At 43.9% G+C, this 72,089-nt stretch overlaps 1 protein-coding gene across 2 annotated transcripts; it reads right to left on the minus strand.

Moving 5' to 3' along the window:
- Positions 1-9,248: 9,248 nt before the first annotated feature.
- On the minus strand, positions 9,249-59,436 carry zgc:77375 (uncharacterized protein LOC402927 homolog). Of its 2 annotated transcripts, none has more exons than XM_055648208.1 (8): positions 59,209-59,436; positions 46,285-46,482; positions 24,523-24,635; positions 21,393-21,486; positions 13,699-13,732; positions 12,734-12,908; positions 12,122-12,310; positions 9,249-10,853 (listed from the first exon to the last, which is right to left on the minus strand). In XM_055648208.1, the coding sequence occupies exons 1-8, from the start codon at positions 59,224-59,226 to the stop codon at positions 10,463-10,465; spliced, it is 1,212 nt and encodes a 403-aa protein (XP_055504183.1). In that variant the 5' UTR covers positions 59,227-59,436; the 3' UTR covers positions 9,249-10,462. The 2 variants fall into 2 exon arrangements, with proteins under 2 accessions (XP_055504183.1, XP_055504182.1); XM_055648207.1 differs by lacking the exon at positions 59,209-59,436 and adding an exon at positions 58,706-58,920.
- Between the last annotated feature and the right edge of the window lie 12,653 nt (positions 59,437-72,089).

Here is a 72,089-nt window from a genome sequence, read left to right on the forward strand (position 1 = left end):
GACTTATTTTTATGCCAGAAACGAATGAGTAATTGTAATTGATGCATATGGTTTTTGTAATACTATTTATTGCTTACCCAATGCCAACCTGTTTAATAAAAATTAACTGATCTAACATGGCCAATTCACACCTCATTATGCCAGAGTTTCCTTTACACAGATTCAGCACCCTTGTTTCTGATTCTTCTACTAGTTCATTAGAAGTGCTGTCTTCAATTATTCTTTAAAACGTGGCTGCAGTTCAGTACGTTGCTAGAAAATATGGTTGTAACTGTGTTTCCAGAGATGGAAACTTGAAGATTCACATAGAAAATAAAAGAAAGCTGTGTGCATAGACAGTGGTGACTTGAGAGACTGCTGGAATCTTGAGCACAAGAAATGCTGGGAGAACTCGGTGGTTCAGATGGCATTTGTGGAGAGAATTGGATAAAATACATTTTGTGTTGTCCTATTTTCATGGGGGGGGGGGGGGGGGGGGGAGGGTTGGGGAGGGGGGGGGGAGGGAAAGAGAAAGTAGATAAAGGTGAGATAGGGTGAATGGGGGGGTATAAATTAACAATAGGTAGATGCAGATGAGATGGGGTGTCACATAGGAAGAGGAGTGAAATGTAAAACCAGAGAGAGATATAGGTGGAAGGTGACTGGGCTAATAGTGGAGATAAAAGGGAAATTGGCTCGACTGAGAAGGAAAGGATGGGATATGAGAAAAAGGAGGGCAAAGGAACAGGGGATGCGCACCCATTTCCTCAATAATCCTGCCCCCTTCCCCACCTGAAACCTACAGCCCATCCTCTGGCCTCATAAATCATGCCTCTTCTCATCTTATCTCACTCCTTTCCACCTCTGGGGCATTGACCCCTCCCTCTGCAACTGGATACTGGACTTTCTAACTAACAGACCCCAGTCTGTTAGGCCAGACAACCACACCTCTTCAACCCTCACCCTGAACACCGGCGTTCCACAGGGCTGTGTGCTGAGCCCCCTCCTCTACTTCCTCTTCACCTACGACTGCACACCTGTATATGGCACTAACATCATCATCAAATATGCAGATGATACAACGGTGATTTGCCTCATCAGCAACAACGATGAGTCGGCCTATTGGGAGGAGGTCCGGCTCCTAGCAGCATGGTGCGCTGACAACAACCTGGCCCTTAACTCCAAGAAGACCAAGGAGCTCATTGTAGACTTCAGAAGGTCTAGGGGCGGCACACACACCCCCATCCATATTAACGGGACGGAGGTGGAACGTGTCTCCAGCTTCAGATTTCTGGGGGTCAACATCGCCGATGACCTCTCTTGGACCCACAATACCTCAACTCTGGTCAAGAAGGCTCACCAGCGTCTCTTCCTGAGGAGACTAAAGAAGGTCCATCTGTCTCCTCAGATCCTGGTGAACTTCTACCGCTGCACCATCGAGAGCATCCTTACCAACTTATCACAGTATGGTATGGCAACTGCTCTGTCTCCGACCGGAAAGCACTGCAGAGGGTGGTGAAAATTGCCCAACGCATCACCGGTTCCTCGCTCCCCTACATTGAGTCTGTCCAAAGCAAGCATTGTCTGCGGAGGGCACTCAGCATCGCCAAGGACTGCTCTCACCCCAACCATGGACTGTTTACCCTCCTACCATCCGGAAGGCGCTACAGGTCTCTCCGTTGCCAGACCAGCAGGTCCAGGAACAGCTTCTTTCCTGCGGTTGTTACATTACTTAACTCTGCACCTCGGTGATGGCCAATCACCCCCCCCCCCCCACTTCATGCCCCAGATAAATTGCACTACTACAACTGTATGTACGTATATATATTTATTGCTCATATTCTATGTTCGCTCTTCTGGGGGAGATGCTAACTGCATTTCGTTGTCTGTACTGCACACTGCACAATGACAATAAAGTTTGAATCTGAATCTGATATGCTGAGAGAATGGAGCAGCTGGGCATGCACACTCTGGAGTTTAGAAGGATGAGAAGGGATCTCATTGAAACATAAGATTGTTAAGGGTTTGGACACGCTAGAGGCAGGAAACATGTTCCCGATGTTGGGGGAGTCCAGAACCAGGGGCCACAGTTCAAGAATAAGGAGTAAGCCATTTAGAGCGGAGACGAGGAAACACTTTTTCTCACAGAGAGTGGCGAGTCTGTGGAATTCTCTGCCTCAGAGGGCGGTGGAGGCAGGTTCTCTGGATGCTGTCAAGAGAGAGCTAGATAGGGCTCTTAAAAATAGCGGAGTCAGGGGATATGGGGAGAAGGCAGGAACAGGGTAATGATTGGGGATGATCAGCTCGAAGGGCGGAATGGCCTACTCCTGCACCTATTGTCTATTGTCTATTGAATGAGAGTTAAAATGATTTGCAACCAGGGGCTCCAGCAGGCCTTGGCAGTCACAGAGTGCAAATGTTTGGCCAAACTGTTGCCTGGTCTAGACTTGGTTTTGCCGATGTAGAGGATACTACAGCAGGAGCACCAAATGATGAAAGAATGGATCCACTGGGCTTGTATTCACTGGAATTTAGGATGAGGGGATCTTATGGAAACATGCAAAATTCTTAAAGGATTGGACAGGCTAGATGCAGGAAAAATGATCCCGATGTTGGGGGAGTCCAGAACCAGGGGTCACAGTTTAAGAATAAGGGGTACCATTTAGGACTGAGATGAGGGGGGAAAAAATCACCCAGAGTTGTGAATCTGGAATTCTCTGCCACAGAAGGCAGTGGAGGCCAATTCACTGGATGTTTTCAAGAGAGAGTTAGATTTAGCTCTTGGGCGAAAGGAATCAAGGGATGTGGAGGGAAAAGCTGGAATGGCGTACAGATTTTAGATGATCAGCCATGATCATATTGAATGTTGGTGCTGGCTCGAAGGGCTGAATGGCCTACTGCACCTGTTTTTCTATGTTTCTATACCATGGACAAGGTTGGAAGGGATGCATGTGAAACTCTGCTCACCTGAAAGGGCTGTTGGGGTCGCTGAATGGAAGTGAGAGAGAAGGTCTTGGGACAGGTGTATCCCCTGGAGATGCAGGGGAAAGAGCCTTGAGGGAGGGAGAGTTGAGCGAACCAAGGAGTTGCGCAGAGTGTAGCCTTTGTGGAAAAGGGTGGGGATAGTAACATGTGACTGGTGTTGGAATTGCATTAAAGGAGGTGTAAAAGTTGGAGAATGATGTGTTGGATGTGGTGGCTGGTAGGGTGAAAGGAGAGGATCAGGGGAACTCTAACCTTGTTCCAGCTGAGGGGGAGGTGAAGTGAGAGCAGAACTGTAGGAAACAGTAGAGGCAGGTGAATCTCCACAACAGCAGGTGGGAAACCACAATTACTGAGGAAATCTCCATTGTTCCATCCACGGGGAAGTGTTTATAAACAAATATTTTTGACATTAAGATATTCCGGATGTTTTACAGTACATTGTCATTATACTAAAAGTAAAGGCAGGAAACAATAGGAAAACCAAACTTTTGAAATTCCAGTGCTTGTGCTTGTATAAGCCTCGCTTATATTTCAATGTGAGGTCAACGAAAATGGCAGATGAAACATGTAATAGAGTCAAACTTTAGTTTAGAGATACAGGTTGGAAATGGGTCCTTAGTCCCACCAAGTCCTTGCTAACCATCTATCAATCTTTCTATTGGCCCTTGTGGCTAAAGGGATCAAGGGGTATGGAGAGAAGGCAGGTACAGGATACTGTTGGATGATCAGCCATGATCATATTGAATGGCGGTGCAGGCTTGAAGGTCTGAATGGTCTACTCCTGCACCTATTTTCTATGTTTTAACCTTTCATGCTTGTTCTGCATTATTCCCACTTTCAAATCTACTCCATGCACACTGGGGGAAATATTACAGAGGCCAATTAATTTACAAACCTGGCCGTCTTTAGTTGTTTGAGGACACCCGCGCAGTCACAGCGAGAACATGCAATCTTCACATTGACAGCACCTAAGGTCGGGCTTGAACCTGGGTCTCTGGTGCTGTGAGACGGCAGTTCTAGTAGCTGTGCCATTGTGGTGCCCTATTTGCTTAATGTCTTAATAACTTCACAACTTAATAACTTCAAATGTTTGTCAAATCTGATACTATTCCATCGTCAATGTTTTAAATACTATGATTTGTAATGTCTTCAACACAGATCTTTGGTTACAGTATGCAAGTATGAATTATTGCTCAGTTTAGCATTTCGTACCTGGCAGCACAATCCAGGCACTCGCCACCCTCTGTGTAAACAAATACTTGCCCCGCACATCACTTTTAAACTTTGCCCCCTCACTTTAATGCTATGCCTTAAGCTATGTCTTTGATATTTCCACCTCAGGAGAAAGTTTTCTGACAATCTATGCCTCGTAATGTAATATACTTATCAGGTCTCCCCTGAACCTCAGCCGTTCCAGAAAAAACAATCCAAATCTTTGTATGGACAGCCCCTGTCGCTTAACAATCATTCAATGCTAAAAATTCAAATTTTATTATAAAATTTGAGATATCTTTATATATTTTACATGAATCATAAACAATAACAATACCACACAGATTTTCTCACATAATTTATAGTGAAATGATATTACAACGTTAGAGACAGTGGATCAAGAATTAAAAAAATTATGTAAGGTTGGAATGTAGTTTATTAGGATATTTTAAACATATCCAAGCATTTCTGGTTCATCTTTATACAAACTTAAAAACATTTTGTCTTTTAGGGAAAAATGTAAATGTCATTCACAATGCTTAATTAGGCCTTCAAAAACATAACAGAAAAAAGATTTGTTCAATAAATTTTGCGAAGTACTTAAAACATTTCTTTTGCGATTCAGTTCTCGTGGCTTGGAGTTAGCACTAAGAGCAAATACATTCTCAGTGTTCAAATATTAGAGTAGAATTAGTATTGTTATTTAAAATAATGGAGTTATGATGAACAAATGTCACTTCATTGCAAACAATGAGACAAAAGTTATTCCACGAAGGGCGATACTTTTTGTTCATACACCCTAGTCCCAACTTAGCTGAAAAATAAATACTTTAAATAACATATCACCACACAATAATACCCAATCCTGAGTATTTTTGCAATGCAATTTATTACCTAGTGAAAAAGGTAGGGAAAAGGACTGATGTTCCATATAGAAGATTAAACGGCTATCAGAACACGGCCATTGATGCCACATAGAATTAAAGAGATCCAGAGGGAAACAATAGAAGCAAACTACTGCCTTTGGTTCATTCCTAATGTTTACCATTTGACATTGTTTGCGATTTTTTAATTTGTGCCTCCCCACATCAAAGAGAATCTCCATTTAATTTCTAATTGTATTTTCTTCCCATGACTTTAATCATGGATGAGGTCCAGACATTATCATTAAATGGCTTGGCATGCAGAATGTGTATTCATTTTTCTGTGGGAGTTATTATTGTAAGAAAGCAGATTAATTAATTTTCCCTACCCATAAAGAGTCACTTGTTCACTGATCGTATTGTGCTAGAAACATCAGCGTTAATAAAAATGCATCACACATCACGTACTCTGAATGTGTAGGAAGGAACTGCAGATGCTGGTTTAAACCAAAGATATACACAAAATGCTGGAGTAGCTCAGCGGACAGGCAGCATCTCTGGATGGGTGATGTTTTGGGTCGGGACCAATGTTCAGACTGAATACTCCAGCATTTTGTGTCTATCTCAAGTACTCTGAAGTCGGGTTTTTCTACAGCAGCATATTCAGCGTAAAACTAAGTGGCCGTTCAGCCAAACACTTGCACTCAGTCTGCCAAGGTCGTCTGGTCCTACCAGTTGCCAACTATTTTAACTCTCCTTGCCATTCCCATTGGGAATTTCCTGGCCTGGGCTTCCTCCATTGCCAGAATGAGGGCAGATGCAAATAGGAGGAACACCATCTCATATTCAACTTGGGTAGCTTACAGCCCAATGATATGAACATTTAATTTTCAATTTTTCACATAACCATCAAACCCACTCTACCCTCTTTTCGCCCTCTCTTTTCCCACCTGGATACACTCCCATTTCTCCTATAATCCTGCCCCCTACCCCATCTTATACCTACATCAGTTCCTCTAGCCTCATAATTCATGCCTGCTAGTCTTATCTCACACTCCTTTACATCTCTGGCCTGTGTCCACGTGTGCCTAACCACCCCCCTCACCTGTACCTCCCTACCACTAACCTGGCTTTGTCTGACCCCCCCACCTCTCTTCCAGCTTTCCCCTGCCACTACAATCAGTCTGAAGAAGGACCCTGACCCAAAATGTCACCTACCCGTGTCCTCCAGAAATGCTGCCTGACCCATTGGGTAACTCCAGCAGTGTCTTTTGCAGTATATTCTTTGCAGTTTTCTTTGCAATGGTTTTTGTGCTTTTTGATTTTTTTTTAAATGCAAGTATGTATTAGAATGTATTAAATCAGTAATAATTAATAATACAACAGCATTTTACAACATTGATGTCCAAAGCAAGTAATTCCCAGGGAATGGCGTACATTCTGTTTCAGGCACCTGGTGACAACATGACAGAGGCTGCACTCACAACGAACAATTCTGCACTCATAACTCTCTCCCTTAACAATTTCATAACTTCAGGCAGCACATTCCCTGTAACAGTGAATTTTCCATTTGCTGCACCAGCCTTGCTCTAATATTTCTAGAGGACATTACTGTTGTTGAATTAAAGATAGTTAACTGTCTCACAGATTAAATTAAACCTGCCTGAACCCATTCTAGATGCACTTTTCCTAAGAATTTCATCCCAGCATTCAGAGGCGAGTTTGAACCCTAGTCCCTGAGCTTGTTTCAAGAGAGAGTATGTAACCTGCTTCAACAAAGAAGAGTTTTGGCCCGAAACATCGCCTATTTCCTTCGCTCCATAGATGCTGCTGCACCCGCTGAGTTTCTCCAGCAATTTTGTGTACCTTCAACAAAATATATGTTTGACACACACTAACATTGTAAAACGTCATGACATTTTGACTCTAATAATGTTAACACAATCAGAAGTTGAAATATTTGCCTATAGGAGCAAATATACATTGGCAGGATGTGTGATCAAGCAACCATTTAACAAAAGGAAGTGAAATACAAATCAAATGGCTTGATAGTGTGCCTGATTTATACGTCAGCATCAGCTTTCTCCCTGGGTCGTTTAGAATGGCACGCAATCACTGGTCTGCAGAATTGGTTGCCCAGAGCACTCCATCAAGCCAGGAGTCTGATGAAGTATTCTCCTCTTGCCTATTTGACTGCAAGTGTCAAAAGCAATCAAAGCTCAACACGACCCAGGGCAAATAATTCTCCCCCTCATTTATACACTCTGGCTGCATGGTACTTGAACATCTTCAGTGGAAGAGCTGCAGAGATGCAGGACAACAGCTTGTCTCCATCTCTTCAGGGGGGATTATGGTTAGACCTAAAAAGATGGCCTAGACTAGAGTTGATCATGTCCTGTACATGAGTAAAAACAAAACAGTTCTATACATGAACAAAGATCATGTCATGCAAAGGTTATATAGTTATCTGCTTTTTAGAACAACAAGCATGTTTTAGTGCAAAATAAGCTTCTTCATTATAGAAAAACCATGTTTAAAGAACCCCTTTATAACAGATTTTGGTTATAGTGGAATGGTCCCCGTAATTCACTTGCAAGGTGCATCAGTGAGCCCCCTTTCACACACCGCATGGTCCATTTGAAGCTGGTGAGAAGGGAGGGAGCCCCATGGTGCTGTCGACTACCACCAGCTCCTCCTTCCCCCATTGTTACGTCTTCTTGGCCTCCCTCCCCCCCCCCCTCCCCCCACCTCCACCTCCTCCTCCTTCTCCCCCAGAGTCGCCGACATACTCCACATTGGAAGCGACAGCAAGTGAGAGGGGAGGAAGCCCCATGGTAACCAAGCTCATCTCGTCGGTAGCGGACGCCTGAAGAAAGGTCCGTCCACAGGGGCTATACAACGTGAGCCGCAACAACAGCCACGTCAACCGGTGATGAAGGGCTCACTGGTGCAGACCAGCGGCATTGCCGCCTAGTTTTATCAGTTGCCATCAGGACTGTAAACTCGTATCTCACCAGGGACTCATTTACTGCAGTAATTTACTGTTGTGTTGTGTTGTGTCTTTTTTTAAATTATTTGCCAACATGTACATACTGATTCTGTTCTATTCTGTTCTGTAGTTTTTGCACAATCCGCAGGCATTGCCACTTTCATTTCACTGCACATCTTGTCTGTGTATGTGACAAATAAAGTTGACTTGACTTGACTTTTAAGGTGAAACGACACAATGTGCAGGAGTAGCTCAGCAGTGAATCAGTCTGAAGAAGGGTCCCAACCATTACCTATCCATGTTCTCCAGAGGTGCGGCCTGACCTGCTGAGTTACTCCAGCACTTTGTGTCCTTTTGTGTATTAACCATCATCTGCAGTTCTTTGGTTTCAGCTACATACAAAGATGTACTCGGTTATAACAGAAAATGAGGGTTTACTGTATTCCACCGGGTGGCGTCATAGGCTGGCAGCCTCGTCAACAGTCTCTCATCCCATTCTTCTTTTGTTGTTTTTAGTCTGTTGTTAAATGTATGTTTTAGTGTATCTTTAGTTTTGTATTATGTGGAGCGTGGGGGAAACTTTTTTTATCTCTTCCTCGACGGAGATGCAACTTTTTCCATATTGTATAGCTGTCTGCACTGTGGCTTATCATCGTGGAGCTGGCGGCTTCTTGCTGGGGATCGATCTCGGGAACTCCAACCGCAGGAACCTGCAGACTTAACATCGTGGAGCATGTGGTCCCTCGGTTAGGGATCGACTTCGGGAGCTTTAACCGCCCCAATCGCGGGAGCTTCTATCCTCACGACTGCGGGAAGTTCGACTGCCCCGACCACGGGAAAAAAGGAGGGAAGAAGATAACACGATATTGCCTTCCATCACAGTAGTTGTGGTGGATGTTTATGTTAATGTAGTTGTGTGTCTTATTGATTTTTTGGAATGACCGTATGGCAAATCAAATTCCTTGTATGTTTTTACATACGTGGCTAATAAATTAATTACAATACAATACAATTTACAGAATTGCTGGAGTTGGACACAAGATATTTGTGGGCAGTTCCAATATCAGTGTAATGTCACTCCTTCATTGCAAACAATGAAACAAAAGTGTTTGAAGGTGAACACTGCATTAAAAAGACTATCTAAAAGAGAAAACAGAGAATTTTTACAACTCAAAATAATTTAAACTGCACCTTTGCTGTTCAAATGATAAAAATAAAGAGACAATAATCAGTGACTTTAATTCTTAACTGAAATTTCTACATTAGAGTTGTTGGATGAGAAAAAATCCTTCATATATTTAGCAGTTAAAATGTATAGGTTGTGTGAAAGGGCATGCATCCAACCCTGATCTTCTGACAGGATTACTACTAATTGCTGCATGTGTAATTGAAAAAAAATCTCATCTTGGATAGCAAGATTTGTTGAACATGGTAAATCTTTACATTTAAAATTCAACATTGAAGTGGCAAGTGCCCACAAAGTTGACATGCTGCTGAGATTTATAGTCACGTCGTAGCAAGTACAGTAAATTAGCACTTAGCAATATTAAAAGAGGACTATCTTCTCATCTACTTTCTGGGTAACAAAATACATTATAAAATACTGGCAATATAAAAATGGTATTAACTCGAAAAAAATGGCCACAATCTTATCAGAAGAATAATTAAGAGTGGTTTTGTACTGTTGCTATGGCATATCTAATATAAACAGGAAATAGAAAACTACAGATACCACACTGGTAACCATGAGTATACATCAACCTACATTAATACACTTCTGTCTGGTTGTGGGAAATAGGTTGAAGTGGGGAGAGGAAAGAAAGAAGAAACGTGACCTATGATTTGAACGCTTACATGTTAAACTTAACAGTACTCCAGTAAAAAAAAGATCAATAGCATTTTCAAATGTTAGTTTGCAAACACTGTTTCATACCTCAGGTGTTGTCTTAATCAACATTGGCAGTGGTATTTCTATCTTTTGTCAGAAATTTAAAGTCAAGTAAGAGCACCAATATATTACACAATGAGTTTCACCAATATATTTCACAATAGCAACTTGGTTAAAAAAAATCCACATTGATATTCATTCTGAATGTTGCTGGAAAACTGTTTGTTTTTTTCAAAATATAACATATTTTATGGAAGTTATCCATAAAGAGGGTAAGTTGTTCTTTTGCTATGCTATCAAAAGTTAGTGGGATCACCAAATCTTTGGATGACACAAAGATCATTGACCATGATCATGTTAACATTTTAACTACACTGCTTTAAAACTAACATTTATAACTGAGGGCAACTCTGCCAATGCAGAGAGAAACCATATGGAAGACAATTAGATATTTGAACCAAACCAGGCGACTTTGTTTTTAAAAATCTGCATTTTCTTCCTTCAGATGCAAGTTGAGCTCACAGGTAAAAGCTTTATAAAGAAGCATTAGTTTGGCACATATTTTTCCAACTTATAGATCAGATCCACAGCAGCATCAATATTAGGTACTATATAGTCTGGATCACTTAAATCAGCATCAAACCTAAAGTCCCTGTGGCCATGAAATACAGGTCCTGTAATCAATTCCTTGTGGCCTTGCATGTCATCCTTACAGGGATTGTACACCCCTGTGCAAACCAGCACAGACTTACAGGAGGTAGCAGAACCCTGCATCAGTTCACTCGTCAATACATTAAGATCTTCATCCTGCGACAGTGTGGCTGTTTGTTTTCCTGCAACAACTTTAGCTTGTACCAGGGAGCCTTTAGCAGAAGATTCTTCCTCAAGGTAGCGGTTGTATAGGTTAGCACCATAAATGTCAGTCATTAAATTATCCCTAAAATGAAATAAAATTGACTTTAAGCGCACAGCCTCTGTGCCGTCTGTATGTATGAGGTGCATTAGACGTTACCGGGGTAAGCTAGAATTTTTCCGTTCAGTTTCACCTCCAGAATCTTCCTCAAAATCCTATATCTTTCTTAGCTCCTGTGCTAACCCCAATTCCACTTTAATACAAGAAAACATGCATTTATATTTTTCACCAAAGTCAAGTCTATCTATTTGTGAAACCTGTGATCATACATAATCATCTTCCTGATTATCTTTCTTATTATCTTCCCTGACATTTTTCACCCTCCTATTTTACTCTTCTCCCTATCTCCTAACGAGGGCTTGCCACAATGTCATTTGGACACTCCTGCTGAAATGCCCATTCATAACCTTGAGTGGTAACAACAAATGACTAGCCACCTTGCCTTAAAAAAGGCACATCTTACACATCCAGCATGCTGAAGACAGGTAAAGCTTATCCCACCCATCAAGATGGGAACTTTGTAAAACCAAACCACTTGCTATAATGATGATTTAGCCTAAACAAATTCAAGATCTGACTAGGGACTTGGCATTGATAACATGTTTTGCTAATACACGAGTCTTCAAACATTGAGGCAAAAGGCAAGTGGTTCCTGGCCTTTTGTAATTGTTTCCACTAGTTCACACAAAGGGCGATGGGTGTATGGAACGAGCTGCAGGAAGAAGTAGTTGGGGCAGGTATCATTGCAATGTTTAACAGACATTTAGACAGGTACATGGATAGGACAAGTTTGAAGGGATATGGACCAAACGCAGGAAGGTGGCCCTAGTGTAACTGGGACATGTTGGCCGGTGTGGGCAAGTTAGGCCGAAGGGCCTGTTTCCATACTGTATCACTCTATGACTAGTTCAGACGTAGGAAAATACACCTTCATGCAAATGACCGGTTATACAAGAGGCCTTTGCTTTTACTGGGATTTGGTTGTCCCTAGCGATCCTGAGAATTGGGAGGGGCAGATGGCCGCAAGTATATTTTAATTTACTAATATATATTTTTGTGAACGTTCTAACTAAACAACCAACATACTCTAAAAGACTCGTCAACTTCCTGTAATCCTTCATCCAAATCCCAAACCAAAATTAAGGTTGTGTGCTCCCAAGTTTGAAATCACTGCACTAGACTGTTGCTCCCACAAGTAATCAAAAGTGTACTTTAAATTAAAATCACTCAGTAAATGGTGTTTTTGGTCTCTGGAAACTGCATGTTTTTTTAATCTAATTGCAGCCACTTACCCAATCGCGTAAAGTGTGTCAATAGGCTTCTGCCAGCCTCTTCCAGCAGCTTGAGCCCTTACTAGACACTCTGCATAATGGTAGGTTAATTCACTTGGTTTGCCTAATACCAGCTCATATTTCAGTTCTTTGCCTGTGATCTTCTTGTAAATCTCTTCAAGGCACAACACAAATATTCCATGGCCAAACCTGTTGAGTCAAAAGGGAAAGTTAAAAAAAAAAATGTCACTGCAGAAAATCACTTTTTTAAAAGTTTAATTTAGAGATACAGCGTGGAAATAGGCTCACCGAGTCCACGCCGACCAGCGATCCAGCACGATCCTACACGCTAGGGACAATTTACAATTTTTACCCGCTGCCAATTAGTCTACAAACTGGTATGTCTTTTGAGTGTGGGAAGAAACCGGAGCTCCCGGGGAGAAGGTACAAACTCCGTACAGACAGCACCCGTAGTCAGGATCGAACCCGGGTCTCTGCGGCTGTAAGGCAGCAACTCTACCGCTGCCAAATATTGATAGGATTTGTAAATTTACTTTCTATCTCAATTGTCATTTGCCAGACGTGATTGCATTGTTTAAATTCTGGAAACAGGAAAGAACAGCTCAATCGTACCTTGGTGATTTCCCCTCTGCCACCCACATCAAGTCTGTGTTACAAGCCACCACAGGAATATGAGAGGAAAGCAATTGTTGAGGATTCCTTTCCGGGTTTCCACCAGTCAAGAGGACATCAATGATCAGCTGAAGATGTGTTTCCCATTGGACAGGCTCACAAAGCAGGATAATAGCTAAAGATAAAATTGAAGAAGGGAAGAAAAGATAAATTAAAGCATTTGCTGCCTTGAGCCAAATGTTGATAATATGTACTGTTCAATTCAACACAAATAGGTGCTTTCCACCAATGTATACTTAGGTTCATAATCTCTCTCACACATGTAAAATACTGCAGCATATTAAAACATATGAAAATGCTGTTGATAATATAAAGATATTTACATTATGACATTGTCCATTTCACTGAGATCGATACAAACCTCTTTCAGAGGCACTCTTATGACAGTGATGTTTCTACTCCATCTACAAATACTGACATATACACAGGATCCATATACAAGGAACTGTGTGAAACCAGGGGTGTTACAAAAGAAAGCAATTTTAAGTAGAAATATTAAGTAGAAAATACTGAAGAAATTAATTGGTTTAAAAAGATGAAAAATCCCTGGTGATTATGCAGATTTATGCAGAGATTATGGTAATCTGGGCGATTTTGGAAGATTCTCAGTGGACTATAGTGTAGATAACATAATACCACAATTTCAAGTGGGAAAGTAGGGAACAACTTTGCAATTATGTAAATCAGGTGCCAAAAACCCAACTAACTAAACGGTGCAGGAAACACGACATTCATAGGAGCTGAACACACTCTGGTGCCAGAATGAACTCTGATCCCAGATTTAGACTGTAACTTCATAACAGCAGTATCATATGCAGTAAAACATCTTGTACCATTGCTGCAGTCAGAACTTCCAACCAACACATCAGCGCAAACTCTTTACAAAATTAAACATTTTCAGTTACCTTCAATGTTCGGAAGTTTTATGGGTACGGATGGCTGAAAATAAAGAATTCTCACGTCAATAGATTATTTTATTGCCACTTGAATATATAATATACCATTTGTACTATTTATGCTGTAAAGACTTCATAAGTTCATAAGTGATAGGAGCAGAATTAGGCCAATTGGCCCATCAAGTCTACTCTGCTGTTCAATCATGGCTAATCTGTCTTTCCCTCTCAACCCCATTCTCCTGCCTTCTACCCACAACCCCTGACATAAGCAAGATTTAATGAAAGAGAAACAGTTAACAATCCAGGGGGAAGAGCCACTTCAGTGAGTTCTGACGATAGGTCCATAACCTCAAACATTAACTCAGTTCCTCCTCCTTCCACCTGATGTTGCTTGACCTTCACAATGTTTGCAGCATTTTCTGTTTTTATTTTAGATTTCTAGCATCTGCAGATATTTTTTTGAACTTCATAGTCTTGTTTTGAAATTCTTTAATTCAAAATTCCATTTATTCAAAATTAAACAGTGCCATTCTACAAACATAATTTCATTAAAATGATTCAATTGTTATCTCTGGTATACTCATAAGCCGTAAGTCAAAAGGAATAGAAGTAGAATTAGGACATTCGGTCTATCAAGTCTACTCCGCCATTCAATCATGGCTGATCTATCTCTCCCTCCTAACGCAATTCTCCTGCCTTCTCCCCATAACCTCTGACACCTGTACCAACATTTGGCATTTTCAAGGTTTAGTGTGGAAGTTGTTTGATATTGATTTTCTAGGATGCAGAGAAATACTGGAGGTACTGAAGGTCCACTGCAAAATAATGTCCTGGAAGGTTGACGAGGTGAATTCAGTTTAGTTTAGTTCAGAGATGCAGCGCGGAAACAGGCCCTTTTGGCCCAATGGGACTGGGCCGACCAGCGATCCCCGCACATTAACACTATCCTACACCCACTAGGGACACTTTTTTTTAACATTTACCAGGCCAATTAACCTACAAACCTGTATGTCTTTGGAGTGTGGGAGGAAACCGAAGATCTCGGAGAAAACACACGGGGAGAACGTACAAACTCCGTACAGACAGCACCCGTAGTCCGGATCGAACCCGGTTCTCCGGTGCTGCATTCGCTGGAAGGCAGCAACTCTACCGCTGCGCCACCGTGCCGACCAAAATGTGCCGTGAATGTTTTAAAGGCATGACTTAATTGCAGTCACATAACTATGACTGCGTGGTGTTACAAACTGAGTTGAGCTCTTTGACATTTCGGAAGAACAGAAGGAATGGAAAAGGAGGTGGAGTAGTGCTATTAATAAGTCATGACATCAGCGGAGTAGTTAGAAGGATCTTGACTCAGCAGATCATGGTATGGAATTACCACCGTGATGAGCAGACCGAATCAACAGTCGTGGGTAGAGAAGGGAGGGGAGAAAATATTGGTGAGAGTCATTTATGAACTAAAATAAAGGTTCGAATGCAGGGCACATAAAAAGGAGGACATTGGGGTTAAATGTAACAGGGTTAACACAGTAATCGTGAGGGACTTTAATCAACATGTATACTCAGCAAGACAAATTAGTAGTAATGATTCTTGACTGTATCCAAGGTTATTTTCTTGATGAGTATGTTGCGGCACTACCTAGGCTGCAGAATAATTTAGATCTAGTACCGTGCGATGGGAATAGTTCATTGATAAGCTGGTTAAAAAGGGGGCCTAGGAAAGGGTGACCCATGGTTTTGCTTTAAGTTTGCATTTGAAGTTTAAAGTGATTGAATCAAAATATAAGCAAACTAAGAACATGTGAGGGGCAGGTTGGCTGGGGTGGATGGGAAACTGCATTAAACGTATATGACAATGGACGGGAAATTTAACATTTTAAGATAAATTTTACAAGATTTGAACAAACATACTTTGCTTTCGAAACAAATGCACCCAACGTGAAAAACAAATGCAAGGATTACAGGAGAAATTCCTGAACAAAACGACTGGCATGGGCGTGGTGAGCTAAGAACCGGTTTCAGCTCCAGAAAGATTGCCAGAAAAAGGAGCAATGTGTAGGAAGGAACTGCAGATGCTGGTTGAAACTGAAGATAGACACAAAATGCTGGAGTAACTCAGCGGGACGGGCAGCGTCACCCATTCCTTCTCTCCAGAGATGCTGCCTGACCCGCTGACCCACTTTGTGTCTATCTTCAGAAAAGGGAGTAACATTGAAAACTGAGCATGTTTTAAAATTTCACAAAGGGATGCCGAGAAAACAATGAGGGGAAAGTAGAAAAAGTGAATAGACTATTGTATCATAAGAGAAGAATCTGATTAGCCTAGACATCACTTTAGATTTTAGAAGAATGAGAGGTGACATGACTGAAATGTGTAAAATTGTTAGATGTCCTAATGCAGTGGATGTAGGAGGATGCTTCAAGATTCAAGATTCAATTTAATTGTCACATGTACCAACTATGGTGCAGTGAAAATTGAGTGACCATACAGCTAAGTAAAAAGCAAAAATGCACACAGCACATGACATAAAGTTTAATATAAACATCCACCACAGTGGAATCCACCTTTCTCACTGTGATGGAAGGCAATAAAGTTCAGTCATCTTCCTCCTTTGTTCACCCGTGGTCGGGACCTTTGAACGGGGCCGTTGCCGATGGTCCGCTGTTCAAGCCCTCTCGTTGGGATGATCGGAACTCCGACGTCGAGACGGATCGAAACACGTGGAGCTCCCGAGTCGGCCGCTTCTCACTGGAGACCGTGGGCTTCACGGTGTTAAAGTCCACAGGCCCCCCCGCGGTCGAAGCCCCAACACTGGCGAACCTCGGCAAAAGATGCCAAGCTCCACGATGGCAAGTCAGCACCGTACCAGCGGCTTGAAGCTCCGGGCCGGTCTCCAGGATAGGCCTCACCACTGCACGTTGTAGGCCGCAAAGGGGGAGGGCGAAGATGGGACATGGAGAAAAATCGCCTCTCCGTCGAGGTAAGTGACTGAAAAAGGTTTCCCCCGATTCCATCCCCCCCCCACAGAAAACATACCAAGAGACATTAAAACAAACATTCAAGACATACTTAAAATAATAAAAACAGAGAAGGGACATGACAGACTGCTGGCGATGCGGCCATTACGGGCACCAACCAGTGGTGAAGCAGTCTGGAACAATGAATAGCAGTATCCAAACAAGGAGTAGGTCATTCAGGACAGTAAATCAGGGGAAATACCTTCACCTGCTGAAATTTTAAAATGTTCCACTCCAGAAGGCCTCTGCTGGAGGTATTAGAGAGCATCTGAAACAACATCCGACCCCGAGACTTACACTTCTCAATCGAGGAAAATAACACATGTAGCAGGACACGGGACGTTAATAAATGTTCGCGCAATCAGTAGTGATACGTGAGCAGGACAAGTTGTTGTTTAAAAAAAAGTTAAAGTTCCCTAGGCTGGTCCTGTAGATAAAATTATGAGCGCATAGATAGGGTAGACAGTCAGAATCTTTATCCCAGGGTGGAAATATCCAACACTCGAGGCCACAGCGTATACGGCGGGAGGGGTAAAGTTTAATGGAGATGTACGGGGTAGGATTTATACAGGACCTGGAACAAATTGCCAGGGGTGGTGCGGAGGCAGATACAATAGTGGTGTTTAAGAGGCTTTTACATCGGCAAGTGGAAATGCATGGAACAGAGGGAGCGGATATGGATCATGTACAGGCAGATGAGTTCAGTTCAGCTAGACATCATGTTCAGCACAACCATTGTGGGCCGAAGGGCCCATTGCCTGAGCTGTATTGTCCTATGTAAACTAGGCTACTACAAATTACAATACCTTTACACCTTTTAACTGTGTCTTATGCAAGACAGAAATAAATTATTGAAACAATGTTATTAAGGTAGGTCAGAGCTCCATTTACAAGGCACAGTAATGTGCTGGACACAGTTACATAAGATTAACAATTTTAGAGTCATACAGCACGGAAACAGGCCCTTCAGCCCAGCTTGCCCTTTCTGACCAAGGTTAACCATAGTCCCACCTGCCCATATCCCTCTTAACCATGTACCTGTCCAATGTCTTTTAAATGTAGTTATACTTTCTGCCTCAACTACCTCCTCTGGCAGCTCGTTCCATACACCCATCACCCGTTGTGTGAAAAGGTTGTTCCTCAGATTCCTGTTAAATCTTTCCCCTCTCACCGTAAACCTGTATCCTCTGGTTCTTGATTCCCCTATTCTGGTTAAAAGACTCCGTGCGTCTACCCTCGTTATTCCCCTCCTAATCTCATACACCTTTATATGATCACCTCTCATCCTCCTACACTCCAAGGAATACAACCCTAGCCTGTCCAACCTCTTCCTGCAGCTCGGACCCTCACGTCCGGTAGGCGGCGCGACTCTCGTCAGCAGCGGCCTCTGCAGCCCATCTGCGTTTTTATTATTTTTTGTCTATGTTTCTATGTAGTTTTTGTTATTTTTTGTTGGGGTGTGTGTGTGTGGGGGTGGGGTGGGAGGGAGGGGGAAACTTTAAAATCTCTCCCTGCACGGGAGACCCGACCTTTTCTTTGTTGGGTCTCCGTTGTCGTTGGGGCTGCAATGAGGAGCGGCCTCCAACAGGAGAAGACCGGGGACTCTGGTGCCGACGACTCACCTCACCGTCGCGGAGCTGGCCGAGTCCAGAGCGGGTGGAGCGGTGGTGGAGCGCTGCTGCTGCTGCGGCCCGGCCTCCGGAGATTCGGAGGCTGCAACTGCGGGTCTGGTGGACGGCGGCACCGGGAGCCCGCGGGTCCCTGGAGGGAGACCGCTTTTCAGGGCTCTTGCAACGGCGACTTCTCCCGCCCGAGTTGCGGGGTTGAAGAGCTCCTGGAGCGGGGCCTGACATCACCGCCCCGCGCGGCTTGGAATGGCCGCGGGACTCTGCGAGCGCATGCCGGGTGCTCTAACACCAAGACCCGGTGTGTGACCTCGCACCACCCAGCGTGGCTTTAATGGCCGCGGGATAATCGCCTTCGCCAGCCGGGGGCTTTGATTTTGACTCTGACATCGGGGGGGGGAGAGTGCAGTGGAGAGATAAGTTTTTTTGGCCTTCCATCACAGCGATGTGATGGATGTTTATGTTAATTATGTTGCGTCTTGGGTCTATTTGTTTGTAATGTATGGCTGCAGAAACGGCATTTCGTTTGGACCTCAAGGGGTCCAAATGACAATTAAATTGAATCTTGAATCTTGAATCCTGGCAGCGCCCTCATAAATCGTCTCTGCACACTTTCCAGTCTGAGGAAAGGTCTCAACCCGAAACGTCACCCATTCCTTCTCTGTGGAGATGCTGCCTGTCCCGCTGAGTTACTCCAGCATTTTGTGTCTATTTCCAGTTTTACAACAGATTTTTCCTTGAGCAGGATGACCAAAACTGAACACAAACTCCAGACTTGTACAAATTCCAGTCTTGTACATCTATAAAATAACATCTCAATTTGCAGACTCAAAACCCTGACTGATGAAGGCCAATGTGCTGAAAGCCTTTTTGACCACTGCCACCTGTGACGCCACTGTACCTGCACTCCTAAATCCATCTGGTCTACAACACTCCCCAGAGCCCTGCCAGTTACAGTGAAAGTCCTGCCTTGGTAAAACTTCCCAAAATGTAGCTCCTCACATTTTATCTGCATTAAACTTCATTATGCATTCTTCGGCCCACTTGCCCAAGTGATCAAGATCTTGCCGTAGTCTTTGATAAACCATCTTCGCTATCTACAATACCACCCACTTTGGTCTCACCTGCACTAATTTTCTTCAACAAAAAAATCATTAAACGGCTCACCCAAGTTTCTTGCCTTGTGCTATATTTCCTTCTAATTTTAATCTCTTAAACTTCTCCATTGATTGTTTACGAAAAGTCTCTAAGTCTTTCTATATTCAATGACTCTTCTCAGGTGCCAGGAAATTATTTATTTCTTTTTACAAACTTCTTTTGTAAAGTTATTGCAGGAATTGTTACTGTATAAACTTTTACATGCCCAAGTCACCTATTCAATTAAGTGTGCCCCAGTTATCAAAGCCCTTTGCCATATTCAAAACTTATCAAATTTCCAGTAATCTTCATAAATCAAAATTCTCCAACATTTAGATACTGATGCACTCATTCAATGGATATCTCAGTGTGACAGCACTGGCCTCCCTCTGACAGTGACCTTTCTATATGAGGTTATGGTAGGGTCCTAGAGCAATGCCGGGGTGGGAGATTGCAACCTTCACGTGGTCCACCCTGTTTCGACTAATGCAATCAACACGACGTGCACAAACACGATCAAACAGAACAAGTTGACTACAACTTTAGGCTGTGCACGCCATACGCAAGAAGAAGAGCAATGCTAGCAACTGCCACACCAGTGTCACTTTTCTCTGTGCAAGGAAAAATATCATTTGCATTTAAATAAGGTTGCACTTGAACAATGCTATGCTCAGAATTGAAGATAAAAACAAAGGAAAATGAAAAACAAAAATCCCAACATCTATTGGCACAGTGTGTACATTGATACTGGTATCTTTCCTCATTTGCAGCCCCATATGTAGGTTTTACCATCCCAGCATTGCATCACAGTGTTGCTGCAGTCAGTCCACTGTTTCCGTTCCCTTCACGATTCCACCGTGCTCCTGGCGACCCATGAGAAACCTTTGCCAGAAAGGGGCGGCCTCAGACTGCTATGCAGCAGAGGCGAGTGAAGGGCTGCAAGGTACTGCTTGAGAAACCATGCTGGGACTATGAGCTGTTGCCCCCGCAAACGCACTTGCAGGGAATCCTAATTATTATAATTTGGTTTAGTTTAGAGATACAGCGCGGAAACAGGTCCTTCGGCCCATCGAGTCCGCACCGACCAGCGATCCCCGCGCATTAAAGATCTTGGAGAAAATCCAAGCAGTCACGGGGAGAACATACAAACTCCATACTGAGAGCACCCGTAATGGGGGTCGAACCCGGGTCTCTGGCGCTGAAAGCGTTGTAAAGCAGCAACTCTACCGTTGTGCCACCGTGTCGCCCTAATATGTTGGATTCTTAGATCAATCCATTATTCCATTATCCTTTGAAGGCATTGCAACACTCGACTGTAATTACGATATCCTAACATTGCTCTGACATGCACCAATCTGCTCTGTGATTAAAAAAAACCTTTCAAACTGAAATGTTGTTTAGCACATTATGATTTTACAAGTGCCTAATTATAAGCCATCTGGTTCACTATATAAATACTTCAGAAAGAAGTGTGGTTATTATAAATGCACAATGTGGAATTAACAAGACTTCTTATTAATGTTATACATTTTTATGGTGGTACGCAGGTTAAAGTGCAAATAATAAAAAGTTACAAAATGGAAGAACTAAACTTCAATGCAACAGAGGGCTGCTGAACTTTCACACAGAGCCATCAGTCAACAAGTAGCTTCACAGCTACAAAAACATGAAATAGTTAACTACTGACACATGTACGAATTATATAATTATGTTTTATGTACCAATACATAATTAGCCCCTTTTGTTCCAAGTTTGGCAAATTGGAGTAATTCCATGCAGTAAGAGGAATGGGTTTTGACTGAAAAGGAAAATCCTGAGGTACTAGGCAAAACATTTAATTTTACACCTTTGAAGTTAATGGCATCCATTCGTAGCAATCATTAGTGGCTGAAACTGAAGGATTTAGGTAAAGCCAACACTCACCATCAGTTCTGGCCTCCGATCATGATCCATCATATCCAGCAGGGGAAATGCCTCACGCAGCATTTCTATGGTAACAATACGAGTGAACCCAATACTGGTCTAGAGGTTAAGAATCATTAATTTGGTCAAAACAAAACGCAAATGGCTAAGAACGACGTTTCCCAGAAAATGCCTGCATTGAATTGTAGGAAGAAGCAGGAGATTTAATCTAAATGGCATTTGAACACAAAGTTTACCAAATGACACATATTATGTTTTTACTTAGGGGGAGGGGGGTGCAACAACTACAAAGGCATTCATATTAAATTATTAAAATCTAGAATAAAATGTCTGAAGAGGAAGATGAATGAGATGGTCTGTGGATTTGTGCAGTGTGATGAGACACAGCAATGGTGGTGGTGGTAGGTAGAGGGGCAAGGTGAATATAGTCTAGTGAGGGAGCACAAAGGATGAACAATAAAAGGGATTACAAACTGAAGAGTTCCATTATGCCTCAGTAACTGCTCAGGAACTCTTACGTTCCTCCTATTCTGGCCTCTCCCACACTTCCATTTTAATGGCCCCAATCTTGCTGGCTGTGCTTCAAGTTTGCTAGGCCCTAGACACTATAATCCTAACTTTCTCTACTATGCTCTCTAATTTTTTTTAATCCTTCCCTTCAGTTTAAGTAAAGCATTTTGGCTCAGTGTCATAAATGGTTTATTATAAAAATCTGCAAACCATCTTAGAATCTAAGAGCAGACTCACTTTTTGCATCTTCAAGGCAAAATGGTGTTCATACTTATTGATAGCTAAAGTCAAAGGGATTAACAAATGGCAACATTCATAGTTGTTATATAAAAATAATTTCCTCACAGTCAGAAAATGAACAGATTATGTGGGATGGAAGGAAGTGATCAGGGAGGAGGGATGAATGAATAGGGTCAGTTTCCTCCCCTCTCACCAGCTGCCATTTCCTTCTGTCACTCATTGCTTAGTCCACTCGGCCTCTCCCCCTCCCCCCAACGCTGACTCCTCCTCCTTTCTTCCCCGGAGTTGCCAACATACTCCACCTTGGGAGATGTTGGCGACTGTGGGGGAGAAGGAGGAGGTGGCGGCGGGGAAGCGGACAAAGTGACGGGTGAGAGGGGAGGGAGCCCCACCGTGACCCGTTGGTAGCGGCGGCCTGAAGAAACTGCCGCGGCAATGGCTACAACCGCAGTCGCGTCAACCCGTGAGGAAGGGCTCACAAGTCCATAAGTGATAGGGGTAGAATTAGGCCATTCGGCCCATCAAGTCTACGCCACCATTCAATGATGGCTGATCTATCTCTCCCTCCTGACCCCATTCTCCTGCCTTCTCCCCACAGCCTCTGACACCTGTGCAGACCAGCAACATTGGTGCCTAGTTTTAAGGTAAAATGGCACAATGTGCTGGAGTAACTCAGCCGACTGAATCAGTCTGAAGAAGGGTTCCCACACATCACCTATCCATGTACTTCCAAAATGTTGCCTGACCTGCTGAGTTACTCCAGTACTTTGTGTATAAATGATTACCTGCATTTATTTGCTTCCACTACATACAATGAGAATACCTTACTCAGTTATAGCGAATAATGGACCCATTGCCACCACATGGTCCATTATAACAAGAGTTTCCTGTATTTAACTATCAAGCTGCTGCGTATTATTTGCTCTTTAAATTACTTATACTTATATGCTAGTTTCCCTCCAACAACATTATACTCTTTCCTCACCATTTATACACATTTATGCATAAATTCATCCCTGGTTGATGTAACATTTGTTACACAGTACTAGCTGTGCATTCTCTGTTGGGAGGAACTGCAGATGTTGGTTTAAACCGAAGATAGTCACAAAAAGTTGGAATAAATTAACGGTTCTTTAGCTGTGCATTCTACTCCTCTTCCAAAATTCAGTTCCATTGACTTCAGCCACTATAATAGTACTGCCAAATGGGACAGAATTTTTCAATAATTATTTTTCCATTCTTCCATCCAAAATTAATAACCTTATCTTTCCATACATTATATAATCTATCGACTGTATTTCCGCACAATCACTTAAACGGTGCAGATTCATTTGTAGATTCTGTACCTGCCTCACTCCTCTGAGCTTTGCAAAAATATACTTAAATGAGAGAACAGTGTAATAGAAACATAGAAACATAGAAAATAGGTAGAGGAGGAGGCCATTCGGCCCTTCGAGCCAGCACCGCCATTCATTGTGATCATGGCTGATCGCCCCCAATCAATAACCCGTGCCTGCCTTCTCCCCACATCCCTTGATTCCACTACCCCCTAGTGCATCATTGAACTAGGCTGTAAATAGCTGAAGGCCAGTTCTCATCCTTGTGCTAACTACTCAGCAAATTGAGAATGACCAGTTTATTCCTACTCTGTTTCAGATACGTTAACCTATACGTTTCCTGTACAAAACAGGCCCTTCGGCCCACCGAGGCCACACTGCAGGAAAAATGTTCCTGATGTTGGGGGACTTCAGGACTGGGGTCACATTATAAAAATAAGGGGTAGGCCATTTAGGACTGAGATGAGGTTAAACCTTTTCACCCAGAGAGTTGTGAATCTGTGCAATTCTCTGCCACAGAAAGCAGTGGAGGCCAATTCACTGGATGTTTTTAAGAGAGAGTTAGAAATAACTCTTAGGGCTAATGGAATCGGGATATGGGGAGAAAGCAGGAATGGGTTACTGATTTTGGATGATCAGTCATGATCAGATTGAATGGTAGTGCTGGCTCGAAGGGCTGAATGGCCTACTTCTGCACCTGTTTTCTATGTTTCTAATTGTTTCTTCATGTATTATGGATTACCCTAACCCTCGAGCCCTTGTTTTGTGGAACAACCTTTCGTATGGCACCTTATTAAATGCCTTTTGACAAAACACATTCATGGTTCCTTCTTGTACACTGTAGGAGATACATCCTCAAAAATATCAAAATGTCCGGATTGAATCTAATCATTAAAGATTAACTGACCCCCTCCCCATACACCCTCATACAAAACCTAGCTGATTGCCCTTTCTAGATGTTCACTAAGTTCAGATACTAAAATGCACAAAAAGACTTTTTTGCACTTTCTGCAGTGATCCTGGTAAATTCCTCAAAAGGATACCTTTTAGCGATGTCCACCACTGGTCCTTGCCCAGAGACCAGAACACATTTGTCATGGTACCGTTTAAACATCCGGAGTGGACTGTGAGACATCATAACCTGATCCTGAGAAATCTGCAAGAAATACACAAAATAAAAGCAATCAATATCAGGAGTGTATTTCGAGCAACTTCTTACATTTTGGAAAGCGGCCCAACTATTGTGGACAATCTTCTGCCTTTCACTCTCAATGTAATGAACAAAAACATTTTCCTGTACACAGATCTACGTGACAACACCAATCTTCCAAAGGAGCCGCAGGGATTTCACATTCCTGTTATTTGCTCCATTTCCTATTTTAGTGTAGAGATACAGAGCAGAAACAGGCCCTTTGGCCAACCGAGTCCGCACCGACCGTCGATCTTTCTGCACATTGACACTATCCTACACACACGAGGGACAATTTACATTTATATCAAATCAATTAACCTGCAAACCTGCACGTCTTTAGCGTGTGGGAGGAAACCCAAGATCTCGGTGAAAATCCACGCAGGTCACGGGGAGAACGTACAAACTCTGTACAGACAGCACCTGTAGTCAGGATCGAACCCGGGTCTCTGGCGCTGTGAGGCAGCAACTCTACCACTGCACCACGCCAATCTGTCTTAGAAAACAGTTTCTATCATGCCAATGTGGTTTTATACTCTCAAACTTGGATATGCTTTTAACCTAGTAATTTCTAAATCGATTGGGATTTTACATTGGGGGGGAGAGAGGGGGAAGAAGGGGGAAGAAGGGGGGGAGAAGAGGGGGGAGAGAAGGGGGGAAGAGGGGGGGAGAAGGGGGGGGGGAAGAAGGTGGGAGGGGGGGGGGAGGGGGGGGGGGGGGGGGAGGGGGGAGGGGGGGGGGGGGGGGAGAGGGGGGGGGGGGGGGGAGGAGGGGGGGGGGGGGGGAGGGGGGGGGAGGGGGGGAGGAGGGGGGAGGAGGGGGGGGGAGAGGGGGAGGGAACAGGGGGGGGGGAGGGGGGGGAAGGGGGGAAGGGGGGGAGGAAGGGGGGGAGAAGGGGGGGGGAAGAAGGGGGAAGAAGGGGGGGGAAGAAGGGGGGGGGGGGCAAGGGGGGGGGAGGGGGGGGAGGGGGGGGGGGGGAGGGGGGGGGGGGGGGAGGGGGGGGGAGGGGGGGAGGGGGGGGGGGAGGGGGGGGGGAGGGGGGGGAGGAGGGGGGGAGAGGGGGGAGGGAAGGGGGGGAGAAGGGGGGGAGGGGAAGGGGGGGAAGAAGGGGGAAGAAGGGGGAAGAAGGGGGGGGGAGAAGGGGGGGAGAAGGGGGGGGGAAGGGGGGGAGGAGGGGGGGGAGAAGGAGTGGAGACACTTTTAAGAAGTATAATAAAGTTTAGCGGGCATTTTACCTACCGGTCGGTTTTCCTTGGTCCTGAAAACTCCAGTGAGCCAATCAAAATGCCCGGTCAGCGAAGGAGATTGCCTACGGCTGCCCTGGACTGCCTGTAACTACATAGCGACCCCACGCCACTGCGCTACGAGTTCCAATGAACCATGCCGATCAAATATTACTCGCGGAAAATGTTTCAACATGCTGACATTTTTTCTGTGACCTAGCTGAGGCCGTGAGTATTCGGGAACTTCCCTCAAACATGATGGGGAGATCCAGTGACCTCATAGGACCTCCTGGGACCACGTGTCGACCATGCTGCGAGTTTGAGTCGAGGGCAAACTCATCTAAACTCGCAGATTAGGTTGCCGCAGTGGGACAGCCTCTTTACTCCAGTACTTTGGGTGCTCAACCTATTTAAAGTACTTGCACCGGCAGATTCTCTTAAAGCTGCCTAGGAGATTGCTTGCAGCTTATCCATCTGAGCTACACTAAAGGAGTTCTATAAATGGCCTTTGTTGAAGTAAGAATTCAGCACATCACATACTTGGGATTGGCCTGATTAGACACAATGACGTATTGGTGGCTATAGGTGCCAGTCATAAGTGCAGATTGAAGTAAAAAGAAATCAAGCAGCTAGTTTACAAACTTGTTTTGAAACAAAAGTAACAAAAATATTAATTCTAAAAACATTGGTTCACATTTAAAGCATGAATATCTCCATGTTTCTATTGAATATGTAAAATGAAAAACCTTCCCCGTCCATTCAAATAAAATATATTTGATGATAAATCACAAGCACGAGTGCTTTTACATTTCAGCGGAAGTAACAATATTACATGTGTGTTCTCATACTATGAGCTCTCTAGCACCAGGCACACAAAGGGGTGAAAGTAAATCACCTACATAATGTGTATTGAATACATAAAATAGTGTCGGAAGGAACTGCAGACGTGGGTGTAAACTAAAGATAGACACAAATTGCTGGAGTAACTCAGCGGGACAGGCAGCATCTCTGGAGAAAAGGAATGGGTGACGTTTTGGGTCGAGAGCCTTCTACAGACTGAAAGTCACGGGAAAGGGAAACGAGAGATATAGACGATGATGTAGAGAGATATAAAATAAATGAATGAAAGATATGCAAAAACGAAACAATGGTAAAGAAAACTGCTGTTTGCTAAGTGAGAACGAAAAGCTGGTGAGGGAGGGATGGAAAGAGAGGGAATGCAGGGGTTACTTAAAGTTAGAGAAAGTTACCCTGGGCAGTAAGCTGCCAAAGTGAATATGAGATGCTGTTCTTCCAATTTACGTTTAGCCTCACTCTGACGATGGAGGAGACCGAGGACAGAAAGGTCTGTGTTGGAATCGGAAGGGGAATTAAAGTGTTTAGCAACCAGGAGATCGGGTAGGTTCAGCCGGGCTGGGCAAAGGTGTCCAACAAAACGATCGCCAAGTCTTTGTTTGGTCTCGCCGATGTATAAGAGTCCACATCTTGAACAACTGATATAGTAGATGAGGTTGGAGGAGGTGCAAGTGAACCGACTGAAGTGCAGTGAATGCTGTTTACAAAATTTAGTCCAGTAAAGTCAATGAAATGGAATTTAAAAAAATCAATGTTCAACGTGCACTCGTTACTCTTACTCATTTAGCTTATGCAACACTGGGCAATTTTCTACCTCAATGCTTATGACCCAGAGTGTCCCCTTACATTAAACGTGTTCTGAAATACAATACTTGCATGTGCAAAACTATGTTCTTTGTTGATGTAAGAAGTGACAATATCCCAATTGTCCATTTTCAAATGAAATTATATTACTTTCTAAAATTACTAACCAATGCAACCAATGTTTTTGCTAAATCCGTGGGATACAAGTTGTTCCTTGAAAATGTCAATGTAACTAAAGAGAAAATATAATCACTTCACACCAGACATATATCCAGACACTATCAATGTTTTTCCCTTTTTCTATGAAATTTGTTGGATTATGACTGAGATATATTAGCATTAATCAGATTTAGAGAAAATATTTGTATTTGAAATCCTAAAATGAGGCAACAACAGATTTGCCTATATATTAATCATATTACCACCATAAAAGATGCCAATGATCATGGCATTAACTTCTCTGCCCACTACAATGCTCGCCGCAGATAACTCATATAAAGTCACTTTTGGACGTATAAAATGCAAATTGAACCACAACTACTAGATCATTGTGTGAAATGATGTTTTGTCACAGGAATTAGAGTTGTATTTGAAAGAAAATGCCCAGATTGCTGCTTGGGATCTAGGGTCTTCACAATAAATGCTTTGTTTGCTTTTTGGGCATGGGATAGTCGCAATATACCGGCACAGATTGTCATAAAATCCCCACAGAGTTAGGTTATATTTCCAATGGCAAGTAGAGTCATGGAGCTATATGGTGTGGAAACAGGCCCTTCAGCCCAACTTGTCCATTCATAGTATGTTGCCCAACCGAGCACGTTACACATGCCTGCATCCCTCCAAACCTTTCCTATCTATTTAGTTTCCACGTGTTTGTTAAAGGGCATAATTGTACTCACCTCTACCACTTCTTCTGGCAGCTACTTCAATGTATGCACTGCACCCCGTGTGAAAAAGTCCTTTTAAATCTTTCCTCTCTCACCTTTAAGTTGTGCCTCTAGTTATAGATTCTACTACTCTAGGGGGGAGATCGTGGCTATTCACCGTGCCTTTGCCCTGATTTTACATGCCTCCACAAGGTCACCCCTTAGCCGTCTACTCGCCAGAGAATAAACAGACACGGCCTATCTGCTTCTTGTAACTCAAATCCTTCAGATCAGGTAACACCCTGGTAATCTTTGCAGCATCCTTTCCAGACTAATGACCTCCCCCTCTAGCAGAGCGTGCATAAATATACACTGTACTTCAAAAGTGCCCTCACCAACGTCTTGTACAGCTGTAACATGACTTCCCAGGTTCTGTACCCAATACACTAACCGATTTGCCTGCGTGCCAAATGTCTTCTTCACCACCATGCTCACCTGTGTCACCACTTTCATGTAACAATATACCCACACCTCTCGGTCTCTCTGTTCTTCAATATTCCCCACCGCGCTACAAGTCTTTCCAGCGTTTGTCCAACCACATTGCAATAACCACTCGTTTATCCGAATTAAAAGTCCATTTGCCGTTCCCCAGCCCATCGGCCCAGTTGATCAAGATCCCGTTGTACTCATCAATAGCCTTCACTGTCCACTCTACCACCAATTTTGTTGTGTAATCTGCAAACTTACGAACCATACCCTCTGCATTCACATTTAATTTATCAATTATCAATATAAATAACAACAGTGGACTCAGCACCAATTCCTGTGTCACACCACTTGTTGCAGGCCTCCAATCTGGAAGACAACTCTTTACTAACACCACCCTCAGAATCCAACCTTCAATCCAATGTTATATCAAATTGGCTCGCAGGCCATGTGGTACCTACAGCACTGCCCTCATCTATCTTCTTGGTCACCTCTTCCAAAAAAACGTAATCAAATCGGAGAGACATGATTTTGCATGCAGTCAAGCTGACTATCCCTCCCTCATCAGGCAAAATATATATGAAGGAACTACAGATGCTGGTTTATATCGAAGGTAGACACAAAATGCTGGAGTAACTCAGCGGGACAGGCAGCATCTCTCTGGAGAGAAGGAATAGGTGACATTTTGGGTCGAGACCCTTGTTTAGGGCCTGAAGAAGGGTCTCAATCCAAAACGTCGCCCATTCCACTCCAGAGATGCTGCCTGTCCCGCTGAGTTACTCCAGCATTTTGTGTCTATCCCTAATCAGTCCTTGCCTTTCCAAATATATGTGGATCTCAGAATCCCTTCCAATAATTTACCCACCAATATTAGGCTCACTATTCTGGAGTCCCTGGGCTTTTCCTTGCAGTCTACTTTAAAGGCACAGCATTAGCCCCCCCTCCAGTCATCTGGCACCTCACCCCTGGTTATCATTGATCAAAGTGTCTCTGCCATATTTCTTCACTAGTTTCCCACAATGTCTGATGGGTGCACTGTAGTTTTCGTTTTTTTTGTTGTAAAGATAGTGTGGAAACATGCCCTTCCAGGTCATCCAGCAATCACTCACACACTAGTTCCATCCTACACACTGGGTACAATTTACAGAGGCCAATTAACTAATAAATCTATACGACTTTAGATGCGGGAGGAAACCTGAGCACCTGGGAAAAACCCACACGGTCACGGGGAGAACGTAAAACTCCATACAGACAGCGTCTGTGGTCAGGATTGGACCTGGGTCTCTGGTGCTGTGAGGCAGCAACTCCACCGTTGTGCCAACCTACACTGTATGACACTTGATCATATCATATCCGGGGGATTTTATTACCTTTGTGTCTTACAATCTCCACCATGCCCTCTTCTGTAATGTGAACTCTCTTCAAAACAACACTGTTTACTTCCCCCAGTTCCTTAGCATCCACAGCAAATACCGATGAGAAATATTCCTTTAGGACCTTGCCCATTTTCTTGTTGATCTTTAACGGGCCCTATTCAGCCCTGATGTAGGATTCGAACCCATCATCAACAATTGCGTTCTCCTGCTCAATTCCCTGCTTGCCCTTCAGAGTTCATCCAGCAGATCCAGTACCAGAGCAATCCAGTTGGTGCCCCTCCCCCTCCAACAGCCTTCTCTGGCACTTTGTTTCGTGCCAGAGAAGGTCTGGCAGGAGTTCACAAGATCATAAGACATGTGAGCAGAATTAGGCCATTCATCACATCGGGTCTGCTACGCCATTCAATCATGACCGATCTGTTGTTCCCTCTCAACCCCATCTCCTCTCTCTTCTCCCCGTAACCTTTGGTGCCCTAACTAATCAAGAACCTACCAATCTCCGCTTTAAAAATACCCAATGATGGCCTCCACAGCTGTTTTTCCACAAATAATGTTTGATATAACATTGGATTGAAGGTTGGATTCTGAGAGTGGTGTTAGTAAAGAGTTGTCACCCAGATTGGAGGCCTGCAACAAGTGGTGTGACACTGTTGTTATTTATATTGATAATTGATAAATTAAACGTGAATGCTGAGGGTATGGTTAGTAAGTTTGTTAAATTGGTGGTAGAGTGGACAGTGAAGTGATTACAACAGGATCTTGATAAACTTGATCAATGAATTCCACAGATTCCCCACACTCTGACTAAAGAAATCACTCCATTCGAAAGGTTCGTTCTTTTATTCTGAGGCTGTGCCCTCTGGTCCTAGACTCTGCCACTATTGGAAACATCCTCCCTCTACACCCACTCTATCTAGGCCTTTCATTATTCTGTAAGTTTCAATGAGACCCCCCCCACTTCCCCCCCATCCCCCCATCCTTTGAAACTCCAGAGAGTACAGAGACGCTCAGCATATGTTAACCCAATCGTTCCTGGGATAATTTCTGTAAACCTCCTCTGAACCCTCTCCAACACCAGCTCATTTTTCCCTAGATATGTGGCCCAAAGCTGCTCACAATATTCCAAATGTGGTACCTGTATGAGCAGCATCTTATAAATGATCAGCATTACATCCTTGCTTTTTCTATTCTAGTCCTCTCTAAATGAATGCTAACATTGCATTTGCCTTCTTTACTACCGACTCAACCTGCAAACTGACATTTTGGGAATCCTGCACCAGCACTCTCTAGCCCTTTGCACCTCAAATTTCCATTTAGAAACTAGTCAGCATCTTTATTCCATCTACCAAAATGCATGACCATACACTTTGCTATGCGGTATTCCAATTGCCACTTCTTAGCCCAAGCTGTCCAAGTCCTTCTGCAGACTCTCTGCCTCCTCAACACTGCCCCGTCCTCCACCTATCATCCGCAAACGTGGACACAAAGACATCAATTCCATCAAACAGATTATTAACACATAACGTGAATAGTAGCAGACTCAACATACGGAATACCACTAGTCACCGGCAGCCAACCAGTAAAGGCCTCCTTTAATCCCACTGTTTGGCTTCTGCCAGTCACCCAATCTTCTATCCATGCTAAGACCTTGCCTCTAATACCAGGGGCTCTTATCTTGTTTAGCAGCCGAACATGCAGCATGTTATCAAAGGCCTGCTGAAAATCCAAGTCAATAACATCCACTAACTCTCCTTTGTCTATCCTGCTTATTACCTCCTCATAAAACTCCAACAGATTTGTCAGACAAGACTTGTCATGCTGACTTAATGCGCCCCCCAGAACCTCTTCCTTAATAATTGACCCTAAAATTTTAGCAACCACAGAATCAGACTAACTGCCTCTAATTTCCTTTACTTTGTCTTGCTTCCTTCTTAAACAGTAAAGTTACATTTGTGATTTTCCAGTCCTCTGGGACCATTCCTGACTCTAGTGATTCTTGAAAGATCATCACTAATGCCCCCACAATCTTTACAGCCAGCTCTTTCAGAATCCTGTGTAGTCCACCTGTACCAGGTGTCCTATCTATCCACCTTTAGACTTTTGAGCTTCCCAAACACCTCCTCCTTAGTAATAGTGACTTGCATTCACTTCTGCCATCTGCCTCGATGGCATTTCTGGCATTTTGCTGGTGTCTTCCACTGTGAAGACTGACACAAAACACATATTGTTCATCCACCATTTCTTTGGCCCTATTACCTGTCCAGTGTCAATTTCCAGTGGTCCAATGCCCGCTCTTGCCTCTCTTTTACTCTGTATAAGAAACGTTTTGTATCCTCTTTATATCAGAGACTAGCTTACCTTCATATTTCATCTTTTCTCCCATTATTACTTCTTTAGTTGCCTCGGTTCCCAATCCTCTATCTTATTTGCACTTTATCTGCTTATTTATCGATGTGTGTATATATTTATATAATAGTAAGATTAAACGAGAACTTACCAGTTTGAAGTTTGATCTGTATTTTATGAGGAGTTACGATGAGGGATTACGTGAAGACCCCGTCCAGCACGCATGCGCGACATACTTCAAAGCAGCGGTGTGGAATCACAGAAACAACACAATAATATAAATAAACATAGTAAAGATAAGGAGAACTAAGATACCAGTTGATCTCTATAATTGAGGGTGGGAGCGGAGGGCACATAATCCCTCATCGTAACTCCTCATAAAATAAAGATCAAACTTCAAACTGGTAAGTTCTCGTTTAATCTTACTATTTGACTTCGGAGTCACGTGAGTGACTACGTGAAGATTTTAAAGCTCTGTGTTTTCAAATCATGTAACAGTTCATACTTCACTCGCTGCCGAAGTCATCCAAGGGAGGAAGTGTGTTATCGTAATCAAACATGAATCTGTTTATAAAACAATAATGGTATTTATTTGAAAACAATAACAAAGTAAATAATGCTCCCCTGTGCTTAAATTATATATTTACAGAGTCTAAAATTCTTCCTGCAAATAAAACAGGTTCTGCTAATGGCTTGTTGTAGAACGTTTGAAATGTTCTTACCATGGACCACCCCGCTGTTGCCAGGATGTGGTCTAATGGCATGTCCATTCTTTTAGCCACCGACGTGGATGCTGCCCTGGTGGAGTGAGATGTGTAAATATCAGTATCCACTCCAGCAGCTCCCAGTACCTGTTTGAGCCATCTAGAGATGGTTTGACTCAACACCCGACCATGTGGTTTTTTGTGGCTGACCCATAGAGCTTTTTCTCTCCCTCGGGAATCTTTGGTTGTGTTGATGTATAGTAGAAGGTGAGTCATGACACATAAGCGGTGGTCAGGTGGGTACGCCCGGAATTCCATAATAAGACCTGAAGTTCCTGGTCTTCTCTGTTTTACCAGCTCCTGAATGGTGAATGTTATTTGGTTTGGGGTTATGACCATATTGTCCAGTCTGAGTAAGTAAATGGACTGGACCCTTTCTGCTGAGACTAACGCCATCAGCATGTTCGTTTTCAGGGTTAGCTGTTCCAGAGTGAGGGATCTGGCTGGTGACCATCCCCTTAGGTATGTCAGGACAACACTGACATCCCAGATCTTGGTATACCTAGGTCTAAGGGGGTTTGAATTGAAGATCCCTCCCATTAATTTGGCCACCAGCTGATGAGACTCTATGGCCTGTTGTCCTGGTGCCTGTCTTAGGTCGGCTGACAGTACACTTCTAGCACAATTGATAGCGTTATAGCGCAGACCTTCATCATGGTGAAGGCTGGCCAGGAACTCCAGTACATTTGTTATGGTGGTTGATGTGTAGGTTGTCCCTGTTCACGAGCTGTATGTTTCCCATTTTCTTATACTGGAGAGATATTGTTTCTTGGTGGAAAGTCGGTGAGATGCTGTCATCGTGTCCATGGTCCTATTTGACAATCCCAGGTCCAGCAAAAGGTCTTTTTAGAATTTGCAACCTAGTAGGTTTATTCTGTCATGGCATGGGTGACTTTTGCCTGATACAGGGTGAATCAGTAGATCTAGTCTGCTGGGAATGGTCATCGGTGTTTCACCGACCCTGTCAAGGACCATTGGGAACCATGGCTGTGTAGGCCAGTCAGGTACTACCAAAATGCCTGAAGCAGAGTCCATCTGTATTTTGCGTAGTACCCGACTGATGAGGCAGAAGGGGGTAAAGGCATAGAAAAAATAGTTCCCCAAGTTCAGCGTGAATGCACCCATCGCCTCTGCCTCAGGGTCTGGTTCCCAAGCGACATACATTGGTACCTGGTGATTCAGTCAGGATGCAATTTTGTTTTAACGCTTGCACCTTTGCTCTTGGTAAGTATTGATAATGCAAAGGTCCAAACTGGGCAGCTGGAAATGCCACTATCAATTTCCCAATTACTCTTGCCACTTGTCGGATGGTTGGTCGATTGTCAACCATTAATTTGTTACACGTTTGTGCCAATTCTTCTGATTTTTCTTTTGGCAATGTTACAGACATGTGGACTGAGTTAATTGTGAATCCCAGATAGTCCATAGTTGTGGATGGCGTCAATTTAGATTTATCTGGATGTATGACAAAACCCACGGTTTCAAATAAATGTCTAGTAGCTAATACTGCTGAATTAGCTAATTCCATGGTTTTGCCTATTATCAAAATATCATCAAGATATGCCATGACAATATGTTTTTGTTTTCTTAATATTGCCAAGGCTGGTTTTAATATCTTGGTAAACAGTCTTGGGGCTGAGGTTAGCTCATTAGGCAATGATTTGTACTGCCATGGTTGCCCCATCCAGGTAAATTTTAGGTATCTACGATGATCCTTATGAATAGGTACTGAATAGTATCCATCTTTTAAATCGATGCTTGCCATAAAGTATCCTTTGGAAATCAATTGTTTGGCAGTTACAAATGTTTCCATTTTAAAGTGTATATACTTAACTAAAGTTAAGTCAATGATGATGCAACATCCATCATCTTTTTTGGTTTTAGTAAATATATTTGATACAAATTCGAAAGGTTTATGTTCAGATTTCTCTATGATACCCTTTGTAAGTAACCTCACCAGTTCTGCTTGTCCCTCCTGTTTTTCTTTTAGTGAGAGGGTAAAACCCCTTTGGGGTGCCTGCTGAACTGGTGGCATGTTTTCTTGAATGAATTCAATTTTATATCCTTGAATACTGTTAAGTATATAACTATCAAGTGTGATAGTCCTCCATGCTTCCATGAACAGGTGTAGTCTCCCCCCTGTTAGCACAATTCCCCCACCTTTTATGTACTGGTAGCAACCAGACCCACCTACCTCCATTGTTATTGGTGTATTCATTTCATCTGTTTCTGGTTCCTTGTCTGTCGGGGTGGTGCTGTGAGGGGGTGGCCTCATTGACTACCTGTTCTTGCAGTGGTTTAAATGACAGGTAGTCAATGCTGGCCGCCAGTTTAGGCTGTAACGGCCGTCCCGCTCGCGGTGTTGCCACGTAGCGGTTCACCACTCCCAGCAGCTCTTCCTGTTCCTGTACCCCGTGCATACTCCCGGTATCTTGGGCCAGTGACCCCTGTTCTTGACCAACCCAGTCCTGGTGGCCAACGCTCCCCTCTGCTGAGGGAGATGCGATGGCCAGTGCTTGTGGGTGGGTGGGCGGCGCGACTCACATCGCTGCGGCCTCTGCAATCCGTCTGTCGTTTTTTTTATTTTTTGTCTCGTTTGTATGTAGTTTTTTGGTTTTTTAAACTGGGTATGTGTGTGGGGGGCGGGGGGTGTACTTTTTTACATTTTTCTCCTGCACGGAGAACCCGACCTTTTCTCTGTCGGGTCTCCGTTGTCGTTGAGGCCGAGCACCGTGGTGCGGCCTCCTACCGGAACGACCTGGGGCTCCAGTCGCTGAGCTGCGGACTTACCCACCATCCGCTGGCCGAGTTCGGAGCGGGAGGAGCGGTGGTGGCGAGCTGCTGCGGCCCGAGCCCGGAGATTCGGGGGCTCCGGCCGCCGGCCTGGTGGATGGTGACACCGGGAGCCCGCGGGTCCCTGCTGGGAGACCGCTTTTCGGGGCTTCCTTTCCCGCCCGAGTTGTGGGGTTGAGGATGACCTGGAGCGGGGCCTATTATCGCCCGGCACGGCTTTAAATGGCCGCGGGACTTGTTAGCGCATGCCGGGGGGCTCCAACACCAAGACCCGGAGCGCGGTCTTGCATCGCCCGGCGCAGATTTAGAATTGCAAGGGGACTTATTTATCATCGCCCGCCCGCCGGGGGCTTTGACTCTGACATCGGGAGGAGAACGAGGAGTGCAGGGGAGAGATAAGACTTTGCCTTCCATCACAGTGAGGAGGAGATTCACTGTGATAGATGTTTGTGTAAATTGTGTTGTGTCTTGGTTCTTCTTCTTGTTTGTATGACTGCAGAAACCAAATTTCGTTTGAACCTCTGGGATCAAATGACAACAAATAAATTGTATTGTATTGATAGTGCACTGGAGCGGGAGTGCTTGTACTCCCTTGGCGAGCTTGCCCCATCTCCCGGAGCAAGTCTCGCTGGAGCATTTGCTCCATGAGCCTTTCCATTCGGCTCAAACGACCACCTTTGCCGCTCTCGGGCTGTGAGTCTTCCGCACCGGACTCGTCTGAGTATACCAGCCGGTCCGACTTCCGTTTTGCCTTACCTCCAGCCCGCTGCTGTTGTTCAGGCTTTGCTAGCGGCGCTGGGCTCGGCTCGGAAATGCTGTCGGTGACTGTGGACCGCAGCGTGTGCGGTCCAGGTGGTGCCGGTCGCCCCCCACTAATGAAACCCTCCTGTTCCGTTGAAGTCGAATGGGGTACGACCTTCCTTGCTTGTTTTCCCTTGTTCATGTTCCTGTGTGAATAAACCAGAACAAGGGTTTCGAAAAAACACGACCTCAGAGTAGGTATGTTGCAAAAACCTACCTTCAGCGTCGCTGCAGATCTGTCCAAGCCCATGTGCGCGATTTTGGTTCTGTTGAGAGGGGGGGGCGGGTTTAAAACGTGATTTTCCCTAGGCTATTCAAATCGAGGTTGTTCAGTCTACTTAGTTGCTGACGAAAAATCGCTGGGAGATTCTTTCGTTGGAGCTATTTTTAAATTTAATTGGTTAATTTAATTGTTATAGTGGGTTAAAAATGCTCTAAACCCGCGACCGCCGACAACGGGGTGGATCTCATACAGGGGACAACGGAAGGTAGGTTGTTTATTTTTACATTAAAAAGGGCTTCTTAAGATCCCTTTATACAAAGTTTTATGTTGCGAGTAGCTAATTTGGGGCCCATTAAATCCCGCAGTATTTTTCTGGGCATATGGGGTACAAATTTACCGCAATGGGAACGTTCCAAACCACGCATTCCACAGTTCCACAGGATCCCACTCGAAAGCTGATTTAAATGGCCATTAATTTACAGCAATTGTTCCATTTGGCCTATAAATTAATGTAAATGAGATTTTAAAATCATGATTTATAGTGAATTCTTTGTGAATGTTATTTGGACACTTAGGCTATTTAAAAATATTAATCTTTTCTTAAGAAATGGATGGATGTTTAGATCTAGTAATTGAAGTTTGGAATTAGCTACAATTAGGTAACTAACTAATTATATGCTTTAATTTCAGGTCAGCCACGTAAGATTGTTTCATATTTGTTTCAGAATGGTTCAAACTATAATAACTGAAAATGTATTTCAGTTCTCTTAATTTTTAAGAAAGTTATGGCCATTTCACTGTCCTCGATCACAGCTTTATTGTGTTAAGTCAATGGAAAATCAATAGTGAACAAGATGCTAATTTCCGAGTATGAAAATGGCCATAACTTTCTTAATACTGAAGATATGAAACTGAATTAGGTGTCAAATTAAACTTATTTTTGTGCTTTATCTGATGGGATAAATTGCAGACTTGATTTTTAAAATCTCAAAATTTTGTAACATTGCTACTCAGAGTAAGTTTACTTACCTTGAGGTCCCATTTTTAAACTTGTACTCCCGTTCGTCGCTGTTGCACTGTGAGACGCTATGTCACACATGCGTGCTGGACAGGGTCTTCGCGTAGTCACTCACGTGACTCCGAAGTAAAATGGTATATGGACACACTGACATGTTCTGTATTCATGCCTACTATATTCTGTTGTGTTGAAGCAAAGCAAGAATTTCATTGGCCTATCTGGGACACATGGCAATAAATTCTCTTGACTTGGACTTCCCTCTATTCTTTGCCATGTTATATGCCTTCCCTTTTGCTTTTATGCTGTCTTTGATTTCGTTGTCAGGCACGGCCACCCTTAATATTATCATTTCTTCTTCTTTGGAGTGAAAAGATCCTGCATTTTCTGAATGACTCCCAGAAATTCCTGCCATTGCTTCCCCACCGTCATTCCTGCTCGGTTCCCCTTCCAGTCAGCTCCTCCCTCATGTCTCTCTAGTCACCTTTACCTATGGCAAGGGCATTTCTGAGCAAATACAATTTGAATTTGTGTTCCATTCTCCAGGTGAAATTTGAGTGATCCTTTTAGCTGGATAAAATTATTGTTTTTGGGCGCGAGCAATAATTACCAATCACTCCACCCACTGTGTTGATCATCACATTACCAGCATCTCTCCATTTTTCAGAAAATGCTAATCCTTATTCTTTGCGACAATCCCACTACCGCCCCTATTTTAAAGCAATGATTCCATTCCTAGCATGTCAAACCCTCCTCCAGCTGCACTGCTACACAGCTAAAGATACACAAAGTGCTGGAATAACTCTGCGGGCCAGGCAGCATCTGTGGGGGGAATGGATAGCTGACGATTCCAGTCGGGACCTTCCTTCAGACTGATTCAGGACAAAACCTGGCAAGTGATGGATGGTGGGGGTGAGAGGGGTTAGATGGGCAGATGGGTGGAGTAAGTGACAAAGGTACAAATGATCCAGTGTGGGCGGCGCGGTGGCGCAGCGGTAGAGTTGATGCCTTACAGCGCTGGAGACCCGGGTTTGATCCCGACTACGGGATGCGGTGTATATGGAGTTTGTACGTTCTCCCCGTGACCTGCGAGGGTTTTCTCCGAGACCTTTGGTTTCCTCCCACACTCCAAAGACGTACAGATATGTTGGTTAATTGACTTGGTGTATGTGTAAATTGTCCCTACTATGTGTAGGGTAGTGTTAATGTGTGGGGATCGCTGGTCGGTGCGGACTCGGTGGGCCGAAGGGCCTGTTTCCACGTTGTATCTCTAAACTAAAACGAGTCACTACAGTGTTGGATAAGGAGAGAAGAGTGGTGAAATGTAAAGATAGAGGGAGGTATATATTGGGGAGGGGGGAGATAGGAGGAGGGATAAAAAGAGGGGCAGGATAGGGAGGCACAAAAAGAGAGTGGGGGATGGAGGGTGTCACTTAAAAATTGGAGGCTTCAATGTTGTTACCATTGGATTGTACGCCATCCAAGCGGAATACGAGGTGCTGTTCCTCAAGTTTGCATTTGGTCTCACTCTGGCAACAGAGGAGCCACAGAACAGAAAGGTTGGCATGAGAATGGGAAGAGGAGCTGAAATGGTTAGCGACCAGGAGATCCAGCAGGCCTTGGCGGACCAAGGAATGGTGGCCCAGTCTACGCTTGGTCTTGCCCATGTAGAGAAGGCTGCGCGGGAGGTTAGAGCAGGTGCACGTGAACCTCTGCCTCGCACGGAACGGCTGCTCTGGTCCCTGGATGGAGGAGAGGGATGAAGTGTCGGGACAAGTGTTACATCTCCTGCGGTTGCAGGGGACAATACCTAGGGAAGGGTGGTTTGAGTGAACCAAGGAGTTGCAGAGGGGTTAGTCTCTGTGGAAAGTGGAATGGGGTAGGGACAAGAAGATGTGACGAGTCCACTGAGGTTGCTAACCATTTCGCCTCCCCTTCTTATTCCCACACTGACCACTCTGTTCAGGGCCTTCCCCATGACCAGAGTGATGAAGACTGAAGGAAGAGCACCTTGTATTCCGCTTGGGTAGCTCATAACCGAATCGTACGCAATCTCCAATTTTAAGTAACAACCCTCCTTCCTATCTCTCCTGTGCCCCTCCCCCCTCACTCCAGTGTGTGGCTATATATCCCACTATCCCTCACTCCAGTGTGTGGCTATATATCCCACTATCCCTCTCTGCACCCCCATCCCCAGCCTCCTATATCCCTTCATCTAGCTTTCCATTCCTTGTCCCCGTATCTGTCACCCTTATCATTGCTAGCCTTTGTCCTCTACTCTACCCTTTTGACCACCCCCCCCCACCTCATTTGTATCCACCCATCACTTGCCAGGCTTTGTCCTGCCCCCACTTTTTTTTTCCATCTTTCTCAACCACCCTCGCCCCCCCCCCCCCCTCCACCCCATGAGAACCAGTCTGGAGAAGGGTCTCGACACAAAACACCATCGGTCCATTCCCTCCACAGATGCTGTCTGACATGCTGAATGACTCTGACTCTTTGTGCTGGGCTCAAGATTCCAGCATCCACAGTTCCTTGTATCTACAGAGAAAACTATGTTTTTTAAGTCCACATAAAATACAAATGTGAGTCCCGAGGCTTTCCATAGAACATGAGAATAACACTGGAGAAGAGGCCAGTAACCACTGTGTTGCTGGTGGCCACCTACTGAAATAAAACGACCTGCAACAGCGCATGCAAAAGAATTAAGCCGCTGCCCCACTTTCGTGAGTTAATCACGAATTCTCCCGAGTTTTCCCCTTGATATATCGTAGTGGCTCGTTATGCCAGCCGTAGGTACCCGGGGCTATTTGTTTTACTCGTGGACATTTTTCATCGTGCCGAAAAAACGTCCCGACTTACCTGATGCCCCGAGTACCTACGGCTGGAATAACGAGCCGCTACAATATATCCACGGACTCCTACGGACTCGCTACGGACATTCTCCGAGTTTGAATCAAGAGGAAAACTCGGGAGAATTCGTAACTCGGGAAAGTGGGACAGGATCTTAACTCTGCTTTAAATTATTTTAAAATTAGGCCATACATGTCAGCCAGATTCTTTAATACTTCGTTTGGAAGTCTGTCTAAATACCACTCTAGAATTAAACCTAGTCCTCTGGGCCTCGATTCACCTACTCTGGGCAAAAGACTCTGTGGATCTGTGTAGGAAGGAACTGCAGATGCTGGTTTAAACCGAAGATAGACACAAAATGCTGGAGTAACAGGCAGCATCTCTGGAGAGAAGGAATGAGTGACGTTTCAGGTCAAGACCCTAAACTGTAAATTAATTGCATTTCTATTAGTAATACTTTTCCATTCAAGACAGAGCCACTATTTACCCAATGGGTACTCTCCTTATAATATGAAATTGGATGTTCTGTTCTGCATTCATTACGCTGGTTAAGCAATTATTTTATGCTCTATTTATCACACTGCTATAAATAGAATCTCGATTACAACATTAGTATTTAGACAAAATACTACTCCGCTTTTCTCTCCTGCGCTCTGAAGACTGTTAACACCTTAGTCACTGAACTCCTCCCATTCAAAGTGTAGGAAGGAACTGCAGATGCTGGTTTAAACTGAAGACAGACACAAAATGCTGGAGTAACTCAACGGGTCAGGCAGTCTGAAGAAGGGTCTCGACCCAAAACGTCACCCATTCCTTCTCTCCTGAGATGCTGCCTGTCCCGCTGAGTTACTCCAGCATTTTGTATCTGTCCTCCCATTCAATCCACCACTCCGACTCCTTTCCCCCACACCTATCACCAATATTTGCAGTCACAGATTCAGATGCATGACAAAATGTCTTCAAGCTAAGGAGAAAGAATCTTTTGTTGAGCAACGAGAATGTTAACAGCCCAAAACAAGAATGTTCTCAAATAGGATAGCATTGGCAGCAGGATTATACATATTACAACAACAGGGAACATTAAAACCTACTCCTTCTGTCAAAGCTGATGACGATAGCAAGAACAGATTTATGGGTGCCATCTCCAGATCTTGTAGGCTTAGCACAACTGCTCGAATCACCAAATCCAAATCAAATTAAAGCACCCAGACCTTAACAGCTGGTTTGTTTTCCCATCTGTTTATTTTCCTGATAAATTTCAGCCGTGACATGCAACCCTCCCAGGCATCAGACTCGGGTCTCCTACCTATAGCTCTGAGACTGTGAAGATCCCAAACACAGTTATTGTTCTTTTCAAATCTAAAACATTAAAAGGTCTAGATCCGAAAGATCCCCCGTTCCTTTTCCCCAGAGATGCTGCCTGTCCCGCTGAGTTACTCCAGCATTTTGCGTCTATCTTTGGTGTATAGCCAGCACCTGCAGTTCCTTCCTACACACTCCTGGCGTGCAAGTCCTTCCCAGGTTTACGTGACCAACCTATGCCTGCCGCACATCTTACGGTCGAGTCTTTGGGTAACAGGTGGATGGCTGCTGTGAGGCTGCAGGAAACCGCCACCAATTGTGGCAGGATCTCAATGGTCAACATATTCTCCTCGTTTGGCCATGAATTTACCACCAGGCAGCTGCATTTCCTTTTTTTTTTTAATTTGGGGGGTTAGTGTGGGTGTGTGTGTGTGTGTGGGGGGGGGGGGGGGGGGGGGGGGGTTAATGTGTGAGGCAGCTGCATTACCGACTCGCGAACTGTCCAAGTTGCAAACAGTTGTGAGGAACAAAACTCTGTGGTCACGTAATGAGGACCAGTAGATCATGTCTCCCTAAGACATGGGCGGCACAGTTGCGCAGCTGGTGGAGCTGCTGCCTTACAGCACGAGAGACCCAGGTTCAATCCTGACCTCGGGTGCTCTCTGTGTGAGCACGCACACTCTCCCTGTGACCTCATGGGTTTCCTCCGCATGCTCCGGTTTCCTCCCACATCCCCATGAGGTGCAGGTTTTAAGATTAATTGGCCTCTGTAAATTGTAACAAGCGAAGGTGGGATAGAACTAATGTGATCCATGGTTTACAAGTTGTAGGAGTATAATTAGGCCATTCGGCCCATTGAGTCCACTCCGCCATTCAATCATGACTGATCTTGGCCTCCTGATCCCAATTTCCTGCCTTCTCCCCCTGACCTTTGACACCGTTCTAATCAAGAATTTGTCTATCTCTGCCTTAAAAATATCCACTGATTTGGCCTCCACAGCCCTCTGTGGCAATGAGTTCCACAGATTAACAATGGCCTCCTGATTTGGCCTCCTGTGGCAATCTCTGTACAATGAGTTCCACAGATTAACAATCTTCTGACTAGAGAAGTTCCTCCTCACCATCTGGACGGGCTCTCATCTTTCCTAGCAGCCTGATGTACAGCACCTTATTGAAGGCCTTCTGAAAACGGTTGGGATGGGCTTGGTGGATCCAAGCTAAGAGTACCTATGGTTAAAACTTGCACGGTGTGTTTCCTTATCCATTTAAATAGGGGTAACAGCCAGAACTTAATAGCAGATACAAACATTTGCAATATTTTTTGGAGTGCAAGCAGTGATCATCACTCTCAGCTAAACACAACCCACTGCTGTGCGGCCAACTTCTGTTCAAAACTCTGTTTACAAATTTGCAGATGACCCACCATAGTGGGTCAAACTTCAAACAATGACACGACAGGTTACAGGAAGGAGATAGAGAACTTAGTAACATGGTGTCCAGCCAAGGACCTTTTCCTCAATATCAAGGAGTTCAGGAAGCACATGGTCCAATCCATATCAATGGCGCTGAAGTGGAGATGGTCGGGTGCTTTAAGTTCCAAAAATGTAAACATCGCCAACAATTTGTTTTTGTCCAACCATATTAACACTGCAACCAAGAATGCACACCAGGGCCTCTGCTTCCTCTGAAAACAAAGGCAATTTGGCATTTCTGCAATGACTCCTATCAATTTCTACAAAGGCATTCCATCCAGATGCACCGCAACTGGACATGGTAACTGTTATGCCAAGACCACAAGAAATTGCAGAGAATTGTGAACATAGTCCAGTCTATCATGTGTACCAGCCCCCACCCCCATCAACTCCATCTACACTTTACGTTGCCTCAGTAAAATAGCCAACATAATCAAGGACCACTCCCTCTCCCTCATTCCCACCAGGCAGGGGATATAAAAGTTTGTACACCATAGTACACCATCCTAGTCAAGAACAGCTACTTTCCTGCTGTTATCAGATTCTTGAGGTGACCTCTCATGTCCCAAGGATGAATTTTCAATCTTCCAATCTATCGTCTTGTGGCCCTTGCACTATTTGTGTCTGTATTTTCCCTCTTGCTGTCGTACCATGTTCTACACTCTGTTATAGAGTCATACAACGTGGAAACATGCCCAAACCAATCAACATGTTGCATCTACACCAGCCCCACCTGCCTGTCTTTGGCCCATGTCCCTCTTAACCTGTCATACCCACGTACCTGTCTAATTGTTTCTTAAACATTGCAATAGACCCAGCCTCAACTACCTCCTCTTGCAGCTCGTTCCATACACCCACCACCCTTTGTGTGAAGAAGTTACCCCTCGGATTTCGATTAAATCTTTTCCCCTTCACCTTAAACCTACGTTCTCTGGTCCTCGATTCGCCTACTCTGGGCAAGAGACTCTGTGCATCTACCCGATCTACTCCTCTCATGGTTTTAAACACCTCTAGAAGATCACCCCCTCATCCTCCTGCGCTCCAGGGAATAGAGACCCAGCCTACTCTACCCCTCCCTACAGCTCAGACCCTCTAGCCCCAGGCATCATCCACGTAAATCTTCTCTGCAGCCTTTCCACCTTGACAACATCTTTCCTATAACATAGTGCCCAGAACTGAACACAATAGTCTAAATGCAGCCTCACCTACATCTTATATGACTGCAACATAACTTCCCAACTTCTCTACTCAGTGAATAATGAAGGCCAATGTGCCAAAAGCCTTTTTGACCACCTTATCTACCTGTGATGCCACCTTCATCGAACTATGTATCTGCACTCCTAGATCCCTCTGCTCTACAACACTCCCAGATCCCTAGCATTCACTGTGTAGGTCCTGCCATGTTAGACTTTCCATTTCCATTGTTTTATTTTCCTCTTACACTACGTGATGTACTCACGTATAATATATGCTTCCCCAGCATGCAAAATATGTCTCTGTCTCTCAGTACAAGTGATGATAATAAACAAAGAACAATAAATCAAATGTTCAATTAATAACTCTCAAGATAGTCCTAATAAACTATTTGCCAAACTTGATATCGCTATCCCACGAAGAAGGGTCTCACCTTACCTTCACCCACACTTTGTTTATCAGTTCAGAATATTGAGGTCCCATTTCTGCTTCCACATAGCTCCTTAATCTGCTGTGCACTCAATGACACGTAACGCTAAGTTGTTATTGATCTACTGGGGTCAAGGAAAGAGCGTTCACGTCGCAGCCCTGTTTCCACCAAGCTTTCCACCACCACGCACAAGAAGCGACAAGGCAGACACGGGAAGTGTGCTCAGCTCTGGCTGAACAACTTCTAATCTTGTGTGTGGACTCGATAAGAAGAAGATAGATCTAGTGCACTGTGGCCTTGTGTGGTCACCAGTGCCTCCGTAAGTGTATTCATTCGATGTGGACACAAACATTGGTGAGAGAAGCTTGTGATGAAATCAGTTCACTTCAAGATTTTGTGCAAATGTGCAAGACAAAAAGTCAATTGACCAAATGAAGGAGTTATCCATTTTATCCACAACTCCCTCACAAAAACAAATATGCACAATCTGTAAAAAAGAAACATATCACATTTGTGCAGTCGAATAAATTAGAGGCAGCACAGTGGGGCAGTGATAGAATTACTGCCTTACAGTGCCAGAGACCCGGGTTCGATCCTGACTACAGGTGCTGTCGGTACAGAGTTTGCACGTTCTTCCTGTGGCCTGCGTGGGTTTTCTCCGAAACTTTGGTTTCCATCCACACTCCAAAGACGTACAACGTTTTAATTACCTACAAGCAATGTAATCATCATGCAAAGGCCTACAGGTCCGACATTGATTGGTTCAATCTGCAAGTTCCTCCTATTTGAACATCTTTAACGTTTGGTACTTACTTGTACTCCCAACACCCCAGTTAGCTGGTCGGCTTTTGCTTGTCGAACACAATTTCCTGAATTTGTGACGAACACCACAGGCATTAAAAACTCCCCCTTGGGATTCACGATCTTCTTGAAAGCCTCCCTGGCAGCCGGTATAGGTGTTTTTCCTCGCACCAGCACTCCATCAATGTCAACAAGGAGGCCAAAGGTGGGCTGAAAACGGAGCAGACAAACATATAATCAATTCTTCAACAATGTCTAGAGACGTACAACAGCAAAACTCAGAACAAATCAACATGGATTCTAAGTGTGGAGGAAGGAACTGCAGTTGCTGGTTTAAACCAAAGATAGACACAAAATGCTGGAGTAATTCAGCGGGACAGGCAACATCTCCGGAGAAAAGGAATAGGTGATGTTTTGGGTCGAGACCCTTCTTCAGACACAGATTCTATAATCTGCATAGTTTTTTAACAATTAGTCACTCCCAGACTATTAAAGAGGAGCCAGCTCAGCTTTTAAGGTCTTGCAAATATTTATATGGAAGTTTAAAATGGACATGCATAAAGATTTAATAATACATTTTGAAAGACCATTTAAAATGCTTCACTAATGCAAAACAGCTTCACACGGGATTGATTATCGGTAAAATTAAAAGTCTTGTACTTAATATCTACCCGTAACATCGTGCCTCTGTGGGACATCAAATTCATAAAGCAAAAATGAGTGATCAGCAGACATTAGATTTTAAATTCTGAAATATTCGATTGATCAAATAAATCAATAGTTATACTTGTTAAGGATGATGTAGAAATTAAAGTACGCAGAAATGGAATGATATGGCACATTGGCAAAGGAGCAGAATTAGGCCATTCACCCATCATGTCTACTCCATTATTCAATCACGGCTGATCTATCTCTCCCTCCTAACCCCATTCTCCTGCCTTCTCCTCATAATGTCTGACACCTGTACTATTCAAGAATCTATCCATTTCTGCCTTAAAAATAGCAGACTTGGCCTCGACCGCCTTCTGCGGAAAACAATTCCACAGATTCACCACCCTCTGACTAAAGAAATTCCTCCTCATCTCGATCCTAAACGAGCACCTTTAATTCTGAGGCTACGACCTCTGGTCCTCGACACTCCCGCTAGTGGAAACATTCTCTCCACACCTTGATCCAAGTCTTTCATTATTCGGTAAGTTTAAATGAGGTCCCCCTCATCCTTCTAAACCCCAGCGAATAGAAGCTCAGTGCCGTCAAACTCTCATCGTATGTTAACTCACTCATTCCTGGGATCATATTCTTGAAAACCCCCTCTGGACCCTCTCCAGAGCCAGCACATCCTTCCTCAGATATGGGGCCCAAAATTGTTCACAATACTCCAAATGCGTTTGGTCCTTCCTTACTACTGATTTGACTTGCAAATTAACTTTCTGGGAATCGTGCACTGGCACTCCCAATTCCCTTTGCACCTACGATTTCTGGATTCTCTCCCTCATTTAGAAAATAGTCTATGCCTTTATTTCTACTACTAAAATGCATGACTTCACACCGTATTGCATCTGCCTTTTCACTGCCCACTTTGCCAACCTGTCCAAGTCCTTCTGCAGAGTCCCTGCTTTCTCTACACTATCTGCCCCTCCACCTATTTCCGTATCATTTGCAAACTTGGCCAGAAAGCCGTCAATCGGTTCATCTAAATGATTAATATTCAACGTGAAGAGTAGCGGCCCAAGCACTGACCCCGAGGAACCAACCAGAAAAGGCCTCCTTTGTTGCCACTCTTAGTCTTCTGCCATCCAGCCAACCTGCTATCCATGCTAGTATCTGCCCTTTGATATCATGGGCTCTCATCTTCCTTAGCAGCCACATGTGTGGCACCTTATCAAAGGCTCTCTGAAAATCTAGGTAAACAACATGCACTGACTATCCTTTATCTGGCCTGCTAGTTCTTCAAGGAATTCCAGTGGATTTGTCAAGCAAGATCTCCCCCTCACAAAACTATTCTGACTTCAGCCTATTTCATCATGAAATTCTAAGTACTCCATAACCTCATCCGTTATAATAGAGTCTAAAATCTCACTAACTACTGGAGTCAGAATAACCGGTTTAGTTTCCATTATTCTGCCTTGCTCCCTTTCTTGTACAGCGGGACAATATTGACAATTTTCCAACCGCCTGGAACCATTCCTGACTCTAGTGATTCTTGAAATATCACTATTAATACTTCCATAATCTCTAAAGCCACCTCTTTCAGATCGATGCCAATGAGTTATAGATAGTGGCAATATTAGCGATACGAATGGTCACAAATTTCACTTTCATTCAATGAACGATGTGCAATGAACAAGTCTGCAACAGAAAATTCGGCAGTGTGATTTTCTTCTAAACCGTCCATACATTGACGTAGCATTTTCAACATTGAAAAGCATCAAGCCAATGCATCAAAAAGAATAAAAAATTCAAATTATTACCCCACACTCACACTTCGAAGGAGACAAATTTTACTAATAATATTCACAATTCCATAAGTGCACAGTAATTTAGACATGGAATTACTATTTTATTCTCAATAAGATAAGGACAAGTTTGGAGGAATAGGGACCAAGTGCAGGCAGGTGGGGCTATTGTAGGGGGGTCATATTGGCCGGTGTGGGCAAGTTGGGTCAAAGGGACTGCTTCCACACTGTATCACTCTATGAGTCTACATGTCCCTCTTGTCCTTTCTTGGATAAATCTTCGCCTTTGTCAGGAATCTGGATTCTACTTGGAGCCATAGACTAGAGTGTCACTGACAGGGTTCACTAGGTAATCCATTTCTACAAACCCTTGTAGACTGTGGAAAAGATTCAGGGATGTGCTTAAAGTGTCCTCCGTAATGAAATGCCACCTTCCCGCCCGCACCTGGGAATGACCGGCCCATGATTGCTCAAGGTGGAGCAGGAGCGTTGCAGATGATATTGTGATCAATGGGGCAGTGAATCAGGGGTCACACAGGAGTCCTGCCCCATCGGTCACCACATTCCCCATCATTGGAAGAGTCTCCCGATCCCACAATGGCCTCGTAAACCACCTCAAACCTCAAAAGACCAGTGTAAGCAAGTCCAATAGAACAACATTTAGTCTATAGATACAACATGAAAACAGGCCCTTCAGCCCACCCAGTCATCATCGACCCCGTACACTTGCACTATCCTACGCACTAGGAACAATTTACTATTTTTACCAATGCCAATTAATCTACAAGTGTGGGTTGGAGTGTGGGAGAAACCTTGGAGTGTGGGAGGAAACCGGCGCACCCAGAGAAAACCCACGTTGTCACGGGGAGAACATACAAACTGCGTATAGGCAGCACCCGTAGTCAGGATCGAACCTGAGTCCCTGGTGCTGTAAGGCAGCAACTCTACCCCTGTGCCACCGTCCCACCCGAAAATGACCTGGTAAAATGGACTACTTCACGTTTTACTACTTAACCTTGCAAGCTTTAAAACAAATTGTTTTAAATTTCATTATATTTTGCACTATCTATTTAATGAATTGCAATCCATCAATTTGGACAGGTACATGGATAAGAAAAGTTTAGAGGGAGATGGATCAAATGCAGGCAGATGGGACTAGTGTAGATGGGTCGATATGGGCCTGTGCCCGTGCTGTATGGCTCCAAGTCATCTTCAATCCTGAGAGACTCCCTCTGAAGAAGACACCAACCATAACAAACCTCTCATCATCTCCATTCTGCTCTTGGCACATGCCGGCCCTCTCTTTTCAGAACAAGTTATTCTATTTTCTTTTTTCAAGGCCCAGTGATGTCCCTTTAATTTCTTGCAACCCCCGACATTTGTTGCCCTCCTAAGGCAACAACTCACCCATTCCCTCTCTCACATTGTTGATTAGTACGGGTGCCGGATGTTATGTGAAGAAGGCAGGAGAGTGGGGTTAGGAGGGAGAGATAGATCAGCCACGATTGAATGGTGGAACAGACCTACCTAATCATGTATGAACGCTGCAAGAAGCAACACAGTCCAAAATATTCCATAAATATGAAAGTGCCCTGAACTAAAATATATTTAACACTACCTCCACAGCAAACTTCTTTGGAACACAAAACCAAATCTACTTACATTTTTATTGGAAGCTGTTTGTCTCAAAATATTTTTAATGACTTCAGCAACAAGAAACCTGTGATGATGAACCAATGACAATGCTATTATGCTGAATATACTAACACCTTAAATATATAAATGCCTTGCAGTTCATGCGTACAAGCATGTGAATCGATCTGACTTGAGATGCATTATTATGATTTAGTTATTTGGTTTGCTGTCATTTAACACGCACACCAGTCAGAACAGATTTATCCTCTCATCTTGTATGCCGATGATTGCAGAGGCCGATTCTTGTGCACAGCTATAACTGTTATTAATCAGATGTGTAGGAAGGAACTGCAGAGGATCGATACAAAATGCTGGAAAGGCAGCATCTCTGGAGAGAAAGAATGGGTGACGTTTTGTGTCGAGACCCTTCTTCAGAATAGAGTCGGGGGAAAGGGAGACGAGAGATATAGACGGTGATGTAGAGATATAGAACAAATGAATGAAAGATACGCAAAAAAGTAACGATGATAAAGGCAACAGGCCATTGGTAGCTGTTTGCGCCCAGCTTCTCGTTCTCACCGAGCAAACAGCTTACAATGGCCTAGTTTAACAATGGCCTGACTCTGGTCTGAAGAAGGGTCGCGACCTAAAATGTCACCCATTCCTGCTCTCCAGAGATGCTGCTTGTCCCGCTGAGTTACTCCAGCATTTTATTAATCAGATTACTGATAATTGGATACTTCTCCAAAAACACAACCACCCAAATTCAAGTTTTCCATTTATCAATTGTCTCAGCCAGCAATGTCCTGTTCATTTATACTCCCATTCATTCACTTTAATGGGAGAAACTCGTGAATTATCAAGAACAAAAGCTGAAAGCCTCAGCCAACTAGTTCTATTAGTGAAAGCAAACACTCTCATGTAAACCAGGGAATCTCCTCCATTGTCAGAGTGAGGCCCAGCGCAAATTGGAGGAACAGCACCTCATATTTCGCTTTCATAGAAACATAGAAAATAGGTGCAGGAGTAGGCCATTCGGCCCTTAGAGCCTGCACCGCCATTCAATATGATCATGACTGATCATCCAACTCAGTTTCCTGTACCTGCCTTCTCTCCATACCCCCTGATCCCTTTAGCCACAAGGGTGACATGTAACTCCCTCTTAAATATAGCCAATGAACTGGCCTCAACTACTTTCTGTGACAGAGAATTCCACAGATTCACCACTCTCTGTGTGAAAAATGTTTTTCTCATCTCGGTCCTAAAAGATTTCCCCCTTATCTTAAAATGTGACCCCTTGTCCTGGACTTCCCCAACATCGGGAACAATCTTCCTGCATCTAGCCTGTCCAACCCCTTAAGAATTTTGTAAGTTTCTATAACATTCCCCCTCAATCTCCTAAATTCTAGCGAGTACAAGCCGAGTCTATCCAGTCTTTCTTCATATGAAAGTCCTGACATCCCAGGAATCAGTCTGGTGAACCTTCTCTGTACTCCCTCCATGGCAAGAATCTGATTCCTCTTTCGATTCACATCCCTCTTTCGCTTTGATGTCTCGTTTTTATACCTTTCCCTTCCTTATCTCTGTGTCTCCCTCTCCCCCATGACTCTCAGTCTGAAGTCAGGTCTCGACCCGAAATGTCACCCATTCTTTCCATCCACAAATGCTGCCAAGTTACTCCAACATCTTGTGTCAATCTTCAGTGTTAACCAGCATCTGCAGTTCCCTCCTCCACAATTTCACAATAATGGGTTTACAATTTGAGAAGCTCCCTGCTGGGAAAAACAAATGCAAAACTTAGTGCTTGTTAGCACAGAAAAGTTTGTTTTTTTACAGGTTTGAGCAAAATCGTGTTCTTCCAGTGACACCACGTCCAGGAGAGAAATTATTAATAGAACTCGTTTAACCTGAGATGTGTAGGAATGAACTGCATATGCTCAGCGGGACTGCAGATGCTCAGCCTGTAACTCAGCGGGACAGGCAGCATCTCTGGAGAGAAGGCATGCATGATGTTTTCGGGTCGAGATCCTTCTTCAGACTAGTCAGGTGAAAGAGAAACGAGAGATATAGACAGCGATGTAGAGAGATACAGAACAAATGAATGAAAGATATGCAAAAAAAGTGACGATAATAAAGGAAACTGGCTATTGTTAGCTGTTTGAATTGGGGATTCTGGGATTCGATACAAAGGTTTTATATGGGTTCATAACTTCCTGAGCCGTCTACAAACTCCAAATGCATTTGCTTTCTAGAACCATCAGTTTTGCAAAGCCCAACTATCTGACGTGGGTGCATTCATTAGTACACACTAGGGATAATCTACAATTTTACTAAAGTGAATAAACCTACAAACCTGTACATTTTTGGAGCGTGGGAGGAAACCGGAGCATCCGGAGAAAACCCACATGGTCATAGGGAGAACGTACAAACTCCATACAGACAGCACCCGTAGTCAGGATCGAACCCGGGTCCCTGGCTTTGCAAGGCAGCAACTCTACCGCTGCGCCACCGTGCCCTCCAGAGTTGCACTGAAAAGAAATGAATGAGATTCAAGAAATTCATGACTTTTCTCTAGAACATCACTTTGAAGAAAGACTTGATCGAAGAGTACAAAATTATGGAAGTCAGGTGGTCGGAGCATTATTCCCAGGGTGGAAATGTCAATGATTGGAGGCCATAGCTTTAAAGTGTGAGAGGCGGAGTTTGATGGAGTTGTGCAGGGCAAATATTCTCTTCATATAGAGTTGTGGTTCCAGGGATGGTGTAGAGGTAGATACGATGCAGCATTTAAGAGGCTTTTAGATGAGCACATGGATATGCTGGGAATGGGAACCTTTGTGGTGATGATGTGCTTTGAGAGGTTGATCACGGCACATATCAACTCCTACCTCAACAAGAACCTAGTCCCACTAAAATATGCCTACTGTCGCAACAAGTCAACGGAGGATGCGATCTCACTAGCTCTCTCCACTGCACTGGACCACTTGAACAATGAAAACACATACTGCTGGAGTAACTCAGTGTGGCAGGCAGCATCTCTGGAGAGAAGGAATGGGTGACTTTTTGAGTCGAGACCCTTCTTCAGTTTGAAGAAGGGTCTCGACCCAAAACATCACCCATTCCTTCTCTCCAAAGATGCTGCCTGCCCTGCTCAGTTACTCCAGCGTTTTGCGTCTATCTACAGTTTAAATCAATATCTGCAGTTCCTTATATATATACATCAGTCGGTTGTTTATAGACTACAGCTCAACGCTCAACACCATCATCCATTCCAAACTGATTATCAAGAATATCTTTGAAAACCTGTCCTGGATCCAGCACATTGATACAATCATAAAGAAACTCCTTCAACGCCTCTACGTCCGTGGAAGACTGAGCAGGTTTACTAAGGTGATGAATACTCTCTTGGACTTCTACAGGTATACAGTAGAGAGTATATTGGCGGGTTGCATCACAGCCTAGTTCGACAACTCGAACACCCAGGGAGATCGCAAAAAGTGGTGAACACTGACCAGTCCATCACAGGTACTGCCCGTCCCCACCATCGAAGGGATTGACACTCGACATTTGACATGGATCACATGCGGGCAGAGGTGATCACTTTAACTTGGCATCAAGTTCCGCACAGACTTTGTGGGCCAAAGCACCTGTGCTGTTCTATATGTGCTTATTTGTCGTATACATACACCAGGTATAATCAGAACAACTAAATTCCTGCTTTCTGCAGCTACCCAGGCACATTAAATGCAACAACAACAATAACTGATCAATTATTCTAAGTAAACTGGATCATAATAGTGCAAAAACTAATTTGCTAAGAGCGATCATAGCAGTGAAAAGTTCATAGTTGTTGTTGATGGGAAGATGCTATTCTTGAATCTGGAAGGAATAGTTTTCAGACTCCTGTAGCATCTTCTCAATGACACCTCGAGAAGAGAGGGTGGCCAAAGTAACGTGGATCTTTGATGATATTCACCGCGTTGTTGAGGCAGCACCTTCTGTAGATCCTCTCGATGGCGGGGAAATCAAACCCTGATGGGCTGGGCAACGTCCACCACTTCATTAGTTTTGTTTAGAGATACAGAGCAGAAACAGGCCCCTGCGGCCTACCGAGTCCGCACCAATCAGCGATCCTTGCACACCACGCACGCTATCCTACATACAATAGGGACAATTTACAATTTTTGCCAAGCCAATCAACCTACAGACCTGTACGTGTGGGAGGAAACCGGAAATCCCGGAGAAATCCCACGCCGGTAACGGGGAGAACGTACAAACTCCGCACAGACAGCGCCCGTAGTCAGGATCGAAGCCGGGTCTCTGGCGCTGTGAGGCAACATCTCTACCGCCTTGTCTCCACTCTTGCGTTTTCAAATTGCCGAACTAGGCTGTGATGCGACCAGTCAGTGTGTTCTATACTGTACATTTGTAAAGGTTCAGTAGAGTATAGGGTGACATACTGAATCTCCTCATACTCCCGAGGAAGTAGAGACATTGGTGTCCTTTCTTTATGACTGCACCAGCAGGCTGGGCCGAGAACAGATCAACAAAGATGTACACACCCAGGACCTGGAAGCTTTTGACTCTCTCCATTGCTGTCCTGCCAATGAAGACAGGTGCATGGTGCATTCCTGAAGTCAACAATCTGTTCCTTTGTGTAGATAATATTGAGAGCAAGACTGTTGGTCTGCCAAACTTGTTGATCTCCCTCCTGCACCACGACTCATTGTTACTTGTTTTTCACCTAATGACAGTGGTATCGTCAGTGAATATAAAGACGGCGTTGCAGCTGTGTACAGCCACACCGTAATGGGTATAAAGAGAGTAGACTAGGGGAATGATGTGCGCAGCCCTGAGGTGCCCCTGCTGTGTTGAAGGTGTGGTTGCCAATCTTAACTGGTTGACGTCTGCTGGTGAGATGGTAAAGGATCAAGTTGATTGGGAGGAGCAGAGACCCAGTTCCCCTGAGATTGATGATGAGGTTGGAAGGGATGATGGTGTTGATGAAGTGGTCTAGCTCAGAGTCAGCAAGATCTGTTGTGGCAGTCTGTGAATTGAAGCAGGTCCAGTGTATTACCGAGGGAGGAGTTGATTAGAAACATAGAAACATAGAAATTAGGTGCAGGAGTAGGCCATTCGGCCCTTCGAGCCTGCACCGCCATTCAATATGATCATGGCTGATCATCCAACTCAGTATCCCGTACCTGCCTTCTCTCCATACCCCCTGATCCCCTTAGCCACAAGGGCCACATTAGCATCATAACCAACATCTCAAAGCACTTCATCACAATGGATGTGAGTACCACCAGTCGGTAGTCATTGAGGCACGTCATTTTGCTCTTCTCGGGCACTGGTATTATGGATGTCCTTTTAAAGCAGGTGGGAACCTCGAATCATAGCCGTGGGAGGTTGAAGATATCCGTGAAAACTCCAGCCAGTTAGTCATGCAGGTTTTGTGAACGTGGCTGGTATATCATTATGGCCGCACACTTTCCGAAGGTTCATCCTCGAGAAGGATCTTCTGACATTGGCCTCGGTGACTGAGATCACAGTGTTGCCAGATGTTGTGGGGGCTTGTGAAGGTACATTATTGTTTTCCATTTCAAAGCAAGCAGAGAAAGTATTAGCTTTCATGCAAATCATTAGCGCTGGCTTAGAAAGCTCATCCGGGAGTGATGCACGTTGTCATTTAAGCTACTGAGTTGCATCTTCTGGTTAGTGAGCACTCGGATGGTCCTTGTAGGAATACATCTCTCCACACATAACCTTATGAAGTCTTTCCAAGTCCTTGAAGTTCGCCCGGTCTACTGACTCCAAGCAGTAGCAAGGTTATTCCTCTACCTTTCCTGACCAGCTCTGTATCCCTTCACTGGAGCTGCACTCTTCAGTCACTGCCTACACACAAGAAGCACAACCAGATGTTTGATCCTCTGGTGCTGCAGGAGACATGCCGATGTTAACTTGAAAATGTCATCTTCAAGCTTGACTTGTTGAAATTCCCGCCAATGATGGAAAAGGCATCAGGGTATGCCGCAAGGTATTTGACAACGACCCTGTATCATTCCTCAAATGATAACTGAACAACTGCCTGGGGCAGGGTGTGGATTGCAGTTATGATAATAAAGGTGAATTCCCTTGGGAGGTGGAAGGGATGGCACTTCACCGCCAGATGTTCCAGATGTGAGGAGCAGAAGTTGGATTAGACAGACAGGCGCCATGCCGAGCACCACAAAGGCAGACAATGCTGACTCTCCCTTTTCCCAATGACGCCATGCAGTCCATACAATGGATCTAGAAACCTTCAGGCTGGAGGGCAGAGACTGGAGAGATGGGATTAAACCATATCTCTGTGAAATAGAGACCACAACATCCCTTTGGCAAAGCAATCGTGCCCTTAAGTGTACAAGCTTATTGTCTAGGGAGTGTATGTTGGCCATGAGGATAGTGGAATGTGGGAGAGGTGGGGTGATGCTTCACTCTTAATGGGAGGTCATCACAGAGACCACATTTCAGGTACATTGGAGGTGTCCCTGGCACCTCCAGGTACTGTACATGCACATTCTCAGTGTCCATCGGGCAATCATGAGATCGCTAATTCATTTAAACAGTCCAGAGACCTATTAGTCACAGCACTGATTTGAGATATTTTTCTGAGCAGTCGGGAGTCTAGAATGGGTATATTTACGATGATGCCGTCCAGCTGTTGGCAAGTTGTTGCCACATTCGGGGTATAATGTAACGTGGAAATTATTTTCAAGAAACCCAAATATAACATAGTTTTAAGTCTTAAAACTATAAAAGTTTTAACTCTTAAAACTATAGCTCCACCCAGCAGATCCTTGATAAGACAAATGTAGGCCCACACAATAGCCACACAACTATTTCAAACGCACAACTCCAATGTAATCCCTCAACTTGGGTACCCCCACTGTGTGGAGTTTGCATGCTCTCCCTCTCACTGTGCGGATTTTCCACAAGAACCAGTTCCCCCGAAAAATAAACCTGCGCTGTTACATGAATTAGCCTTTGTAGATTGCAAACAGCCCTATGGATCAGGTAGGGTGTAGGAGGGGACGTGACAGTGAATGTTACAGGAGAACAGGTCTGGGATGAAACTGATTTCAAAGTTCTGAGAATTGTCGTAGACTCGTGGACAAATCTTCAATGCCATCAGATAAATATGAAAATCAAAGTTTGGTGTGGCAGAGATTCAGAGTACAGTGTTCAGTATAACGGCATCTATGTATCACTTGCATCGAGGAGGATTGGAGACCGCTGCTTGATTTCCTGTCAGAATACGGAATCATCATTCATTTCCTCTGTCAGTGTCGCCGATCGACAGAAAGAAAATGCAATGACTACCGAACACAGCATCACAAATGCAAACTGGTCCCAACGTAGGGACTTGAACGTGTACCGTGGTGAAAGAGTCCGAGCCTTCTAGGAGTGAAACTAACTAGTTTTAAATTAAACATCAAGCCAAAAGACAAACGGCCAGATATTTGGTAGAAGGACGCGTGGCGTAAACAGGAACGAAGCCCAGGAATGGAGTTGATTTACAGTACATGCGGAAATGCTGCTATCCTCAAAAAATCCACGACCGGCCATCTGAAAAAAACAAAATCCCCCGCACAGCCTCAGTGCCTCTGCGAACGAGTTAACAATGGGAGCACCCGGTCACTAGGTTTTTTAAAATCAATCACATGTTAACTTCAGCTTCTGCTTCCAAGGGGCAGCTTTCACATTCAATTACAAGTTTAGGGTTCACTCGATCACACGTGTGCCTGGAATAATGGAATCTAACCGCCTGGAACTGTAACTTTCTTCTTAAATTAAAACGCATCTAGTTGTGGTATTTCAAAGTTATATCAATTTACTGTCTGTGAGCGTAAAGCAGATTTCCATAAGACATTTCCAATAAATGGTAACATTTCATCTGTGTTTAAGAGGGAACTGCAGATGCTGGAGAATCGAAGGTTACACAAAAAAGCTGGAGAAACTCAGCGGGTGCAGCAGCATCTATGGAGCGAAGGAAATAGACAACGTTTCGGGCCGAAACCCAAGGGTTTCGGCCCGAAACGTTGCCTATTTCCTTCGCTCCATAGATGCTGCTGCACCCGCTGAGTTTCTCCAGCTTTTTTGTGTAACCAACATTTCATCTGTGTCTTGCACCGAGGGACAATGAGTGTCCCCAGACTATCTAAGGGAATGACAGATAGCTTGTTTACAGGGACATTCACACCCGGGCGACTATTCCTTCTCTCCAGAGATGCTGCCTGTCCCGCTGAGTTCCTCCAGCTTTTTGTGTCGATCTTTATTCTCTATTCCCTCGCCCTCGTTACCTGAGATCCTGCCATGCCGCCCATGTCTCTGTGACATGCTGATGGTACTTTCTTCAACGCCCGCAGGGTTGCACAGGCCACCCGGCTCAGCGACAGCAGCGCACTCATTGTCCTGCGCTCCAGCCGCTGCCCCGGCTCAACCAGCGCCCGCAACTCATCCGTGCAAACAGCCAGGCGCCGCCGCCGCTGCTGCCGCTGCCGCTTATCAACCCCTCGCCCCCACCGCACCGCTCCGCCCCGCTCCGCCTCCCGGCCGATTGCCAGCTCGGCCCCCCGGCGGCCTCGCTGACAGCGCCCCGTGCGGCTCAAGCAAAGCTCCGGCATCCCAGGCAAGACAACAGCTACCCCCCCCACACACACACACACAAACACACACACACACACCCACATACACACACAACCTCCCAATCCCCACCAATGCAAGCCAGTGAGGACACAAAGCCTGGTCTCATCACAACTGCCAGAAAAACATATCCTGTTACAGGAGGGATATAGCAGCATACCTGCATCACGCCAGCCATCCCCAACCCAAACTCAAGTCCAACCCAACGCAGTTTGTGAGCAGATAGATCACATCAGCAATCTTGCAAGCGGGTTGATCCATTAAAAAAAAAAGGTTCATGGACAGAGATGCCACGGTGGAGAACGGAGATGGAATCTATCCGAAGACGAATGCACTGTTAACTCAGCCTCTGTAGAAGAAAACATCTAAAATAATCCACAACTCGGTGTGTAGTCGCACAACTCTCTCTCTCTCTCTCTCTCTCTCTGTGTAGCCGCTTATCAGATTGACCTTGTTATCACGTTTCATTTTCAAATCATTGTTCCCGTGTTCGTCTGTATCACAAATGGAACAATGGGGCAGCGATGACCTTTAAAGGTAACGTACTTGGAAAAACAAAACACAACACAAGCACTGCCAATCTGAGGGTGTTCAGCAGACCGGGCAACATCTGACAGGAGAGAAACGGCTAAACTCGCTCACTTGATATTCTTGATAAGAGTTGTTTGATCTTCATATTTTCTTCCTTTTAAATATATTTTGTTGCTATGACCATATATATATATATATATATAAATGTGTGAGTTTGTCCGTCCGAAGGAACTGTAGATGCTGGTTTAAACCGAAAATAGACACAAAAAGCTGGAGTAACTCAGCGGGTCAGGCTGCATCTCTGGAGAAATAGAATAATAGGTGATATATACATCCAAAGGTTGCAGGGATGAAACAGTGCATTTTATACGTTCATAGGAACAGAATTAGGCATTCAGCCCATCAAGTCCACTCCGCCATTAAATCATGACTGATCTATCTGTCCGTCTCAATCTCATTTCCTGCTTTCTCCCCATAACCCCTGACACCCCTACTAATCAATAATCTGTTCATCTCTGCCTTAAAAATATCCATTGACTTGGCCTCCACAGCCTTCTGTGGCAATAAATTCCACAGATTCACCACCCTCTAACTAAAGACTTTCCTCCTCATCTTCCTAAAGGAACGTCCTTTAATTTACAGTACAAGACACTCACATCTCACAAATAACTGATATCAGCACAACAAAGTTTTTAATCACATCAACAACTGAGAGGTTTTTCTACACAGTTCAAAGCCCCTCGGTATATAACAGTGGGAAGGCCCTTGCTTGCAGAGCCTTTGTGGCAGCTTTACCATGTTTCAATGCGTACCCAAGTGATAGGAGCAGAATTAGGCCATTCAACCTGTCTACTCTAAGCCAAGTCTACTCTGCCATTCAATCACGGCTGATCTATTTCTCCCCCCTAACCCCATTCTCCTGCCTTCTCCCTAGAACCTCTGACATCCGTACTAATCAATAATCTATCTCTGCCAACAACATTTTGTGGAGGACACGAAAGTGTTAGGCTGCTAGAGTCCACCGTTCACCAAATGAAAGATCCTCCAACAGCAGTTGGTGCTACCCTGGGAATAGTTTGAAGAATACAATGACCTACGTTGCACTTCAGTATTAGCTAGGCTGCAACAAAGACTACTGCATCTCTTTTCAGGCCTTCTGCTAAACACAAAGATCAGAAGAATATGGATGACAGTCTCACTCCCACTGCAGCTCAAGGTCTGGGTGCGTTGGTGCCGAGACTCTGCCTTTCAATGAAGGATCTGACAAGGGATGACTCTTCTCAACACCCGACAAGTTTGTTTGAAAGTTTTGGTGAAGCAACATTCTGTCAACTTACTTTCTGATCAGGTAACCATGAAACAGAACCCATTGTTTATTTTTCCTGCAGGGTGAGGATTTTCCCTGTACGCCATTGTTTCTTGATCAAAGGTGGTCAGTACAAATATTCCTACAAGGGGGAGGCGGTGTGGCATACTCCAGCTGAATGGTACTTTTCTCAACAACTTGGTCAGACCCATCTTCTGCAAGAGTTGGGAGCTCAGGGCATAATGAAACTTGCTATTTATGTATCAAGGCCAATGCACACCTTGATGTTGCCCCTGAAGGAATGAGGACCTATTGGGTGGACTTCCTCTCTCTGGCGCTACATTCAGCTAGCTGTCACTGTATGTCATGTTGTCATTTGCGGGCGGAGCACCAAGGCAAATTCCTTGTATGTGAATACTTGGCCAATAAGCTTATTCAAACATCATGGGGATACAGGCTTGAAGGACTATGTAACCTACTCTTGCTCTATATGCTTATGTTTTTTGTTTTTCTAGTCTCCAACCATTTTCAATCTCCAGATAAAATGGTTTGTGTGACTGCTTCAACACAGGTGGGGTTTAGAAACATAGAAACATAGAAAATAGGTGCAGGAGTAGGCCATTCGGCCCTTCGAGCCTGCACCGCCATTCAATATGATCATGGCTGATCATCTAACTCAGTATCCTGTACCTACCTTCTCTCCATACCCCATGATCCCTTTAGCCACAAGGGCCACATCTAACTCCCTCTTAAATATAGCCAATGAACTGGCCTCAACTACCTTCCGTGGCAGAGAGTTCCAGAGATTCACCACTCTCTGTGTGAAAAATGTTTTTCTCATCTCGGTCCTAAAGGATTTCCCCTTTATCCTGAAACTGTGACCCCTTGTCCTGGACTTCCCCAACATCGGGAACAATCTTCCTGCATCTAACCTGTCCAACCCCTTAAGAATTTTGTACGTTTCTATAAGATCCCCCCCTCAATCTTCTAAATTCTAGCGAGTACAAGCCGAGTCTATCCAGTCTTTCTTCATATGAAAGTCCTGGCATCCCAGGAATCAGTCTGGTGAACCTTCTCTGTACTCCCTCTATCTTCACATCACAAAGAGCAGGTTGTACCTGTTGATCAGGTTCTTTCCCACAGATTAATAATGCGTTAAGATTAATAATGCTTCCAAAATGGTGCCCAACCCAGGCGACTATTTGCATGCTAACCACAGAAGCAGATCTACAATCACATATTACAATCGCTCAACGCTTTTAAATCTCTATTCCTTATAAGCAAGATTTCTTACTTTAACTCTGGCTTTACCTTGCATCAAACATTATTCCCTTATCAGGTATCTAAAAAACTCATGGCTCGATGGTAAGAACGTATTGCCTTTCCGCTGACCGGATAGCAGGCAACAAAAGCAACACTGTACCTCGGTACACGTGACAATAAACTAAACAGTATCAAAGCTCCCATTATTCCTATTTCTGCTTCACATTGGTCCTGTTCCCCATCAGTCCTCTGTATTTACCCAGTCTCCTCCGAATCATATTCCAGGTCCAGATAATTGGATCTGATAGTGACGTGAACTATGGATCGTCCGGCCAATTGCCAGAGAACATAACCATTCACTCTGAACACCCTGTGGACCCACTCCTCCCTGTCCCAGGCTAGATCAAATTGGTTCCAGACACTTATCAGTTTCTGACCACCACACACTAGAAATGAGCACAAGATGGTGACAGTTTTAATCCATGTGCTCTTAAAGCTCTTTAATCCGTGCTCTTATAGATTCAGTCAAGTCAAGTGAGTTTATTGTCATGTGTCCCTGAATAGGCCAATGAAATTCTTGCTTTGCTTCAGCACACAGAACATAGTAGGCATTTACTACAAAACAGATAAGTGTGTCCATATATCATAATATAAATATATACACACATGAATAAATAAACTGATAAAGTGCAAATAACACATAATGGGTTATTAATAATCAGAGTTTTGTCTGAGCCAGGTTTAATAGCCTGATGGCTGTGGGGAAGCAGCTATTCCTGAACCTGGTTGTTGCAGTCTTCAGGCTCCTGTACCTTCTACCTGAAGGTAGCAGGGAGATGAGTGTGTGGCCAGGATGGTGTGGGTCTTTGATGATACTGCCAGCCTTTTTGAGGCAGCGACTGTGATAAATCCCCTCGATGGAAGGAAGGTCAGAGCCGATGATGGGCTGGGCAGTGTTTACTGCTACTTGTAGTCTTTTCCTCTCCAGGGCGCTCAAGTCAAAGTCTCAACACAACATGAATAAGGTAAAGGAAATAGAGCAGACTCATCCAACTTTGGTTGTAAAGCTTTATTTCTGACACTCACAACTAAGTAAGTAAGTAAGTAAGTTTATTGGCCAAGTATTCACATACAAGGAATTTGCCTTGGTGCTTCGCCCACAAGTAAACAACATGACATACAGTGACAGTTACGAATGACTCAGAAAACACTAAACATTAATAATAATAAAACATTAATGATAAGATACCATTGATCAAGCATGTGAACCAACAAAATACCAGATCAAAGGGAGGATACAGATTTTTGGCTGTTGAGTAGAGCAACTACTTGTGGATAAAAACTAGTATTTGCAACAGCGATGAAGACAGATCAAGAGTGCTTGAGCAGATGAAGGATTTGATATTGGATTTGGAGCATCAACCAGAGATTGGTTGGATTATGAGAAGATATTGCACTATCTAGGCTTCCATTAAACGTTCAAGGGAAAATCAAGACTGAGAGGGTGAATTGGTAGGGTTGATAGAAATTGTTTCCATAGTTGATGAATTGAGGTAGGGAAGGGTTGAGGCCAGGCTTTCAGAAACAGTTAGAAAATACTTCTATACCCCACAATTGATAGACCATTTAAACTCCTTCTCCTCTGCAAAAAGAGAGCCTATTTCATAGGCCCTGTTTTTCTTCTCCATAGCCTAGACTTAGCAAAACAGCTATTAAAACACAACAAAGCACAGCTAAAGCTTAGACATGTATATAATCCTAACACCAGCTACACCGCCTGGAGAACTTTGGAAAGTCTTACATTATCCAAGTATCAAAAGCAACATTACTCCACAACTGTCTCTCCTTCCAATTTATGATGAACAACATTTGCAAGTAAAGAACTGCTGTCTTTAGTATAGTTTGGGGGTAGGTTTTCTACAAGTAAATATATTCAGTCCAGAAAAAAAACAACGCAATATTAGTTGGATCATGCAGGTCGTGGAATTAAACAGCACAGAAACAGACACTTTGGCCCAACTTTCCCCTGCTGACCAAGATGCCGCATCTAATATGCCCCATAGTCAATGAAAGTAAGCATGCGGGTACAGCAGGCAGTGAAGAAAGCTAATGGCATGTTGGTCTTTATAACAAGAGGAGTTGAGTATAGGTGCAAAGCGGTCCTTCAGTTGCACAGGGTCCTAGTGAGACCATACCTGGAGTATTGTGTGCAGTGTTGGTCTCCAAATTTGAGGAAGGACATTCTTGCTATTGAGGGAGTGCTGCATAGGTTTACAAGGTTAATTCCCGGGATGGCGGGACTGTGATATGCTGAGAGAATGGAGCGGCTGGGCTTGTATACTCTGGATTTTAGAAGGGTGAGAGGGAATCTTATTGAAACATATAAGATTATTAAGGGTTTGGACACGCTAGAGGCAGGAAACATGGTCCCGATGTTGGGGAAGTCCAGAACCAGGGGCCACAGTTTAAGAATAAGGGATAAGCCCTTTAGAACGGAGATGAGGAAACCCATTTTCACACATAGAGTTGTGAGTCAGTGGAATTCTCTGCCTCAGAGGGCGGTGGAGGCCGGTTCTTTGGATACTTTCAAGAGAGAGCTAGGATAGGGCTGTTAAAGATAGAGGAAACGGGATATGGGGAGAAAGCAGGAACAGGGTACTGATTGTGGATGATCAGCTATGATCACATTGAATGGCGATGCTGTCTCAAAGGGTCGAATGGCCTACACCTGCACCTATTGTCTATTGTTTCCACCAGTCCCATCTGTCTGCATTTGGCCCATATACCTATAAACCTTTCCTATCCATGTACCTGTCCAAATGTCCTATAAATGTTGTTAAAGTACCGGCCTCACTACTTTCTCTGGCAGCTCATTCCATATACCCACCACCCTCTACATGAAAACATTGCCCCTCAGGTTCCTATTTAATTTTTCCCCTTTCACCTTAAACTATATCCTCAGGTTCTTGATTCCCCTATTCTCAGTAAAAGACTCTGAGCATTCACCGGATCTATTCCCATCATGATATAATACACTTCTATAAGATCACCCCTCATCCTCCTGCACAACGAGGAATTTAGTCAAAGCCTGCCCAACTTCTCACTATAGCTCTGCCCCTCAAGTCCTGGCCGTATCCTCGTAAATCATCTCTGCACTCTTTCCAGCTTAACAACATTCTTCATATAGCAGAATGAGCAAAACTGAACACAATATTCCAAATGTGGCCTCGCCGACGACTTGTAGAACTGTAACGTAACATAAGATAGACAAAAGTGCTGGAGAAACTCAGCGGGTGCAGCAGCATCTATGGAGCAAAGGAAATAGGCAATGTTTCGGGCCGAAACCCTTCTTCAGACTGACTTCAATACCGACTTCAATACTCAATACCCTGAATGATGAAGGCCAATGTACCAACAGACTTCATGACCACCCTATCTACCTGTGACACCATATTCCCTGAGGAACTATATACCTGCACTCCTAGATTCCTCTGCTCTACAGCATACACTGGGTGCCACCATAACACAATGGTAGTGTTGTTGCTTACAACGTCAGAGGCCCAGGTTCGATCCTGACCTCGGTTGATGTCTGTACAGAATTTATCCCTTCTCCCTGTGAACGCATTGGCTTTTTTCTTGGTTTTCAAGTTTCCAAATTCCAAACACATGCAGGATTGCAGGTTAATTGGTTTCTGTAAATTGTCCCTAGCATGTAGGATGGAACTATTGTACAGTTGATTGCTAAGCTAAACTTCCCAGGGGTCTGTCATTCAATGTGTACTGTAAGTCCTGCCCTGGTATGACTTCACAAAATGCAACACTGCATTTATCTGCATTAAACTGAATTAACCATTCCCGAGTCCACTTGCCTAACTGATCAAGATCCTGCTGCAATTTTTGATAACCAACTTCACTATCTACGATACCACCCACTTTAGAATCATCTGCAACTTACCACATGCCTTCTAGATTCTCATCCAAAACGCTGATATAAACCACAAGCAGCCATGGGCCCAGCACCGAACCCTGAGGCACACCACTGGCCAGTCTTCCAGTTCAAAGAACAACCTTTCATCCACACCCTTCCATGCAGCCAATACTCTATCGACTCGGCTAGCTCTGCCTGGATCCCATGCGATCTAACCTTCCAGACCACACTACCAGAACCTTATCAAAGCCTTGCTGGTCCATATAGACAACATCTAGGGTTCAACAAACTCGTAAGATACAATCTCCCATGAACAAAACCAAGCCGACTATCCATAATCAGCCCCTGTCTATCCAAAAGCATATATATTTTATGTCTCAGAATCCTCTCCAACAACAGATGTTAGACTGATGTCTGAAGAAGGGTTTCGGCCCGAAACGTTGCCTGTTTCCTTCGCTCCATAGATGCTGCTGCACCCGCTGAGTTTCTCCAGCTTTTTTGTGTACCACAGATGTTAGACTCACTGGTTTATAGTTCCCAGGCTTTTCCATGCAGCATTTGTTAAATAGAGGCACAACATTAGCCACCCGCCATTTTTCCGGCACCTCACCCATGTCTGATGATGATTCATATATCTCAGCCAGGTCACCCACTATTTATTATCCAGCTTCCCACAGTGATCTCGGATCAGGCCCAAGGGATGTATCTACCTTCATACAGCATAGGACATTCAGCACCAAGTCGACCATAATACAGAGTGTCCTCAAGACATCTCTATTAACTATCCCGAGTTCCCCAGTCTTCATGTCTTTCTCCATGGTAAAAATAGAGGTGAAATTCTCATTGAGGACCTTGCCTGTCTCCTGCAGCTCAACGCAGATGACCAGTTAGGTTTCTGAGGTACCCTATTCTCTCTCCTGTTTCCCTCGTGTCCTTAATGTACGAAAAATGACTTTGAATTTTCCCTTAATCTTTGGATCTGCCAGAGCTATCTCCGGTCCCCTTCCTATGCTCAGTTCCCAACACGCTTCCGGGGATACATTTGATCCCAGCTGCCCAGACCTTGTTCCATGCCATCTTTTTCTTGACCAGTGCCTCAATCTCTGTCATCAACCAAGCTTCCTTGCTTCCACCCACTGTGCTCTACACTATCATGAACATGCATGCCTTGAACTCCTATCATTACACTTTTAAAAACATCCCACTTTCCATTCGTCCTACCCTAAACTTTCCAGAAATAAGCATTAAAAAAGATAACAGATTTTTTGAATATTTATTGATTGCAGGGCAATATTTTAGTGTCAGTATTTTTAAAAAGTCATTAAGTCATGCATATTGTATAGGGAGGTTTCACGGCAGTCGGGTCACGACCCATGACCCGTACTGTTGCTACGCAACGCCAAATGGAGTACACGCGATGTACTGCAGGTAGGCACTTACCATTGTTTCCAGCGTAGCGGGCCCGTTAAAACCCGCCAAAATTGTCAATTTTTGCACTGTAAATAATTAAGGAAATCGGAATAAGCGTGAGAGACATTTAGCCTACTTCAGAATTCCAGAAGTGAGGAGAAATGACGATAGATAGAAGCGAGAGCTGAAGGGACAACAACAGCCAAAGTGCTTGGCGAACATTGGCCGTTTGCTCACAGCATTTCATTATTTCAGGCATTATTTGTGTTTTTTCTTGATTCCTTTGGCATCTAAAAAGTTTCAGAAGTGATAAATCTGGATGTAAAATTTTAAAATCGCCCATGGTTCTCAAGTGGGTTTTTACATACAAAATGAAAACGCCTCTGAAGCAAAATTTACTGCCAGATTTATCACTTCTGAGACTTTTTAGATACCAAACGAATCAAGAAAAAACACAAATAATGCACTGGTGATGAAATGCAGTGAGCAAACGCGATAATTCCCAATATTTTCAATTTTGATATCTGCACGGCCAATGTTCGCCAAGCACTTTAGCTGTTGTTGTCCCTTCAGGTCTCGCTTCATTTCGCTTCACTTTTGGAATTCTGAAGTTGGGTACATGTCTCTCAGGCTTACCCCGACTTCTACAATTTTTTACAGCGCAAAAATGCAACATTTTGGCGGTTTTTAACAGGTAGGAAAGTACGCGTTTCGTGTATTAACAACATATACCAGAAGCTGCGGATGTCCTCCAGATGGATTGAGCGGCTCCGTCAAGCCCTATGACCCTGTGACCTTACGTGCAACCCCCCTATTGTCCCCAATATGTCAGACAAATTTCACTGAACCCCACAGATTATTAACTTCAGATAGACACAAAATGCTGGATTAACTCAGCAGGACAGGCAGCATCTTTGGAGAGAAGGAATGGGTGACATTTCGGGTTGAGACCCTTCTTCAGACCTGAAACATCACCCATTCCTTCTCTCCAGAGATGCTGCCTGTCCCGCTGAGTTACTCCAGCATTTTGTGCCCATCTTTGATTTAAACCAACATCTGCAGTTCCTGCCTATAAAATTATTAACTTTGCCTGAACTATAGCAAGCACAGAAATGAATGTTGTGCTTCCATCTTTACAGTTATCTTTTTAAGGATTATTCCAGTTAATTTTGCAATTATAAAAAATATACTGAAAGATGAATGAAGCTTTAGGAATTTATTGAATGAAACAAAATACTTAATCAGCTTCCAATCATTATATAAATAAGAGCACATGAAATTCAACAGAAGGTGTATTGTCTAAAATGCACGCTCTTGTCACATGCATAAATTATAATTATGCTAGAATTAACTAACAATGGTGTTTTATATGTAGACTGCAAGTTTAATATAGTAAAATGATTCAATGCAGTTCACAGGAACTTCATCAAACAGATTTTGGCAGCAAGCCACATTAGACCAAATCATCAAAAGCTTGGCCAAAGCGATGGTCTTTCAGCAGCTTAATTCGGGAAAGAACGGCATTCCAGAACTTAGAGGTTTCGCAGCTGAAGGCGCCATTGACAATGGTAGAAAGATCAGGAAAATAATTCCTCAAGGGGCCAGAATTGGAGGAGCACAGATTCTTTGGAGAGCTGTGGACAGGAGAAGAGTGATATCATGGAGAGCTTGGAAAACATGATTGTGAATTTAAAAATTGAGATCTTAAGTAACCAGAAGCTTACGAGCTGAACAATCGAGGGGTTGACAAGTGAATGGACCTTTGGCACAAATAAGACATGAGCAAGAATTTCAGAAGGCCTGAAACTACCCAAGGCATGCAAAGAGTCGCCAGATAAAGGGTGCCGACAACGTTACAAGTATTCCATTTGTGGTCCCCCTTAGATCACGACGGTCTCCCCACGCCAGCTCCTCCCTTGTTCTCGGCAGCCCGTCCGACCTCCTGCACCAGGTGACTTCGACCGCCTTTGCCCACCCTCGACTTCACCTCCACCGCCGCGGCATACTCGTCCTCAACCGCCAACCCGACCGTATACTGATGAAGGATACTTTATAAAGTTCTCCACCTAGCTGCCTACATTTGGTCTGGCCAACCTGTACAGAAAGAACCAGAATGGCAGGTTATATATACGTTAAAAGTCAGTGAATGTAAAAGTGGTAGATTTTCTCCTTCACACTTATCATTCACAGAAACCTTTCATATATATTATTCCCAAATATTTCTATCCAAAACATATTTCTATCCAAACCAAAGAGTATTTTCTTGAATCAATGAATTAGCAATATAATTTGAAAATGACACAAGTATCAATGCTAAAAATAGAATGAACAAATCCATTTCACGTTTTGAACGTATGCAAGTTCAGCCACTTCATTACTCACATAGTACTCATTTTGTAGTGGCTTTGGAGAGGGTGGAGATGTGATTTACCAGGATGCTGCCTGGATTAGAGGATTTACTCTTAAGGGGAGGTTGGACAAATGTGGATTGCTTTCTCTGGAATGTCAGAGGATAGGGGGAGACCTGATGAAAGCAACAGGTGCCCTAAACTTTCTGAGGCGCAACTTTCATCATTGTTCAACTTCTGTCAAGGAGAAGCTATACTTCACCCTCGTTAGACCTCATTTGGACTACGCAGTTGCAGCATGGGACCCATACCCAAATAAAAACATTTCTTCCATTGAACGTGTCCAAAGATTTGTTACTAACACCTATGAGAGAGAAGCGAGTGTCACCAAACTTCTGAATTCTCTGGGGTGGAACCCTCTCCAAGACAGACGTGAAGCTCACCATTTGAACTGTTTTTACAAAATGTTAAATGGTCAGCTCGACATAGACTACAAGACCTACACCAAACCCAAACCAATTAGGAGCAGACGAGGGCATTCGATACTATTTGTGATCCTAGCTACAAAGACAGATGTATACAGCAATTCGTTCTTCCCCCGCACAATTAAAGCATGGAATAATCTCCACCCAACTATAGTTACCCAACCAGGTGCAACTAAATTTAAAGTAGCTCTTTCTTCCCAATAACCCTTTCTGGCTTAAACCCTCCCTTCACCACCTCCAGTTTAAATTCCATTTGGAATATTTTGGAGGACCAAGAAACAAGATAAAACTATATAAAATGATGAGAAGCATAGTTAGGATAGACAGTCAAAACTGTTTCCTAGTAATAATGTTAAAGACTTGGGGGCAATGCTTTAAGGTGAGGGGGGCAAAATTTCAATGTGATGTGCGGGACAAATTAAAAAATATATTTTTACACACAGAATGTGCTGGGTTCCTGAAACACGTTGTCAGCAGTGGTTGTGGAGGCCGATACAATAGTGGCATTTAAGAGGCTTTTAGAGAGGCACATGTATATACAGGAAATGGAGAGATATGGACCACATGCACACAGAGGAGATTAGTTTAACTTGGCATCATATTTGGCATGAACATTGTGGCTCAAAGGACTTTGTTCTATGTTCATTTTTGTATATATATAAAAAAGCAGAAGACAATATCTCTAAAAAATAAAATCACATAACTATTCCTTTTCAGGTTTTAAATGAATTGGTGGTGCCTGACCTGCTGAGTGATTTCTGCATTTTGTTTTACAGATTTCCAGCATCTGCCTTTTTGATTTTCATGTGCTTTAAACCTTTGACTTACTTTATATGAATTAACTGGTATTATTTTCCAAACATTCTATTGTCTTAACTTTTGAATAAACACTTATTTTGTTTCACTTTTGTTTCAGTTCTTACATTTGAGTTTCATATTGAATACAATATTTACTTTCATTTCTTATGACAGTCATATATTTAAATATTCACTGAGAAGAGGCTAAGGCCTGTACAGTGGGAATCCTTGATTATAGATGCCCCCTTCTTGAGGAAGCACCTCAAGTAGATGTTTTTGATGGAGGGGAGGGCTGAGATAGACCATCATTCTCTGGAGCCTCTTGCTTTCCTAAACATTGTAATGGCCATTACATCATGACCATGCCATGATGTAACCAGTCAGGATACTTTCTTTCGAACATCTGTAGAAGTTTGAGTATTTGGAGACATAACAGATCTCTTTAAACTTTGAAGAGAGCGATGGCACTCGTATGCCTTCTTAATAATTGCAACTATGTGCTAAACACAGAACAGGTCATCCGAGATGTTAACATCCAGGAATTTGTAGCTCCTAATTCTCTCCACCATCGACCACCAAATCAAGGACCATTTACACCCCGGTCATTCAATCTTCTCTCATCGGGTAAAATATACAAAAGCTTGAAAGCGCGTACCACCAGACTCAGAAACAGTGTCTTCCCCACTGTTATCAGTCTACTAAATGGCCCTGTTATAAACTACCGTCCGATCTTCCAACCTACTTCATTGTAACACATCACTTTTTCATGGGCATTTTTTTTTTGCTGTGACGCTTTAGTATTATCTTCTGCACTCTGGCTATTTTTCTCTTTACCCTACCTGTTGTACTTGTGTATCTACTCATATTTAGTTTTTTTTGTTTTTAAAGATACAGTGCGGAAACAGGCCCTTCGTCACATCGGGTCCATGCCGACCAATGATCCCTGCACATTAACACGATACGCCCACTAGG

This window comes from Leucoraja erinacea, chromosome 16 (genome assembly GCF_028641065.1).
Source record: "Leucoraja erinacea ecotype New England chromosome 16, Leri_hhj_1, whole genome shotgun sequence".
NCBI lineage: Eukaryota > Metazoa > Chordata > Chondrichthyes > Rajiformes > Rajidae > Leucoraja > Leucoraja erinaceus.

Excerpts from the sequence above, each read along its gene's own strand:
- zgc:77375 (XM_055648207.1), bottom strand. The coding sequence starts at position 58,813 with ATGAGTGCGCTGCTGTCGCTGAGCCGGGTGGCCTGTGCAACCCTGCGG. Across the intron at positions 13,733-21,392 it reads ATCGGAGGCCAGAACTGATG|CCATCCGTACCCATAAAACT; the intron begins GTGAGTGTTGGC and ends CTTTATTTTCAG. Across the intron at positions 12,909-13,698 it reads AAAACTTCCGAACATTGAAG|CTATTATCCTGCTTTGTGAG; the intron begins GTAACTGAAAAT and ends TTTTATCTTTAG.